This window comes from Telopea speciosissima, chromosome 7, assembly GCF_018873765.1.
Source record: "Telopea speciosissima isolate NSW1024214 ecotype Mountain lineage chromosome 7, Tspe_v1, whole genome shotgun sequence".
Classification (NCBI taxonomy): Eukaryota; Viridiplantae; Streptophyta; class Magnoliopsida; order Proteales; family Proteaceae; genus Telopea; species Telopea speciosissima.
The window spans coordinates 3,111,136-3,183,224 of NC_057922.1; the positions used below are offsets into that span (position 1 = coordinate 3,111,136).

At 38.1% G+C, this 72,089-nt stretch overlaps 5 protein-coding genes across 12 annotated transcripts in view; 3 read left to right on the top strand and 2 right to left on the bottom strand.

The window, feature by feature from the left end:
• Positions 1-2,256, top strand: part of LOC122667314 (receptor like protein 26-like) — a 3,867-nt gene extending 1,611 nt beyond the window's left edge. The window contains exon 2 of the mRNA XM_043863572.1: positions 2,083-2,256. Coding sequence (XP_043719507.1) covers positions 2,083-2,233 — 151 coding nt within the window. The 3' untranslated portion in view covers positions 2,234-2,256. The remainder of the gene's footprint in view (positions 1-2,082) is intronic.
• Positions 2,257-4,331: 2,075 nt separating this feature from the next.
• Positions 4,332-29,024, top strand: LOC122667336 (probable LRR receptor-like serine/threonine-protein kinase At3g47570). The gene is made up of 5 exons (XM_043863592.1): positions 4,332-4,569; positions 5,287-5,912; positions 9,865-10,239; positions 10,431-12,609; positions 29,014-29,024. The coding sequence occupies exons 1-4, from the start codon at positions 4,332-4,334 to the stop codon at positions 12,588-12,590; spliced, it is 3,399 nt and encodes a 1,132-aa protein (XP_043719527.1). The 3' UTR covers positions 12,591-12,609; positions 29,014-29,024.
• On the top strand, positions 19,098-20,838 carry LOC122667337 (probable LRR receptor-like serine/threonine-protein kinase At3g47570). Its single transcript, XM_043863593.1, has 2 exons — positions 19,098-19,644; positions 20,425-20,838. The coding sequence occupies exons 1-2, from the start codon at positions 19,098-19,100 to the stop codon at positions 20,835-20,837; spliced, it is 960 nt and encodes a 319-aa protein (XP_043719528.1). The 3' UTR covers position 20,838.
• Positions 21,616-43,515, bottom strand: LOC122667310. 4 transcript variants are annotated; one of them, XM_043863565.1, is made up of 8 exons: positions 43,159-43,515; positions 42,930-43,070; positions 42,556-42,783; positions 38,493-38,700; positions 36,518-36,654; positions 32,219-32,299; positions 22,372-22,438; positions 21,616-22,284 (listed from the first exon to the last, which is right to left on the bottom strand). In XM_043863565.1, the coding sequence occupies exons 1-8, from the start codon at positions 43,479-43,481 to the stop codon at positions 21,985-21,987; spliced, it is 1,485 nt and encodes a 494-aa protein (XP_043719500.1). In that variant the 5' UTR covers positions 43,482-43,515; the 3' UTR covers positions 21,616-21,984. The 4 variants fall into 4 exon arrangements, with proteins under 4 accessions (XP_043719500.1, XP_043719501.1, XP_043719502.1 ...); XM_043863566.1 differs by having other exon boundaries at positions 43,177-43,513; XM_043863567.1 differs by having other exon boundaries at positions 42,930-43,075; positions 43,168-43,416.
• A 3,942-nt stretch (positions 43,516-47,457) lies between these two features.
• Positions 47,458-72,089, bottom strand: part of LOC122667309 (calmodulin-binding transcription activator 1-like) — a 29,814-nt gene continuing 5,182 nt past the window's right edge. For 3 of the 5 annotated variants that reach the window (XM_043863562.1, XM_043863561.1, XM_043863560.1), the window contains 11 exons: positions 69,492-69,607; positions 69,020-69,108; positions 68,251-68,293; positions 56,214-56,391; positions 55,923-56,048; positions 55,506-55,822; positions 52,574-53,152; positions 51,728-52,428; positions 49,130-49,712; positions 48,163-48,480; positions 47,458-47,711 (listed from right to left, as the gene is read on the bottom strand). In XM_043863562.1, the coding sequence (XP_043719497.1) occupies positions 47,601-47,711; positions 48,163-48,480; positions 49,130-49,712; positions 51,728-52,428; positions 52,574-53,152; positions 55,506-55,822; positions 55,923-56,048; positions 56,214-56,391; positions 68,251-68,293; positions 69,020-69,108; positions 69,492-69,607 (3,161 nt within the window). In that variant the 3' untranslated portion in view covers positions 47,458-47,600. The remainder of the gene's footprint in view (positions 47,712-48,162; positions 48,481-49,129; positions 49,713-51,727; positions 52,429-52,573; positions 53,153-55,505; positions 55,823-55,922; positions 56,049-56,213; positions 56,392-68,250; positions 68,294-69,019; positions 69,109-69,491; positions 69,608-72,089) is intronic. The other 2 variants (XM_043863564.1, XM_043863563.1) reach the window with 2 other exon arrangements.

Sequence of the window (72,089 nt, forward strand, 5' to 3'; positions counted from 1 at the left end):
GAGATGCATGCTACCTCCATCATGTGGTTTAATTCCTTATTTCAATCAACCATGCCCAAATAAACTTACTGGCTAGGTGAAATTAAATTAAAGATATTTTTTTTTTTAAAAAAAAAAGGAAATTAATTTGGCAAATTGTTTCTTGTAGTGTATATGGAATGGAAATCTTTGCACCTCCATCATGTGGTTTAATTCCTTATTTCAATCAACCATGCCCAAATAAACTTACTGGCTAGGTGAAATTAAATTAGAGATAATTTTTTTTTAAAAAAAAAAAGAAAATTAATTTGACAAATGTTTTTGTTTTTTGTAGTGCATATGCAGTGGAAATCTTTTGATGAGAACACCAAGTTAATGAGCCATGCGAAAGGATAATGGCAATTCTAATCTAATCGTTTGGACTGCCAACGTACATGTCAATTCCATGTATTGACATGCACCTTTTCAAACTCAAGAGTACCTTTTCAGTATGTAGTCGTTCAACATTTCACAATGTTTTATTTTGCTATTTCCGTCTATTCTTACTTTTGTGTGCACCCAACATACAGCGAGACGCGCAAAGACCGCCTTAAACTAGACTCTATAAAACCTCATGACACACGCGGATTGGAGAAAATTACGCCTGAAGTCTCCAGCCATGTTTGGACTACTTTCAAAGAATCATATACTCGTTTTCGCAAAAATTCCATGAACGATTGATGCTTGCTGTAATGCATTGGGTCCTCATGGTAGATTCCTGGTAATAATAGGTGTCCATAGTCCCTTGTCCCTCTACCCCTGCTTTTTTTCTTCCAAGAAATATTAGAGTACAATTCACCTAGGTAAACCCATCTCTTCCTCCCAATTCCTGTCACCATCTGGGTAATAGGATTAGTCTTGGGTCCTCATGGTAGGTATCTATGGTCCCATGTCCCTCTACTACCCTTGCCTTTTTCTTTCGATGATGTTGTTGTGGCGTGGTGTTACCTATTATATCTTTTTTCTGGCTACCGTTTAGTTTATTGACTTTGGTAAGAATTGAAGTAAGTTTACAATTAAAAAAAGAAACTCTTTACTGTTGAACTATTTCTGTCATTTTGTAAGACTCTTATTAGTGAAACGATCTTTAGTTTTCTCCCTGGGTTCAATTTTCTATTTAAAGCATTCCCATTCCATAGGGTGAAGACTAGCTACAAGTCATCAAGACTAATGCCATTCCACGGTCCTAAAAATCGATTAACTTTTTGGGATTGATGCGTGGTTTGTGTGATTACACTTTCATCAAAAAAAGTCATCAAGACTAGATGAAGTGGGTGGGTCACCAAATAGCAGGATTGATTGACTGCTGTTCTTACGGCATAAGCGTTAAGATAAAGGTGAATTGATTTTTATGACATATTTTCGTTATCAATTTACTAACTCAAGTCTCCTATAAAAATAGAGTCTTTGATCCTCTATTTCCGTCTATCTGGTAGTGCCATGTGCCCCACACATAAGCAAGGCAGAAAATACCGTCTTACCTTTATTTAGACAAAGCGTTCAAACAAAGGTAAGGTGGTATTTTCCACTTTACTTGTATGTAAGGGCACACACGGTAGTACTGGACAGGCGGAAGTAATCCCGTTTGCATAAGATGCTCATACCGTTGTTGTCACTGTACCGGACAGGCGTAAGATAACCACACGGGTTTGTTTGTCTTCTCAATAATTTCAAGCCTAAATTGCAAGTTAACATTTGATTGATGTGTTTTACTTTGCGTCTTTACGTAAGATGCAATCGTGCGTGTTGCTTTCACTCTTTTACATGATTCCCAAACACCTCTTCCCAAATAAATAAATAAAATCCATGCATCGGCCCATCTCCACATGTTGCTCAGACCCTAGAAATCCTTGTTGTATCAAAAATAAATATTCTGATCAAATAGTTCTAACAAAAAAATCTCATTCCTCTCTAAAATTTAAGGAGAGATATTGTCTCCATTGCAATTGAAAATTATTTGATATTGGTCACTGTCACAAGGATGTTACGTATCTAAAGCTCAGAAGTAGGGATGTAAACGAATCGGATATGAATTCGATACGCATCGGATGATGTGATTGCAAGGTATTGTTCTGGAATGATAATTGGGGTGGTGATTGGACATACTATGTTTTGGAGGATCATTGGATGCTTCAAGTTAACATCAAGAATGGAAAGATTCAAACCAAAGCGAAAGTCGTCAAAGAGAAGAAGATCTAAAGCCATGGGAGAGTAAAATGAAAAGCTATCATCAGATCATGGAGTACGTGAACAGGATTTCAGTTGCATAACACTTCTACTAAGATGTGTGAATTTTTCTTAATTTTTTTTCCTTCTTTCTGGTATTTGTATTTATTTATATACTTATTTATTAATGTTGAGGAGTACTTGTATTTCTATTTCTCAGTGATGTTGGATTGTCTTAATTAGTTTCTTAATTTCCTTTTGTACGGGAAGGGTTTTGTGGAGTCATGCCATGCCTCTCCATTTAGGATATAATAATGTGCATGTGTTCTTTTACTTTCTCTCAGATGGTTTTTTTAAGTAGTTCTCTTTACTTGTTATTTTATTTGGTTTTTTCGAAACAAATTAAAGTTATGTATGGATCCTTAAAACCCGATTCTAATTGGGTTCTTGTTAATGTGTCTCGATGGGTCTCTGACTTTGAGGTTACATCCCCCTCCTATTAATCTCCTTGGTGATTTGTATAATGATAATTGCATTATTTCTTCCAGTCCAATGCCTCAAATCCCTATATTACACTTTCCTGTTTTGATTTGCGTAGAAATTTCTGACCTGAGCCTTAAAAGGCACTGGATGGAGTTACTGTTCTGATAGAGGGAAGCATTGTTTTGGAGGTTGCAGGTTTTTTGGAGCGAGGTGAACATGTTGATGCCGTTACATCATGTATAGAAAAAGGTTTGCAACATGCTCAATCACTGGGAATGGAAAAGTTGAAGTCAGCATGTATAGATTCGTCATGGCATGGGTACCGGTCGAGCCTTCGCTTTCCATAATTTATTACAACTCCCATTCCATCTTCACAAAACTCCACTTCTATAATAGAAAATTCAAAGTCATCACCAATTCGTTATGCCATGGATAACCACTCAAACCTCCTTGTGGAATACGAGGGTCTGTAAGTCACTTCAATACTACCATTTTATCCTCTTATTCCTTTCTGTGGAATATGAGGGTCTCTATGTCACTTCAATAATGACATTTTCCCCCCTCTTTATGGAATGACATTTTTCCCCCCTCTCTGTGGAATATGAGGGTCTGTATGTCACTCCAATAATGACAACTCAGTAATTAATAGGGTTAGTCTTGGGTCCCCATGCATGTTCCCCTGCCTTTGCATTTTTCTTTCAATAAATAGAGCTCATAAGTTAAAACCATCTCGATCCCTTCCTCACTTAATTACCTGTGATCTGTTCATCTCAGATAACAAAATGAGAAGATCAATGATATTGTTGTAGTGTTATCTATCAATCTTTTATGTTGCTTTTTATTCTTCTTCTTTTTCTTCTTCTTCATTGAAACAATATTCATGTTTCCATGATCAGATGTTTGCTTTGCTTCAACTGAAGCATGAGCATTCATGTTCCTATAGTTACGACACTCTCAAGTCTTGGAAACCCAATACCAATTGTCGTTCATGGACGGGTGTCACCTGTGATGGTCTCACCGGTCATGTGATTGATCTCAACCTTAGTTCATCTAAACTTTGTGGTTCTATCCATTCCACCAGTGGACTTTTCCATCTACATCACCTCCAATCACTCATTCTGTTCAACAATTCATTTAACGGCACTATTTTGTCTGGGTTCGATCGACTCTCCAAGTTAATACATCTCGACTTCTTTGGAATAATTTTCGTGGTCAAATCCATGACAATAGCAGCCTCTTCCACCTTCCTAACCTCCAAACACTCAATCTCTCCAGCAACTATTTGGAGGGCTCTATTTCATCTGGGTTTGATCAACTTTCTGAAATTACACAACTTGACCTCTCTTTGAATTCTTTTAGCGGTCAAATCTACGACAACAGTAGCCTCTTCCGCCTCAACCATCTCCAAGTGCTCAATCTCCAATCCAACAATTTTGATGGCTCTATTCCCTTAATTTGCATTAGTTCATCTCCCCAAGTTAACACATCTTGACCTCTCTTGGAATTCATTTTGTGGTCAAATCCCATTAGAAATCTCAGGGTTGACAAACTTGATTTTTCTTGATCTCTCCTACAACACAGGGTTGAAACTTGAAAACCCCAACCTGAGAACTCTCATTCAAAATCTGACCGGTTTGACGGAGCTTCGTCTCGATCGGGTGAACATGTCAGGTCTTGATAATGATGACTGGTATCGGAGCTTATCCTCCCTGCTCCCCAACCTTCAACGGTTATCATTGTCTAACTGTTCAATTTCAAGACCTATGGATGCATCCCTTACAAACCTCCATTCCCTCTCAGAACTCGACCTAGGCTTCAACAATCTATCTTCCACGTTACAGGATCTTCTAGGGAAACTCCCTTCTTTGAGAGTACTTTGGCTCTATTCTACAGAATTGTACGGTGAGTTTCCAAAAAACTTTTTCGGTCTACAACCAGACCTGCAAGATTTGGACTTATCTCGTAACTATCTTCTCTCAAGTTACTTACCTGAATTTCTGCATGTAAATACTCTACGACATTTGGACCTCAGCTCAACAAAACTGTGTAGAAAGTTGCCAAATTCAATCAAAAATCTTAAGTTGTTGGAGGGATTGTACTTTCGCAATTGTAGTTTATCTGGGCCAATCCTTTCAATCCTGTCTTCTTTTGCAAATCTTACCCAACTTTATGGTTTGGAACTTTCAGATAATAGCTTGACTGGTCAAATCCCTTCCTTTTTCAATGACAAATTTCCCAATCTTAGGTATCTATACTTGGGAAACAATTTTCTTCAGGGACCGATCCCATCTTCGTTAGCAAATCTTACCCAACTTAGAATATTGGATCTTTCATATAATAATTTGACTGGTCAAATCCCTTCCTCTTTCAATGACAAATTTCCCAATCTTTTGTATCTAAACTTGAGAAACAATTTTCTTCAGGGACCGATCCCATCTTCGTTAGCAAATCTTACCCAACTTACATCATTGGATCTTTCATATAATAATTTGACTGGTCAAGTTCATTCCTTCTTCAAAGATGGATTTTCCAGTCTTCGGTATATAGTCTTGAGGTACAATTTGCTTGAGGGACCGATCCCTTCATCTATATTGTTTGTCCCATCATTGTGGTATATAGATTTGTCGCATAACCATTTCAATGATATACTAGATGATGATGATGATGATCTCTCCCACAACACCAATTATAAATTGTTTGGAAAAATCCCTACCTCCTCACCCTGTACTGCTGGAACCAATCTTGATGTTCTTGATCTGTCTTATAACAAATTGAGCGGTGTGATTCCCGCCAAGTGTTTTGGTCGTTTGATTGGCAATCCAAGTGTCGTAAATCTAGAGCGGAACAACTTGCATGGTCCCATTCCTGATGCATACACTAGAGGAGGATGCAAACTACAAATGTTCAAACTCAATGGGAATCGACTCCAAGGGAAATTACCAAAATCACTGGCAAATTGCACTGATATGGAGGAGTTGGATGTTGGGAATAACCAGTTAAGTGGGACCTTCCCCTTCTGGTTGCAAAGTCTACCTCAGTTGCGTGTTTTGGTTCTGAGATCTAACAAATTCTATGGTCCCATTATTAGGCAACGATCAAAGGTTGATGATGGTTCTGATCATCCCTTCCCAATGCTACATGTGCTCGACATCTCTGTAAATAATTTTACAGTAAAATTGCCGCTGGAATATATTTGTCAATGGAAGTCAATGGTGGTTACCGATGTACATCAACTGGCCGGTTATGTAAGTTTGCAAAATGCAACTTATAGATATGATGAATATTTTTGGAGATGCAAAGATCTTCAGCACCTTCACCACCATAAATCTTTTGCAAGTTTAGAGGAAACATTTCAGCTGCATTAATTGGGAACTAAAGGCACTAATGGGGCTCAATTTATGAGCAAATGACCTCATAGGCCAGATTCCTGCTTCATTTACTCAGTTGATGAGGCTGGAGTCATTAGATCTTTCCAGCAACAATTTATCAGGTGAAATCCCCCAACAAATGGCAAGTACTCTCACATCTCTTTCATTTTTGAATCTATCACAAAACCATCTCACAGGAATGATACCACAAGGATCCCAATTTGCAACATTTTCAAATGCTTCATATGAAGGGAATGTGGGATTATGTGGATTTCCATTATCAAAAGATGTGGATCGGAAGTAGAAAGAGCATTACCTCCAGCAGACTTCGACGAGACTTGAAGAAGAAGAAGAAGATTTTACTATAATTGGTTTACTTGATTGGAGATTTGTGATTGCAGGGTATTGTTCTGGAGTGATAATTGGGGTGGTCATTGGACATACAATGTTTTGGAAGATCATTGGATGCTTCAAGTTAACATCAAGAATGGAAAAATTCAAGCCAAAGCGAAGGTCGTCAAAAAAGAAGATCAAAAGCCATGGCGGGAGAGTAAAATGAAAAGCTATCATCAGATCATGAAGAGAACAAGATTTCAGTTGCATAATACTTCTGCTGAGATGTATGAATTTTTCTTAATTTTTTTCTTTCTTTCTCGTAGTTGTATTTATTTTTGTATTTATTTATTAATGCTGAAGAGTACTTGTATTTCTATTTCTCAGTGATGTTGGGTTGTCTTAATTAGTTTCTTAATTTTCTTGTGTACGTAAGGGTTTTGTGGAGTCAGGCCATGCCTCTCCAATCCAGGATGTATTAATATGCATGTGTTCTTTTAATTAATAAATTTTCGGCCTGCTATCCAGGGAGGGTTCTACAGTTTTGGGGGTAAAAATATTTCTTTTCTTGGGAGTGTACTGTGTACAAACAGTGGTAATCTTTTGACGGGAACACCTAGCTGAGCCATGTGAAAGGATAATGGCAATTCTAATCGTTTGGACTGCCAACATGTCAATTCCATGTATTAGCAATTCAAGGGTGTTAATCGGAAGTCAGGTTCACGTTCACGTACGTGAACCTATAAGAACGGCTCACTGGTATTCAAATGGAATCCACCCTGTGGGACCCACATTGAGTGGATTCCATCTGAATGGTTGTGAGCCGTTCTCGTACGTGAACGTGAGCCCAACTCGTCAATCGGTTTGGTTTCAGTTATTTCAACTCGGTTTAAGAAATAAAATGTAAAAATCAAAACCGAATCGAATTGACAATAGAAATACATTTTCAAAATCAAAATCGAATCGATTTGATTTGATTTAGTTTCGATTTTGTATTCAACTTCTTAGTGGGTTTTAATTTGGTTTTATATTTTGTTTAGGTTCTATTTCTATTGTTTGGGCCAATTTTTTTACATCTTCACAAATAAAAAATCCTTATTCGGTTCGATTTAATAGTTTTAGACATGAAATCGAATCGAGCCAAACCTAAAAAATATTCCAGCTTTGAAAATCAAAACCAAACTGATTTAAACGTCCGATTTCGGTTCTAAATTGATACCCTTAATTGGCATTCACCTTTTCGAACTGAAGAACACCCCTTGGAATTTAATTTTCCTCAAAGAAAAAAAAATAAAACTTCAAATTGAGTAAAGGTGCGTCCTCTATGGCTTAACCATTGGACAAAATTTAAGAATTTTCTTTCTGATGCCACATTAATAATGGACCATCTCTTCATCTCTTCTTCTATCTATCATTTTATTGATTTGGTAAGAATTAAGTAAGTTTTTTTTTTCTTAAAAAGACCGTACCTAGTGCACAAGATTCCTGTGTTTAGTGGGGTCTGGGGAGGATCAAATATACATAGCCTTACCCTTGTTTTCAAAGAGACTTGTTTTAGGATTTGAACCCGTGATCAAGCATTCACTTAATAAGCAATTGAGCCAAGCACTACCTTCTACTTAAAAGTACGTTTACAAACTTAAAAAAAAAAAACTCTTCACTACTTGACTATTTCTGTCATTTTGTAAGTTTTCTCCTGAGTTCAATTTTCAATTTAAAGTATTCCCATTCCACACGGTGAAGACTAGCTACAAGTCAAGACTAATCGAAGTGGGGTCATCAAGTGGCAGGATTGATTGACTGTTGTTTTCACGGCATAAACATTAAGACAAAAAGTGAATTGACTTTTATGACCCACTTTCGTTATCAATTTACTCACTCAAGTCTCCTATAAAAGTAGTAATCCTATGAGGATGCGAGGACTTGTATTATTCGCATAAGATGCTCATACCATTGTTCTTATTCTTAAGGATTACTTTTTGCATCAAATGCATGCTCTGAACCACGCGGGTTTGTTTGTCTTCTCAATAATTTCAAGCTTAAATTGCAAATTAACATTTGATTGTTGTGTTTTGCCTTACGTACGGATTCAGATCTTCTATGGTGCGGGCTGTCCGTCCTGCCATACTGCGCAGATACAAGGTGATGCACATTGATCACCTTACCCCTGCTTGAGCGGAGATAAGGTGGTCATTGCACGCGACCCTGTGTCTGTGCAACACAGACAGAACAGGACAGCACACCATAGAAAATCTGTGTTGTTTACCTAACACTAGACGCAAATTAAAAGACGAAAGATAGAACAAACTCGTGCGTGTTACTTTCACTCCGTTACACGATTCCCAAACACTTCCTCCCAAATAAATAAATAAAATCCATCCATCGGCCCATCTCCACATGTTGCTCAGACCCTAGAAATCGTTGTTGGATCAATGACATTCCAAATATTCTGATCAAATAGTTCTTAAAAAAAAAAAATCGAATTCCTCTCTATAAAATTGAAGGAAAGAGAGATATTGTCTCAATTGCAATTGAAAATCATTTGATTTTGGTAAAATGTTATGATTACTGTTACAAGGATGTTACGTATCTAAAGCTCGAAGACATCCATTATGCTACGTGGATAAATGATGTGTTCCTTCTTCCTACCGTTGGAAATTAAAGATGACATATGATCTAGATTAATCATACATATCAAAATCTAATTCAATCAAATACCCTGTGTATTGTCATGTATACTTAGGTACTAATAATACTACTCTAGCCATTATTGTGCCGTGTCCCAACTCTAATGCATGCTGGAACTGATGGTTTAGGGATGAAAACCATTAGACTCCTCGTCATGCACTGAACTCAATATCTCCACTGGCTGCGAGGAACCAGAACCTCCAATTACAATCTAATCAACTTGAACCACTTATATTGCTCACTCCCATCGATCATTGCAGCCAGCTGTAACCAGGATGTTACACTTCCCCTTCTATCTCCATAAAACTCCAGCTCTATAAAAGACAGTTAAACTCATGAGTCATCATGACACACGAGATTGGAGAAAATTAATCCCATTTCATACGGTGATGGGGATGGTGATGGTGATGTGAGGACTTTTATTATTTGCATAAGATCGATAAGATGCTCATACCATTGTTGTCACTGTATAAGACGTATATAGTGTGTAAAGACGAGAGAATATATAAATATATATTCTTAAGGATTATTTTTTGCATCAAATGCCCTGAACCACGAGGGTATGTTTGTCTTCCCAATAATTTGAACGAGACTATAAATTGCAATTGATGCATGCATGAGACTATTATATATATATTCCTCAGTTCATAAACCCAATTCTTCTTCCAGATCGAGTTCTCCCTCCTTTTCCTACTCCTCCTACTTCTCCACCACCTCCAAATTTTGCAGTCCATATAGCTCCAGTAATTCATTTGGCTGCAACTGAAAATCAACACTTAATTGATTGATGGGGGGTTTTACTTTGAAGGTTTTGTCCATTTTCCCTATTAATATCAATGCCATTCTTCTTCTTCTCTGGTGCAACAACTGCATGAGCTTATTGGTGAATTCACAATCAAGAGGAGGATCATCAAATGGAATAGATCGGCTAGCTTTGTTGGCCTTCAAGGTTCGGATAACCAATGATCCCTTTCAAGTTGTGAGTTCCTGGAATGACTCTGTTCACTATTGCAAGTGGCCAGGCGTTACATGTGGCGGTCGCCGGCATCCAGACAGGGTCAGAGCCTTGCGTTTACCGTCCAAACGGTTGGTGGGGTCCTTGGCTCCAGAAATAGGAAATCTCAGTTTCCTTCGAAAGATTTCGCTTTACAACAACAACTTCAATGGTGAAATCCCTCGTGAAGTAAGCTTTCTGCCCAGGCTTCGTTATTTATACCTATACAACAATTCATTTGAAGGGGAAATCCCACCCAACATATCACGATGCTCCAACCTTATAGAGCTCAGTTTAGGTCACAACAATATTGTGGGCAAAATTCCAGTAGAACTTGGCACTTTGTCAAACCTTCAACTCCTTGCATTCCATGTGAACAGATTGAGGGGTCATATCCCACCTTCCTTTGGAATCTTTCGTCTCTTGAAATCATTTCCGGAGACACAAATGATTTAAGTGGAAGTATTCCAGATTCCTTTGGCCAATTAACAAGATTCAATTATCTCTTGCTTGGTGGAAATAAGTTGTCTGGTACCATACCTCCCACTATATATAATCTTTCCTTACTCGGTAATTTTGATGTCTCAGCTAATCAACTCCAAGGGAGTTTTCCACCAAATTTAGGCTTCACTCTTCCTAATCTATGGCGGCTTTCAGTTGCAGAAAACCAGTTTCATGGAACAATTCCAATTTCTCTATCCAATTTGTTGGAACTCGAAGAACTTTATATAAGTATAAACAGTCTTACTGGGAAAGTGGCTATTAATTTTGGAGGCCTATCAAAACTCACTCGCCTTTCATTGGGTACGAATCATTTGGGAAATGGGGATGTCGATGACCTGAATTTTGTCAACACGCTGACCAACTGTAGTAGTTTAGAATTATTGGATTTCATGGATAATCGTTTTGGTGGCGTGCTCCCCAACTCCATAGCAAACGTATCAAACCAACTGACACGATTCTATGTGTCATACAATCAAATATCTGGAGAAATTCCAGTGGGGATTGGGAACCTTGTAAGGTTACAAGTCTTGGGCCTATCTGATAACTTACTAGAAGGAAGTATTCCGACTTCAATTGGGAGGCTTCAAATGCTTCATAAACTCTTATCGTATGGGAACAGATTCACAGGGCCAATCCCTTCTTCTCTTGGAAACTTGACAGCATTGATTGGCCTCCATTTAGGAGATAATCGTTTGGAAGGAAAAATACCTTCAAGTCTTGGAAAATGCAAATATTTGTTTGGCTTGATCCTTTCCGGTAATCGTTTCAATGGTATCATCCCCAAAGATATATTTCATCTTTTCACGTTGGTAGAGCTAAACTTGAGTAGAAATTCTTTCATTGGTTCTCTACCTTTGGAAGTGGGTGGATTGACCAATCTGCAATCCCTAGATATTTCTGAGAACATGTTGTTTGGGGATATACCAAGCACCCTTGGTGCTTGTACAAGCCTAGAGTACCTTTTTATGGAGGAAAACTCATTTCAAGGATCTATTCCATCGTCTCTGAGTTTTCTAAGAGGTCTTCAAATGTTAGATCTTTCACATAACAACCTCTCTGGTTTTATCCCAAAATATTTGGGTACATTTAAGTTTTTACAAAACTTAAATTTATCATTTAATCAATTGGAGGGTGAGTTATCAGTAGATGGGGTCTTCCAAAATTCGAGTGCAGTTTCAGTCATTGGAAACAATAAGCTTTGTGGTGGTATACCAAAACTTCATTTGCGAGCATGCCAAACTCAAAAGTCAAAAAAAGAGGGAAGGTCTCATGTTTTCAAGCTGATCGTCATCATATGTGGTTGTGGGGGCTCAATGTGTTTGATTTTTATGATATCTTTTTTTATTTTCTACAAGATAAAAAAAGAAAAGAAAGAATCCACTTTATTTTCGATTGAGGGTCGTCACTTTAAGATCTCTTATGCCAAACTCCTTAAAGCTATTGATGGATTTTCTTCTACAAATTTGATTGGAGTGGGGAGTTTTGGTTCTGTGTATAAAAGAGTTCTCAATGATGGGGAAACTATTGTTGCAGTAAAGGTCCTCAACAGTAGACAAAGAGGTGCTTTCAAGAGTTTCATGGTTGAATGTGAATCCGTTAGAAACATCTGGCATCGTAATCTTGTAAGAATCTTAACATCTTGCTCAAGTATAGATTATGAAGGCAATGATTTTAAGGCTCTACTATATGAGTTCATGTCCAATGGGAATTTGGAGAGGTGGTTACATCCACATACAAATGGCATACAAGATGAACAAAGGCATTTAAATCTTGTTCAAAGATTGAATATTGCCATTGATATGGCAACAACATTGGATTATCTTCATCATCATTGTCATACGCAGATTGTTCATTGTGATCTAAAGCCAAGCAATATTCTTCTCGATGGTAATTTGACTGCACATTTGGGTGATTTTGGGATATCAAGAATTCTTTCAAAAGCCACAAGTAGTTCTCAAAATCACACAAGCTCAATCGGAATAAAGGGGTCTATTGGATACATTGCACCAGGTAATGTACTTCTTTTATTGATCTAGTATAATTTTTCCTCTTGTTGTGATTGAGCTTACCTTTATACCATGAATCTAATATTTCTCTTACCTATTACACCACAAAACCTTTAGATGTAATTACTATTCTCATACACATTTTGTAACATCTTTAGTCCCTTCCTAGAGAAAAGTGTAATATCTCAAACATTTAAATAGTAATAATATAAAAATACAAAAAAAGTATTATGCTTAAATGATATTTTGAGTCTCTTCATTTTTATGCCAAAGTTTTGCAGCATCTTTCCTTACTGTAAGCAAATCATACTTTGAATGCCATGGGCTACAAACTGTGGTTTTCTAAAGAATTCCACAGTTAGCTAGTCTAGGTAGGGGCTTGTAGTTTTTCTTGTACATAGATTCATGTGGCCATATGCTAGATTAAATCCATAAAATTAAATTACTTGGATATCATGCCATCAAATGATATGTTAGATTTAGATCCCCAACCAGATGTTAGAGGATCTTGTGTTGAACAAATTTGAAGATACCCTAACCTCTTTTGGGATGCATTTACTGTTATGTTATTCTTCAAGTTGAGACCAATAGACTTTGTGCGTAATCTCACTAGTTATTCTTCCATGTCTTGTTACTCTTCTAGTTGAGACCAATAGACTTTGTGCGTAATCTCACTAGTTATTCTTCCATGTCTTGTTACTCTTCTAGTTGAGACCAATAGACTTTACTCCTATTCTCACTAGTTATAGAAGTACTAACATAATTAAGATGCTGATGTTTCAACGCATGGTGATATCTACAGTTATGGGATTCTCTTGTTAGAGATGTTCATAGGAAAGCGGCCTACTCATGAAATGTTCAAAGATATCTTTAATCTTCACTGCTGGGCTGAGATGACTTTGCATGATGGAGTGATGGCTATCATCGACAAATCACTTCTCTCTATGGAAGAAGATGAAGAAGATGCAACAACTATAATCAACATCACTAGAAGTCGAAGATGCATGAATGATAAAGTGCAAGAATGTCTTAACTCAGTTATTAGACTTGGAGTTGCCTGCTCAATAGAATCACCATGGGATCGAATGGACATAAATGATGTGGTCAAAGAGCTACATCTGATCAAGGACATTTATCTTGGAGTTCGCACTCATTGAGAAAGATGAGCTATAATAAGGGATATAAACTATGGTAAGTCATCATTTCCTTCGAAAATTGAGTTTGTTGTACTTATTGATGAAAGTGATAGTTTTTTTTTTTTCTTCTATTTGAGTTAATTATGCTTTTAAACTTAATAATTTGGATACCAATTGCAATTATATAGGACATTAGTGAATCACTATCTTCGTTTTCAAGTTTTTGTGTTGTTAATATTATATTTCTTAGCTATTCAACTAAGGCATGAGTCATAATTCAAAATATTTCATATTGTTTTAACATAAAGATAATTGTCAATTGGGAAGTGGTATTGATTCTTCTTTTTTCCTTTTTTCCCCTTTGTCTTTATTTCTTTCGTTCTTCTTTTTTTTTTTTTTTTTTTTTTTTTTCAATTTTAAAGCTCTAAATGGACAGAAAATTCCAATGAATGTTTTACCATGGCACAATTTTAACACGTTCGTGAGTAAAATACGCATGTGGGTGCTCAATTTATTGAATATGTAATATTTCCCAAAATTCCATTTGGCTTAAAGCTTTACATGTCATATGTGAGTAGGAGATCTTTAGAGGGAGCTTATCTATCTACAAAATTTTAGCATGTTGGCTGCAGGCAGCTTGTGGGACCCACATTATCAATATAAAATTGATTAATTAATGACTAATAACCCCTCTTCTTAAGGACTTTAATTAATTTGCATAGATGCACAGAGCCTTTTGTTTGTTTTCTTCATGGTAAACTGACTAATTGATTAATCAATGATCGATAACCCTCCTTCCCCTTTCTTTTCGTGTGTTATGATCTCCCTATCTAATTTAATTTAAAGACGATTATAGATCCTTTGTTTTCCCACTGGACTTTGGTTATTTATGACTTCTTCGTCTTTTAAAAAGACAGATACATCATTTACAGTTTAAAACTTTTTTGGGGTAATTTTTAAGGGAGCAAGCCGGATCTCAGCATGCCCCCGCCCACCACCTGGAAGTTCTAATAACTGCCATGTGGCAGTTCAGGTTGGGATGAATATTTGTGTTTGGGCGGACACAAGGTTGTCTGCTCATCGATCTGTCAAATTTTAGTCCAATTCAAGTTTGCCAAGTGGTAAAATTAAGCTTTAAAAAAATGTGTAGGACTACCGAGGGACTACAGTACTGAGGTGCATAGAGTCATGGATCTTTATCCCCTCAAATTCCCCAGTACCCCTACCAAGGGAGCCACAATGACCAACCTGTCCTTGCCAAAACACTCTGACGGGCCGCCCTTTATTAAAGGCACTGGGGAATTAGATGAGATAATTTTCCATAGAGTCATAGACATACACAGGAGGATATGCCTACATATCACTGGATATATTGAATCTCGTTCTGATGCACATCATTTCCTAAACATCTAAAGGTTAGAATTTCAAGATGACTGTTGCATGTGGCAAAAGACACAAGGCGTTCTGTGAGGCTGGAAATTTTTTTCTCTTAATTTTTAACGACTTCAAGGTATTCTGGAATCTGGTTTTTTTTTTTTTTTTTTTTTTTTTTTTTTCCGGCCACCAGAAATATTGACCATTTTCTTCTTACAAAATATAGGTTGCACGCATACTTAACAGTAAAGAGGGAAAGAGAGATTGAGGAGGGAATCAATAAGAGGTTGTCAAGAAAGCGCGCTTGATCAGAAATGGATGAAAAGCATTATTCCCAGGCCTCCACCGTCTTTGAAGAAGATGCAAGAGGAGGAAAAGGCAGCAGAAGCCGGAAAGTCGACATGATAAATCTTTCATGAGTGAATATAATTTGCATTCTTACCCCTTCTGTTTTCCTTATTTTTCGTAGTAGAGCAAGATATTTGTTTGATTAGCTTTTCTGTCTCAAATATTCATCATGTGCCGGAAAGTTCTTATTTTAAGAACTGGTTGGACTAGAACAATTGCAGTGGTCCATCTGAGTAAACCTGGTTGGATTAGAAAAATTGTAGTGGAAAAAGAAGGTACATTAGGGCGAGAATCACAAATCGTGATCCTCTACTATCGAGCTGCCCAGTAGGATCGTGCAGTCCAGACACAATGAGGCATGTAATGACCACCTTACTCCCATTCGAACAAGACGTTTAGGCAGGAACAAGGCGATCACTGTATGCCTCACAATGTCTGAACTGCACGATCCTACCGGGCAGCTCGGCAGTAGAGGATCTGGATTGAAGAATCACCACGGTCACTCTTTTATCTTTCCAGAGAAAGCAACAGAAAGTCTTCTAAGTCATATTGAATGTTACACTATACTGCAGCTCTATAAAAAGGCCTGACACACACGGATTGGAATTAATTTGTTTTCACGCCTTAAGGCTCCACGTTTTGGACTACTTTGAAGGAGTCATATACTTGTTTTTCACGGGGGGGGTGGCAGTGGGGGGTCTTCATGATAGATTCTTGGCAATTAATAGATTAGTGTCAGATCAAATATAGCTCATTATTTAAAATCATTTTGATCCCTTTCCTCACTTATTTACCTCTCCCTTGATGTTCGTCTGAGATAACAAAATGACAAGACCTGCAATGTTATTGCTGTGATGTTACCTATTAACTTTCTATGCTTTATTCTTCTTCTTCATTAGAACAATCATGTCTCCATAATAAGATGTTTGTTTTACTTCAATTGAAGCATGAGCAATCATGTTCCTATACTTACGATACTCTCAAGTTTTGGAAGCCCAATGCCAATTGTTGTTCATAGACGGGTGTGACCTGTGATGGACTCACTGGTCATGTGATTGGTTTCAACCTTAGTTCATCTGGACTTTGTGGTTCTATCCATGACACTAGTGGCCTCTTCTACCTTCCTAACCTCCAAACACTCATTCTCTCCAGCAACCATTTTGAGGGTTCTATTTCATCTAGGTTTGATAAACTTTATAAGTTAACACATCTTGACCTCTCTCGGAATTCATTTCGTGGTCAAATCCCATCAGAAATCTCACGGTTGACAAACTTGGTTTTTCTTGATGTCTCCTGCAACACAGGGTTGAAACTTGAAAACCCCAACCTGAGAACTCTCGTTCAAAATCCGTCCGGTTTGACGGAACTTCGTCTTGATTGGGTGAACATGTCAAATCATGATAATAATGACTGGTATCGGAGCGTGTCCTCTCTGCTCCCCAACCTTCAACAGTTATCATTGTCCAACTGTTCAATTTCAAGGCTCGTGGATGCATCCTTTACAAACCTCCAACCCCTCTCAGTACTCAATCTAGACTTCAACACTCTATTTTTCACGTTACAGGATCTTCTAGGGAAACTCGCTTTTTTGAGATTACTTGGGCTTTCTTTTACAGAGTTGTATGGTGAGTTTCCAAGAAACTTTTTCGGCCTACAACCATATCTACAAGATTTGAATTTATCTTATAATTATCTTCTCTCAGGATACGTGCCCGAATTTTCGCATGTTAATTCTCTACGATATTTGCACCTCACCTCAACAAACCTCTGTAGAAAGTTGCCAAATTCAATCAGAAATCTTAAGTTGTTGGAGGGATTGAACTTTCGTACTTATAGTTTATCTGGGCCAATCCCTTCAATCCTGTCTTCTTTTGCAATTTAGGTCAGTCGTCGGTGAAGTATGCTTTTGAAAATTATGGTTTTTGCATGGATAAAGTTGTTTGAAACTTTGAAGCTTGTTGTTTTACTATGGAAAATGAGAGGACCTTTTATGTTGGTGAGGTATGCTTTTGAAAATTAAGGTTTCTTTAGCTTCATGTATTGGGCCCATCACTTTATTTTATGGTAATGTATATAATAGTATAATACTTATGCCACTCTCACTAAAAAATGTAACCCTAGAGGCCTAGACCACGAGAATAATAGAGAAAATAGTTAGTAAAAGAGAGGAATACCAGTCGTGTTGCCTTAAAAAAAAAGGTTTAAAAAATATCAGTAAGTCATTTTCAATATCAAACTTCGCCAACAAGAGATTATGAGAAGCTTATGAGGTAAAACAATCTGCAACAAAATTTGCTTCCCTAAAATAGTGCACAAGCTTAGCATCAAGTTGCCCCAAAAGAGTCTTAATCTCCAAACAATGATACCACAGCCTAGGGAGCATCAAAACTCAGAGAGAAGAGTTGCCAAATAGTCCTAATCTCATTCAATATCAACATGGACAGGGGCAAAGCCAGGATTTTTATGTAGGGTGGCTAGGTTCAATAGTTGATCAAATGGTTTAAAATCTGGTTCGAGTCTGATTCAGATTTGAATTTGGGTTAGCATTAATTTATGTTATCTTTAGTTGGATTATTTTGCTATACGCTCTTATCAATCAAAGGGGTATCAAAAAGAATTCAGACCGGTTGAACCAATCGGGTCGAATCCTTATTGGGTTGGTATTAAAAATCATTGCTAAAGAAATGGGAAAAGAATTTTTGGAGGATGTTGGCCAATGAGACACCAATTAACAAGACTATCGCACTCTAGCTTTGCCATGGTCTGCTGCCCCCAAAGAAATGGTCTTTAATTTCAAGAACAACTCTTTAAACTCTGTAGCCCTAATGTAATTAAGGAACCAAGTGAGAGAGAAAGAAGGGATCGGTATGATGTGGCAGTGGAATTAGAAGATAAAAATGATAGAAGTGCAGGAATTGCCAAATTCAATTGAGAATCTCGAGTCCTCAGAGGAATTACATATCTGAGAATTGAGACTTTTTGGATCAATCTCACCATCCCTTTCAAACTCCACCAACCCTACCAAGTTGGATATTTCACTCAATAGTTTTAAGTAATCAAGTTCCTCCATCGTTTTCTAATGAGCATTTTCCCAATCTTGAACATCTAACTTAGTATAACAATTTGACAAAACGCTCAGAACGTGGGTTTCTCTTCTCAATACTTTAATTCCTAAAATTGCAATTGATGAGACTTATTTCAAGGATCTATACCATCGTCCCTAAGCTCTCTAAAAGGTCTTCAATATTTAGATTTTTCACACAACAACTTCTTTGGTTTTATCCCAAAATATTTGGGTACATTTAAGTTTTTACAAGACTTAAATTTATCATTTAATCATTTGGAGGGTGCCGTGCCAATGGATGGAGTCTTTCAAAATTTGAGTGCAATTTCAATCATTGGAAACTTTAATCTTTGTGGAGGTATACCAGAACTTCATTTGCCAGCTTGCCAAATTCAAAAGTCAAATGAAGATGGTAGGCCTCATGTTTTGAAGTTGATTGTCATCATATGTGGTTGTGGGGGCTTATTATGTTTGATTTTTATGACATTTTTTTTCATTATCTACCGGGTAAGAAAAGAAAAGAAAGAACCCACTTTATTTTCGATAGAGGGTCGTCATTTTAAGATCTGTTATGCCCAACTCTTTAAAGTTACCGATGGATTTTCTTCTGCAAATATGATTGGAATGGGGAGTTTTGGTTCTATGTACAAAAGAGTTCTCAATCATGGGAAAACTGTTGTTGCGATAAAGGTGTTTAACATTAGACAAAGAGGTGCTTCCAAGAGTTTCAAGGTTGAATGTGATTCCCTTAGAAACATCCGTCATCGTAATCTTGTAAAAATCTTAACATCTTGCTCAAGTATAGATTTCGAAGATAATGATTTCAAGGCTTTAGTATATGAGTTCATGCCCGGTGGGAGTTTGGAGAGGTGGTTGCATCCAAATGAAAATGGCATACAAGATGAACAAAGGCATTTAAACATTGTTCAAAGATTGAATATTGCCATTGATGTGGCAACAGCATTGGATTATCTTCATCACCATTGTCATATGCAGATTATTCATTGTGATCTAAAACCAAGCAATATTATTCTTGATGGTGATTTGACTACACATTTGGGTGATTTCGGGATATCAAGAATTCTTTCAAAAGCCACAAATAGATCTCAAAATCACACGAGTTTAATCGGATTAAAGGGGTCTATTGGATACATTGCACCAGGTAATATACCTCTTTTATTGATTTAGTATAATTTTTTTTTCCCTCTTGTTGTGACTAGGCTTACCTTACTCTGATGAATCTAATATTTGTCTTACTTATTCCATCATAAAACCTTAAGGTATAATTACTATTTTCATATACATTTTGTGACATATTTAGCTCCTTTCTAAAGAAAAGTAAGTTTAATATCTCAAAAAATTGAAAAATAATAATATAAAAATACAAATATATATATATATATATATATATATATATATATATATATATATGTATGTATTCTTGGATGATATTTTGACTCTCTTTATTTCTACACCAAAGTTTTGAATGCATCTTTTCTTACTATGATCAAATCATACCTTTAATTCCATAAACTACAAATTGTGGCTTTCTGAAGAACCATGCATTTAGTTTGTGTAGTGGTTTGTAGTTTTCTTGTACATAGATTAATGTGTCCACATGACACATTAAAGTCATGAAATCACATTACTTGGATATCATATTATTGGATGTTCTCTTAGATTCAGATCCACAACTACAGACATTAGAGGAGCCTATGTTTCTTGTATGTGCACTACAAGAACGAATACATTTGAAGATACCCTAACCTCTCTTGGGATACATGTCATGTTATGTTATTATTCCGTTTGTGACCGTTAGACTTTGCTCCTAGTTTCACTAGTTATTTTTCAATGTCATGTTATTCTTCTAGCTGAGGCCAATAGACATTGCTTTTATTCTCACTAGTTATAAAAGTACTAACTTAAGATGCGTAAATTACAGAGTATGGTGCAGGTGCTAATGTTTCAACACATGGTGATGTCTATAGTTATGGGATTCTATTGTTAGAAATGTTCATAGGGAAACGGCCTACTCATGAAATGTTCAAAGATAACTTTAATCTTCATTGTTGGACTGAGATGGTTTTGCGTGATAGAGTGATGACTGTCGTCGACCCATCACTTCTCTCAATGGAAAAAGATGAAGAAAATGAAGCAACAACTGCAACCAACATCACTGGAAGTTTAAGATGCATGAAAGATAGAGTACAAGAGTGCCTTAATTCAGTTATTAGAATTGGAGTTGCATGTTCAACTGAATCACCATGGGATCGAATGGAAACAAATGATGTGGTCAAAAAGCTACATATGATTAGGAACATTTATCTTGGAATTTGCACTCACCAAGGAAGATGAGCTATACTAAGGATTGACTATGAATAGTGGTTAGTCATCATTTCCATCGAAAAATTGAGTTTGTTGTAATTGTTGATGGAGCTAAAAGTTTTTTTCTTCTGTTTGGGTTAATTATGTTTTTTCTTGGTAATTTTTTTTTTTAGGTTTTTATGTTGTTAGTATTATATTCCTTAACTCTTCAATTAAGGCCTAAGTCTAAAATCAAAATGTTTCATATTTTTTTCAACATGAAAGCCTAGTTAGCTCATTATCAATTAGAAAGAGCAGTTGATTCTTCCTCCACCCCCCCCCCCCCCCTCCTTCCCCCTCCCCCCTCCCCCCTCTTAGTGTTTAGTTTCTTTCTTCCTTATTGTTCTTCTTTTAAAGCTCCAAATGGAAATCCTTTGAAAAGCCCATTTGCAGATAACCATTGGTTGTCATTAATCTCATTCTCAGAATTTAGAATGAGATGCATACCAAACAATGTTCTGTCGTTTCAGAACACGTTCTGAAGATGCATACCAAAAACAGCCTTAATATTGTAAATGCATCTTTGTGCTTTTGGGTTGAGTGGCTTTTTTATTTTTTTTTACTCCGTGTGTAAAGGTTTTGTGGAGTCTAGTCCTATGTTAAACATGTTTAAAACAAGAATAAAACAGTTATTCCGATCCAGTTCTGAATCCTTGACTTTAAATCCTTGTGTAAAAAACTCATGTGCCAAAAATCTGACTGGTATCAGCCAGAATAGTCCAAGTGGCAGAAATGGAGTGCCCATGTATCAGAGTTTCTTCCTTTCTTCTTGCCTGAAACTAGAATTTTATTGAAGCTAATTAGAAAAACTCATTTAGAGGGGTGGGGTGAGGAAGGTAGAGGTACAGATGAAGCCCATGCAGAATATAGAATGCATGTCTATGTGTTCTCTACAAAATAATTGGATTGACTTCTTAAAGGACTCATGGTGCCATTGAGGAACCAATTAAATACATCTCTTGGTAGTAAGTTTAAATATTGTAACAGAGTACATAACTCTAACAATTGCCACTGGTGGAGCACCTGGAATTCTGTGTTGGACAGTGGCAGGTACCATGTTTGCCTACTATACACTCAACCTCCACCCGGTGGCTGTGAACACTTACTGTATCTTCAAAACCATAAACCCGTCGAACTTTTAACTGTTCTTGTCCTGTAGAGTATCGCAGGTCGCATGAGGAACGCCAAATACCCAATCAAGAACGTTGAGGTACTTGGAGCGAAAAACCTCCCTCTCCTGAGCATAACAGTGCATGATAATAGCGGTTGACAAACTGAAAATAACCACATCAGCTCTCTTGACTCTCTTGGGCCGTGGCAAAAAACCAGCCTCCACCATGCAAATGAAGAAGCTCTCAATAGCTCGTGCAAAGCAGTAGAGTGATATTTCAATCCGTCTGCTCTTCTTCTCGATCGCCAAGGCTAGGCCAGTAGGAAACTGCTTACAAACAAAAGCACATCATTAAAATAACAGATTTGTCTCATCGTTTCGGGCAATAGGAAATCTATTGAAGTCCATATATACCGTTCCCATAGCCACCATTGGAATGTTACACCACTTGAAAATCCTGAACAGAAAGCATGTCCACATCCTAAAGCACAAATCAGACAACTTTAAATGATGAAGATTACACATTCTCAAAAAAATCCCTCCAGGCAGATTGCAATCATAGTAGAAACACTGTTGACTAGCCTAGATAAATTGCTTAAATGAATATAGGACAAAAAAGTGCAAATATTCTACATACTCCAGCATTCATACTCCAGCATAAGCACAATTAAGGAAGAGGTAATTTCTATGTTCTAACTGTGATGCCTTAGGTGTCATCATGTGGCCACTGACAAACAGTAAAGACAATCAGGTTGGCTCTGGTACCAATTGAAGCAAAGGAGATTGCCTACACTTAGTTATCATCCAAGTTCAGCTGAGTGTTTAAATATTGTGCAGTTGAGACGGCAGTTAAGAAAAGAGATTTTTCTTGCTCTTAAAGTGTCAAAAGTGACAGGTTAGTTGCTGATTGGCAGAAAAGAAATCCTAACAAGGGTTCAATTTGAGTGATTAGTGGCTTTTGGGAGAAGAAATAATAACACGGTGTGTGCAAGTCCTGCCTTTGCTGGGTCCCGCAAGGAGTGGATTGCAGCTGGACCTAACCTTCGCATTTTTTGCAGGAAGTGACTACCTCAGACTCAAACTTGAATCTTCACACTGGCAGCCCGCCCATGTTGCCATCACACCAAGAGACCGCCCTTCTTGGGGAGATCAATTGGGAGAGAAATAGTGGCAAGGGTGCAGAGAGTGCAAAATAGAGCAGATATTTTTTTTATTCCCAGTTATTGATTGAACTATAAGAGCAGAAATTATGTCGTCAAGCAGAGCAGAATCCATAGAACTGAAATTGATATCAATTCTACTTATTGACCTAACCAACTGGCTTATCAGTATACAGCAATTATAGCTGAAGATGTGAACATTTGATAATGAAGCAAATGAAAGAACAGATTAGGTTTGTACCAAAAACCATCAATGGAAGATACTCATTTTCTGCTCCATCACCCATAAATCATTACATTATGAAGAATAAGATGATTAAAATTTCAGATATAGACCACAACTAGGCATATACACTTTTGTCTGATGGCATATACACTTTTGTCTGCAGCATCAGCTGCAGGTCAAGCTGACTACAGCAATATTTCCCTTGGATCGAATTAAAAGTTTCATCATGTCCACGAGCAACTTAACCAAAAAAGGTGAGCGCAAAGATTCATCAACTGATGTTAGATGTAATTCAGATAGTGAGCACCTCATTTTACATTTTCTGACAAAACAAATGATTCAACTGAGAATAGGATGATCATAGTCATCAGAACAGATTATAGTGAAAATTGTCATAACAAAAAATAGTAAATACAGGCTCCAGTTTCGCCAATACATGTGCTTGATTAAGTGCATAAATATATCCATATATATAGAAAGCCCTCTATACTAACTAAAAGGAGTTACACATAATAATATCCAATTCCAATATTAGCAACATCAAACTCTCTGAAAACTTTTGTAACTGAAGCCAAAAGGTGACTTTAACAATTGCCAAATCAGATTTTCTTGTCATATTGGGAAAAAATGATAAACATATTGGCTCAGTGCTTCGGATAAAGTTTCCCCAGTCTAAGCTACAGTTGAAATTTGACACACAGAACTTAATTGTGTTGTGTATATTTTAGATTAATCTTAACTGAAAACAACAAAGGTACTCTCAGTGAGCTCATTAATAGCTGATTTTGAAGAAACTAGGATTTTCTTTAGTCCATTAGAGTATTTGAAAAAAAGCAGGCAATTTCTCCTGCTGCCCATAAAGAACTGAATTTCAATAAAATATGTTTTAATTATTATCCTATTTCCCTACTTCAATAAAGTATTAAAAGAAAGAAAAGCTAGTATCCTCAATCTTCAATATGGGAAATGATATTGCCCATTTAGATACGTATCCAAACATATAACTTAAGTGTGCTACGTTTTGAAACTTTTTTCCATCATACAAAAAGAGGAGATGTTTTTAAGTTTCCAACTATACCCGTCTTATGTGCATAAGAGAAGAATGACCGGCCCAGCACCTTAAGCTTTAGATACTCATCATTAACAAAAACAACGGAAAAAAAAAAAAGGAAAGAAAAAGAGAATGAAAATCATGAGTATCAATTTATTTTAATCATTACGTTTTCTCCATTGAATCTTCAAAGTGCAAGCACCACCCCCATATTTGTGGCCTTCTGGAGGCAGAAGAAAACCTAATAGTGGTCCTTAAGCTTGACGGACCAATCAGAAGTCTTCTTAATGGTGAGGAGGAAGTTGCAGGACGCAATAACTTTGTGTTTGCCAAATGATCTTGACCATCTCAAATTAGGTTTGCCTATTTTGGCTGAAACCATTGTATTGCAACCACTTAAATTGGAGTGCGGGGTTCTGACTTCTAATGACACAAGGGGAAGAGAGTTTGTCCTTTTTTTTTTATATCTCCACTCCTCTTCTGCTATTGCTGGCACTGCCAGTTGCTTCTTCTTTTTTTTTAATTATGGACAGGAAATGGAACGGTGATAGAAAATGCCTCTGCCATAGAGAGGAGAAAAGGCAGTTCAGAATGAAGGATGTCATGTAATGCAGTGTTTATCCCAAACCAGTGAAGTCCTGTGGGAGATCAGCTTTCCACATGAACGAAATTAAAGAAATAAGACCCAGATTAGAAGAAAATTTAATAATTCAATCAAATCAATTCTGATCAACCTGAAATTTCAGTCGAACACAACAAATTAATAGGTAGAACGAGACTGTAAAATAAGATACTGATCTGATGGTCAGATTTTAAGTAACTGAATAAGCCAACTTGAAGTAGAAAATTGAAAATTCGGTCAGAGAACAGAATCCGATACAGAGATTTTGATATTCAAAACAGAATATCTGATCTTGATCTGATTTAATGGATACATAATAGACTGAAACCTTAACAATTTTCTGAAATCAGATCTGAAAAGTCAAATTGGAAAAACAAAGATTTTAAAGAAGTTGACAGTAATTAGGAAGTCTGAAATTGATTTGAAATATGAGAATAAACAGAATATGGAAAAGTACCTGTAATGCAAACCGATAGCATGAAATCGGCAGAGATAATTCAATGATAACTCAATAACTATGAGTTGAACTAACCTAAAATCTGGAACTGAAATTGAATAACAGAAATATAAATCACAGGAGAGAAGTTTAGAAGAATCTGACCTGATTTCTATTGAAGAAGAAGAAAAGAAATAAAAGAAAGATAAGATCAAGAATCCACCTGATCTGTAGGGTTGGAATCCCAGCAGTACCCCAACCTGGAAACGCACTATGGTTAACTATTGAAACTCACAGCAGTTAGACACTCTTGAATCCACAGAGCAAAACAAAGAAAAATCTTTTCAGTAATTAATCAAAATTCGTGGGTAGGACATTTCCCTTACATTTGTTTAAATAAAAGACTCTAAACAAGACTCCAACTAAGCCTAAAACTCCTCCAACCAATAGCTTGCTATGGAGGTAAGGCAGGACTGGTTTGGGCACCGACCTCACTATGCAATAAACTAAACCAAATTTTTTTTTTTAATCGTAAAGAGGGCTGTTAAGCCTTTACATATTTACATAACTAGCTCAATTCAAATAAAACTACTCCAACCAATAAATTGCCTAAAACTCTCCAACCGCAAGCTATCTTGGGGAGTCCCTAGTTGATCCAACACTTTAATAATAAAAGAAGTAAAGACTAATTGAGAAAGGAAACTAATCCTTATGGTACCCACGATTGTGTGCATATAAGGTTCCTTAAATCTACGAATGGACCTCACAAGACACTAACAACTTACTAAACTTATCCTAACAACTGAATAATAAATTTAAAAAAAAAAAAAAGAGAGAGTAAAGTCCTTGTGGAATTTTGGAATAATGGTTTATGTTCGCAGACATTAGCCCACCTTTATTTATAATAACGAAGAGAACATTCTAGAATAGGTACAAGGACAGAAATACCCTCAAAAACTAAAACATGAACCCAAATTACAACACTCCCCCTCAAGTTGGTGCATAAATATCAAACATGCCCAACTTTCTAACAATAGGAACACAAATTTTACTACTACGCCCGTTAAATGAAAACATCAGCTAACTGGGCATTAGATTGAACAAATGGAACACAAATTACTCCTTGTTCTAGCTTCTCCTCGATGAAGTGACGATCGATCTCAATGTGCTTAGTGTAATCATGTTGAACTGGATTGTGCGCAATGTTGATTGCTGATTTGCTGTCACAGTATAGGCGCATAGGCAGCTCAACAGGGATACATAAATCTTGAAGAAGACACTGGAGCCAAAGATGTTCACATATGCCATGGGCCATAGCCCGAAACTCAACTTTTGCACTAGAGCGAGCAACTACAGCTTGCTTCTTGCTCCGCCAAGTGACAAGGTTGCCTCCAACATATGTGCAATAACCTGATGTAGATCTTTTATCATTTGGACATCCTGCCCAATCTGCATCAGTAAAAGCCTCAACACGCAAGTAGCAATGAGGAGATAAAAGAACTCCTTTTCCAGGAGCAAACTTCAATTATCTCAAAATTCTATATGCTACCCATAGTTATCAAGGCGGCAAGGCGATCATGGCATTGGAGAGGGTCTAAAATCAAGGCGACACCAACAAGGCGGCAAGACACCCACCTGGACGCCTTGATAACTATGATGTTGCCTCTAGATGAGTTGAGTAAGGATCATGCATATACTGACTAACCACACTAACAGCAAAAGCTATGTCAAGTCGTGTGTGGGATAGGTATATCAGTCTTCCAACAAACCTTTGATAACTTCCTTTAACAACTGGTTCCCCATCCTTGTTCTTGAGATTAGAGTTAGGCTCTAGCGGACTATCTACAGATTTACACCCCAGCATCAATGTGTCTGATAAGAGATCAAGAGTATACTTCCGTTGAGAGAAGAAGATACATTGAGCTGAATGAGCAACCTTGATCCCAAGAAAATACCTTAGCTTACCCAGGTCCTTGATCTCGAACTCTGTCCACAAATAGGTCTTTAGTCTAGATATTTCATCAACATCACTCCAAGTGATTACAATGTCATCTATATAGACGATCAAGACTGTAATATGGTCACTTGTCTTTTTGATCAGCCTACAGGTTTCTTTCTTGGAAGAAGGTGCACCAGATCCCACTTGTCATTCTTCCCAAGAGCCCTTATCTCTTCATTCATTGCTTCTTTCCACCTTGAATTAGCTAGTGCTTCCTACCAGTTGTTACGAATGGAAACAAATGACAACAAAGAAATAAAGGAATGGAAGGAGGGAGAAAGTGAGTCAACAGAAGAATCTTCCACGGTAGGAATATCCAATGAAGCAATTAAGGGTACATCTTCACTTGTAGACTCCCCCTAAAGAGGTGCAGTATAAGGAAAATAAGCTTCTGACTTGTGGAAGACTACATCCATAGTGTCAAACATCTTCAATAACATTTATATCCCTTTTGGGTAGCCGAATAGCCCAAAAAAATACGGCGGAGCCCCTTTGGATCAAATTTTCCACGCACAAGATGATTACAAGCAAATACCACACACGCAAAAATTCTAGGGGCCGCAACAAAAGAAGAACATCCCAATAACACCTTAAGGGGCAGCAAGATGCCAAGACACAAGAGGGCATCCGATTGATTAGGTAGGCTGCCAAAAGCACTGCATCACCCCAAAATTGGGGAGGTACAGACATGACAAACATAAGAGATCTGGCCACTTCCAAGAGATGACGATTCTTGTGTTCAGCCATGCCGTTCTGAGCTGGAGTGTCAACACAACTAGTCTGGTGAATAATCCCATGAGCAGTCAGGTAGGACTGAAGAGATCCATCAATGTATTCTTTCCCATTATCAGTACGAAGAATTTTTATCTTGGCGTCGAATTGAGTCTGAATCATCTTATGGAACAATTGAAAACAAGAGAACACGTCGCTCTTCTGGCTCATAAGGTAGATCCAAGTAGTCTGATTAAAACAGTCAATAAAGGTGACAAACCACCGGTAACCAAATGTAGACACACAATGGGTAGGGCCCCACACATCAAAATGTATCAAACCAAAAGGAATTAAACTTCTATTATCTAAGATAGGATAGAGAGCTCAATTCTGCTTTGCAAAAATGCAAGCATCACAAAAAAAGCTGTTTGGATTACACTTTATAATTAAATTTTGAAACAAAGTAGATAAAATGCCTAGAGGAGGGTGACCCAACCGGCGATGCCACCGATGTAATTCTGACAATGTAGATGTAGACGAGCCAGGGTGAGAAGCTTGAGTGGCCAAAGCTAATGGAAAATTATCAAGCAAGTAGAGACCACCAACCACCTTACCATTGCCAATCGTACGACCCGTCTCCATGTCTTGAAAAAGATAATAATGAGGGAAAAAAGTTACTTTGCAATTTAAGTCCCTTGTAAGGCTACTAATAGAGAGAAAATTAGTAAAGAATTTAGGAACAAGTAAGACAGAGGAAAGAGAAAATGAAGAAGAGCACTTGATGGAGCCCTTTCCAAAAACAGTGGAGAGGGAACCATCAGCCACACTAACTTTACTCTTACTTGACAAAGGAAAATACTGAAAAAAAATGATTGGAAGATCCAGTCATATGATCAGTGACACCTGAGTTGATTATCCAAGGAACGGATACAACCAAGGCACACTGGCCACCAAAAGAAATACCTAAATGGGAAGAAGGAGATGGATCAAATGTCACTAGCAAGGATGTGGTGGAAGCTGCAGATGCTGCTGGCGAAGAGGATGAGTCTAACCTGGTCATCAGACGACACAGAGTCTGTAGCTCCTCCTATGAAAGATGAATCAGTAGTGGTATCATCAGATACAGTGTGATGAGCAGCGGCTGAAGGAGAATGACCCTGTCCACAACCACGAGTATCAGTAGGTCAGCCATGCAGTTTCCAACACTTGTCTCTAGTGTGTTATTCCTTTCCACAATAACAACACTTCACTAGTACTCTGTCAAATGTAGGGCGATCACCAGTACCACGAGTGAGACCTCCACAAGATGAATTGCATGTGCCAAAGTATAGGGCTGATCGCTCCTGAGTCATACGAAGAACAATGGCATTGCGACAACCATCTTCTAACTACACCATGGCATAAGCTTGCTCAAGTGATGGAAAAGGATCACAATTCAGGACATGAGCCTGAATCTGATCAAACTCAATATTGAGACCAGCAAGAAAATCAAAGACACGTAGATTGTCTTCCCCTTTTTTAATGCAATTGCATCAGTGTCACAGGTAGCAGTAAAAGACCCATAGAAATCCAACTCTTGCCACATACTACGCAGAGTTGAATAATACTAGGATACTGACAATTCCTGTTGTTTGGTCTCATGAATTATTTTTCCGGAGTTCACAGCACTGGGCAGCATTACCAACCTGAGAAGAAGTGTCTTTGGCTGTCTTCCAGATCTTAGCAATAGTGTCTAGAAGAAGATAGCCCCTGGCTATGGTGGGATCCAAGGAGTTGATGAGATATGATATAACAAGATAGTTGGACGTAACCCATTTGTCTTGAGCAGAACCAGCAGTCGAAGGCTTAATGGATTCCCATGTAAGGTAGTCTGAATAGCCACAGAACCAGTAACAAGAACATGATCACATCAAATAATTGCTCCCATCTAATTTGATGGAGCTAAGCGGGAGCGAAGGAAAATCATGCTGACTAAATCCTTCCTGTCCAGTAGATGCGGTGGATATATCAGACTCCATCGGTGTTGGTAAAATCAAGTTCACAAAAATATCATCAACATTGTACGAAGGATCCCAGAGAAACCATCAACCAATCCCGATCGAAAGAGGGGATTTAGATCATTGCACGGGGAAAGTCCCTTGGTGGGAGATAATTCACCACCAAGGGTGAAGGAGGAGCGACGGCGTGCGGTGGAGGCACGAGAGGAGGGCGGCGCTAGTGGCGCTAAAACTGAGAGCGGGAGAGAGAGGCAACGGTGGTGGCTGGCAGTACTGAAACCGAGAGAGAGAGAGAGGATGTTCTAGGGTTTCGTGATGGAGGGGATTTGGGTTAGGATCCCAATGTGGATCCTAGCTCTGATACCATGTGGAATTTCAGAATAATGCCTTATGTCCTTAGACATCAGCCCCACCTTTATTTATAATAACGAAAAGAACATTATAGAATAGGTACAAGAACAGAAATACCCTCAAAGACTAAAACACCCTTGAACCCAAATTACAACAGTCCTAAATCATCCCACGATTAGACTAGATAAATTTAGTAAATTGTTAGTGTTATGTGGGGCCCATTTGAAGATTTAAGGAATCTTATATGCACACAATTGTGGGTACCATAAGGAGTAGTTTCCTTTTTCAATTAGTCCTTACTTCTTTTATTATTAAAGTGTTGACTCAACTAGAGACTCCCCAAGATAGCTTGAAGTTGGAGAGTTTTAGGCAATTTAGATTTCTCTTTTTTATTTAGATTGAGTCAGTGTTATATATATGTAAAGGCCTAACAGCCCTCTTCACTAATTGAAGAATGAAATTGGATTAGTTATTGGATAAGTGAGGTTGGTGCCTCTCTCTCGTCTCCCCCCCCCCCCCTAATTGGGTTTTCTCTCTCTCTCTCTCTCTCTCTCTCTCTCTCTATATATATATATATATATATATATATATATATATATGTGGCATCTCTCTCTTCACTGGTTCTTCATACCTGTGGTATATGTACCAGCAGGGCTATTTCTCTTTCTTATGCCCATCACCAGAAGATCTTCTCTCAGATCTAGATCAGAATCTCACATCTGTTAGACACTCTTAAATATACAAGGATCAACACACTTGAATCCACAGACCAAAACAAAGCAAAAGCCTTTCATTAATTCATCAAAATTCGTGGGAAGGGCATAGACCTTACATTTGTTTAAATAAAAAAAACTCTAAGCAGGACTCAAACTAAGCCTAAAACTCCTCCAGCCAATAGCTTGCTATGGAGATAGTTTACTGCTACAAAAACTCCAAATAAACCAAGGGGACAAAAATAAAAATAAAAAACTTAAAAAGGCTGGACTCTTACAGACCTATTCCAGCCTAACTAAAACACTTTAATAACAACGAGCAATGAAGAAATAGGGCTATAACTAGACTAACTAATAAAGTAACTCCTGTATTCCTACCTCCTATCCATATTTTAGAGCCATTAAAGTGGCCTATTGCAAAGAAAACTCATTGAACCAAAGACTCAACACGTATGTAGCCTAACCCTATGGGTTATTTCTACTAAAATAAAAGCCAAATGCAAATCCATCAATTTATCAGTTTCTCTACAAGCATAATTAATAAAGTTCTGTCAAGGTACTTAAACTCGGGTCTCGGTACCAACTCGACTCTTGGAAAAACCGAGACGAGTCGAGATCTTGCCGAGATTTCGCCGAGTTGGTGCATATTTTTTTTTTCAACTCGAAGCCTCAACTTTGGGTCAACCCGAGATCCGAGATCTCGCCAAGATATGTCGAGTTTTGTCCAATTAGGTAAGGTATTTAAGTGTTAGGTGGGTTAAAATAATGGGTCGAAACTGAGATCTCGCCGAGATATTGCACTTTTGAGACTCGTAGGCAGTCTCGTCTCGGCTTTTCCAAAAACCGAGAAACTCGGCGAGACCTCGGCGAGATCTCACGAGTTCTCGAACTATGAGTTCTGTTCAATGTATATTTCAGTGATGCATTAACCACCTAATGCAAATCCCTTCCTGTACCATAACAGTGCATGTGAAAAGGAAAATGAAATGCCATACCAGGCAGATGTACAATATGCAGAGAGAAACAAGCTTGATCTTGCAGTGCCGAGGAGACCCTTGCCCAAAATTGTAGAGGGCCTGCACAATGCTCACCACGAATACGTGCATATTTAAAGATAAGGCAACTAAAAAATTCAGCAGAAACCATTCCAATTGCAGATCATCAAATCCTGATTTTCAAAAACATGAAGAAATGGCATGCCCTGTATTCTTTCTGTACCCATCAAAATTTAGAACAGAATGGAAGAAAATAATATAAAAAGTACCAGGAAAATGGGTTCACAAAATTCAAGATGAAATAATCAACAGGGAGAAGTAAAGCATTAACTAAATTGTTTCCTATGGTTATGTCACCAAAGAGCCATACAAATACTATGTGAAAAGTGTCAGCAAATGCTTCACGAAACTGTTCAAAGGGGAGCCTAAGCAGCCTGCTGTACCCAACCGATTCGTCCAAAATGGCTTAGATGTTAGAATTTCCAAAAGATTGTCCAGAGATACAGTTCCATTCAGAAACTTGAATAGCACAGTAGAGAATTGGGAAGAAAAGCAAATCAGCAATTTAATTGTCAAAGAAAGCCAGGTTGACAGAGAAATAATTGGAATAATAGGCATAAGAAATTCAGACCCCAAAGAATGAATCTAGAAGCTACCAACAGATAATCAATCTTAAGGATTCTTTCACCCATTTAAGAACTCTAGAGAATAAAATATAGACGCAAGCACAAGCTTTAAGAATTGGAAAAAACAGTGGTTATTGAAGTTTATGTAAAGAAGGAACTGTGAGAAGAGGGAAACAGAGAAAGAGAAAAGATAAAGACAGAAGATTTGATGGAAAGAGCTACAGAATAACAGCAAACCTGTCAATAATAGAAAATAACTTAGGATGCAACTCAACTCAACTAAACCCCATACCAATTAAATAGGCTTGGCTATCGGATCTTGTTTTGCGTTCAACTTTATTTAGAACAATATTTGTCGTCATCCCTACTCATTCATGCCTTTTTTTATTTCTCCTAAAGTCATTTTAGGCCTGCACGTGGGTTTTTATAATCTTTAATCCGAATCATACAACTCCTTATTGCAAATTGAAAGATTTTTGTTGCACTAAATACACCACCTCAACGACTTTCTTTCAATTTATCATATCCCGGAGCTACTCCTAGATTACCTATAATATGTTCATTCCTAATTTTACTTTTCAAGTTTCACAATTCATTCATCTTAACATTCTCCTTGGATACACTGATTTTAATTATATGTGATTTCTTTACTGCCCAAATTTCAGCTCCATAGTAGTGCTGGTCATAGCTGTCAAGGCGTCGCCTAGGCAACGCCTTGGTGTTTAGGAGGTGTTTTTGGGGTCTAGGCGATTGTCGCCTTAATGCAAAGCGCTGGTTTTATTGGTATCGAACCAGCTTTGGCACTTATTTATGCCAAATATCATTTAAGTAAATGTTTTTATACTTGTTATTTCATTTAGTTAAGATATTATTCATAAATTAGCAAATAACCCCCCTATTTGAATCCAATAAAAATAGTTAAAAATCAACCCCCCTGTTCAAAACAAAAACTTATTTTCGGCGGTAGATGAAATTTTCAACTTTCAAATGCTGGGGGTTTTCTCAAATCTAAAAATTCTATAAATCGCATTATACCAAAACATCACTAAAAACCAAAAGAGCGGTAAAATAATCTTTTGTTTTGATGTCTAAAAAATTTATTTCCCAACCTAATGTTTTTGTAGAATATATAGCTGAACAATTAAAAAATAGAGTTTCATTTCGCTGGAGGTCTGGAGAAGGCTGCAATCAATAGGTCGGCAAGCCTCCCTTCTAGAAAGGAAGAACGTGAAATTCTTATTCAGGGAGACTTTAAACTGTTGGGAAATTGCCCAATCATAAATCTCACATTCCCAAGTTGTTAACAATTCAGTTTTGAGGATAAAAATCACTTGAATGTTTTAACATTTAATGTGAAGCTTTGTAGTCACTTATACTACATTATTTAAAGCAACAAGACTTGAAGATGAACCAAGACTGTGAAGACAAGACAAGTCAAGCATCTCAAGACAAGACAAGCTTCTCAAGTAAGTCAAGTCAAGAACAAAGCAAAGTCTCAAGACAAAATTTTCAAGACATTTCAAGACAAGACAAAGTCTCAAGTACTAGACAAGGCAAAGTCTCAAGGAAGGACATGCTCAAGACTCAAGACATGCTCGTGTTCACAAAAAAAAAATCATTTCTTGAATAGTTACACACATACTTGCATTGCATGCATGCATATATGGACATTACTTAGACATAGTCCAAGGACCCTTGAAAACACTTAAAATAAATCTAAAACTGTTGGTGCAAAAGCCCCAAAAAGACCCATTTCAAAAATGACAAAATCAGGCCAAAACAACACAACCGGTCTGACCGATTAGAACCAGAATACACTGGTTCCTACCGGGTTGACAGAGGTTGGGAACCAGTCAAACCCGTTGCCCCAACCGGCTGGAAAATGTCCATCCGATGTCAAGTCGGATCCCCAACGGCTATATTTTTGTAACGGCTAGTCCAACCGGTCTGACCGGTTCAGGAACAGGTCAACCGGTACAGCCAAAATATGACCGTTAGATATTCAAATCTCTCACCACTTTTGGCTATAAATAGGCTACTAAAAGCCAAACTTTACACAGAATTCAAGGCATTGAATACCACTATTGCGAGAGACTTTGAAAAAGCTTTTGGGTCATTATTATATTCAATTTGAGTTGAGAGTCTCCATTATAACATTTTTCTTGGATTCAACTCAATCCATAGAAGATTTGCATTGAAGCAATTAATCCTTCACTTAGAGGAAGCCTTCGAGAAACCCCTTGTCGTGAGCATTCATCTCCATATCATTTTGCAAAGGGAAATTGTTTCTCTATATAGGTAATATCATTCCTCATTCATTCATTTTATTTATTGATTTGTTTCTTAATGTTGATTGAAGAGTTGGGTAAACTCTTGATCAAACTAAGGGTGCATCATCACAGACCATACTTAGGTGGTTGCACAGAATCCTCTTATCCTTAAAAGAGTTGCACGGATCCTCTTATCCTTAAAAGAGTTATACGGATCCTATTATCCTTAAAAGATTACGAATTCTCTTATCCTTAAAAGAGTGTAAAGGATTCTCTTCACCTGTAACAAGATTATGTAAAGGTGTTGTTGACTTGTTTCCCAGCTATTGTATTAAAAGGAAACATCTAGTAGAATTCTCTCAAGTGTTGAGAAGAGTGCACATAGACTCTTTGAGTCGAACCACTACAAATCTTGTGCCTCTTGTGGATTGCTTATTACTTTATTTTTAATTGTGCAATTAATTTGTAAAAAGGTATAAAAAGGACACAATCTACTAAAGTGGGTTGGATGAAGTGGAGAGACGCGTCTGGAGTACTGTGTGACCGACGTATTCCTTTAAAGCTTAAAAGAAAGTTCTATAGGACTGTTGTACGACCAACTATGATGTATGGAGTAGAATGTTGGGCAGTGAAGAGGTAACATATTGAGAAGCTATGTGTGGCCGAGATGAGGATGTTAAGATGAATGTGTGAAAAAACTAAGAAGAATAAAGTAAGAAATGAGCATATTAGAGCTGACTTGGGAGTTGCCCCGATCAACGATAAGCTCTGAGAGAGTCGTTTAAGGTGATATGGTCATGTTCAACGGAGGCCTAGGGACGCCCCAGTAAGGAGGAGCGATATGATCTTGATTAAAGGAGCTAAAAGAGCTAAGGGCAGGACTAAAATGACCATATGAGAAGTTGTGAGGAAGAACATGCATAGTCTAAGTCTTGTACCATATATGACCACAGATAGAGCCTATTGGAGGCCTAGGATCCATGTACCAAACCCCATTTAGCTGAGATTCTCCTGACTTGCTGTGTTGTGCCTCTTTCCTCTTACTTTCATCTTTCATCCTTCATTTTTTTTTCCTCCTTTTCTTTCTATTTCCCATCTTTCATTTTATTTTCCATTTTGTATTTCTCACCTCTTTCCCCTCCCCCCTTTTTTATTTAGACCTCAGTTTTCCCTACGCTGTTTTGATTGGATCCATGTAGTCGACCCCATTAAGTTGGGATAAGGCTGAGTTTGTTGTTATTGTTGTTGTATAAATTTATTTTAAAATTTTCTCAACAATTGTTCATGCAACTCAGTTTAGCTTGTCATCTCTTAGCAAAAAAGCAAAATAAGTTTAACTTGTCATCAATTGAAAAAACTGGAGTGTACCATGTGCTAGAGTTATAAACCCATTAAAAAATTACCTTTTTAAGAGTTCTAGACGATGTACTATTAGTGCAGGAATAAAATATACTGGAAGATAGACCGGCAATGCTCTTCCATAGGCTTGAACGAAAAAGGAAATGACATGTTCTGCACAGGATTGATGTCCATGTATAATCTGCAATAACATTTGAAAAATAGCATCTCACTTGTTGAAGTTTTCACAACACCAACGAAGGAAAGTACTGGGGGGAAAAACTACAAAAAAATTTAATAAAATAAAGCAATCACTGTGCAAATTAGTAATGCAAAGTGCCAAACAAGTAGTTATAACTAAGCAACAGTATGAAGAAAGGGATTCAGTAAATTAAAGGAGCATCTGTGGAATCCACTTAAAAGAAAATGCTAGCAAAAGTTGATATTGCAGTGAATCATAAATAAGCCCCTACACCCCAACTCAAAATAAAAAAGGAGACAAAAGGAATAAAGAAACAAAATTAAAAACAAATGACATAAAACTTGAGGTTTCAGTTACAATTAACAAGCATAAGTATCAAGACAAAAGTTCTTGGAAGTTCCCAGTTTCTCCATAAGGATTCTATGGAATGGCTACTGATGCCTCATGCTATTTATTGGGTTTTAGGGAATGACAGAAATAGAAGGTTTTTTGTGGATAAAAGAGGAGGTGTGTCTTGGTTCTTCACTGATATTGGTTACTATCTATAAGAATAGGTCTCTCTGTATAGAGTTCAAAGTTGTCAAAGGGATCTCAGGAATCATTGGTGGTCTTTGCTAGTGATATGAGTCCATACAGGGACAAATGTTTAGTACTTTCGGTATAGCCCTGATTGCCATGCATGTCCTTACTCAACTCAACTCAACTCAGCCTTCCCAACTAAATGGGGTCGGCTACATGGATCCTTACCCTCCAATCAGCTCTATTCAAAGTCATACTCGATACAAGGCCTAAGCTGTGCATGTTTTTCCTCATCACTTCTCCCAGAGTCATCTTAGGTCACCCTTGGCTCTTTTAGCTCTTACAATCTCAATCAAAACACTCCTCCATACGACTCAAACGACTTTGCCATGCCACCTCAAACGACTTTCTCATAGTTTATTATGTATCGAAGCTACTCCCAAATCAGCTCTAATTCGTCCATTCCTTATTTTGTCCTTCCTAGTTTTACAACACATCCATCTCAACTGCATAGAGTTTATCTATATGATGTTTCTTAACTGCCCAACATTCCGCACCATACATCATAGATTAGTCGTATAATTGTCCTATAAAATTCATTTAAGTTTTAAAGGAATATATCGACCACACAACACTCTGGATGCACCTTTCCACTTCATCCATCCTATTTTAATTCGTTGTGTAACATCATCCTCTATTCTCCTTTATTTATGATTGAGCCCAGATACCTAAAATTATCACTTTGCGGAATCTCCCTCCCATCAATTTTCACCACCTCATTATACCATCCTTGGTTACACACCATATACTCCATTTTCGTTATACTAATGTTAAAACCCTTTGATTCCAAGGTTGATCTCCATAATCCAACTTGGCATTAATCCCTACCTTTGTTTCATGCACTAAAACAATATCATCGGCAGAAAGCATACACCAAGGGATCTGATCATGAATGTCACTGACTAAGTTCTAGGATCCATGTAAAAAGGGTTTGGCAAAAGTTTTTTGGTGCCGGCTGCCGACTTGACACACCAGCCCTCCTCCTTTATCTGGGCTTGGCGCCGGCAAAAAAAACACTGGGATGAAGAGAAATATATTCTTTTTGGTGCCATCTCAAAAAAAAAGAATGTCAAAACAAATTATTGGCACCGACAATCTTTTCAACAAGATTGTAGATACAGATAGAATGTCTATCTTCAGAAAGGAGAGGAAAGAACCATAAATTTATGGGCGCATACCGAACAAGAAGATTGTAGAGACAGATAGAATGTCTGTCTTCAGAAAGGAGAGGAAAGAACCATAAATTTATGGGCACATACCGAACATGGTACATTCATTTGAGGATCTAGCTTTATGTCGACACCATTGGACTTGTAATACTTCTCTATCCCCTCCAAGTTGGTGAATGACATGCTGGTCGCTATTTCTTTGACCCCTTGCAAGATAACAGAATCCTTTCCACCATGCTTATTAAGAAAAGATTTGTATGATGGAGGCAGACTGTCTTGCTTCAATATGTAGGCCGACCTGCAAAAAATTGAAATTGGCCATATTTTTTTTTGGGATAAACAACGCAATTTTATTGAAAGTAAAAAAGAGATACACAATAGTACATAGAATACAAAGTACAGACTATATAGAGACACAACAACACGAAACACCCCTCCTCAGGTGGATCAACATGACACCCCCATCTAGTTACAAGAGACACTAGCTACTACTCATAACGAAATAGAATCCCCAAAGCAGATTCATGACCTTACTACCCCTTAATGGGTTGCCATCGGCCTGATTGTCCTGATTAGATGATTATAGCGCCAAAGAGCTTCTTTTGAACCTGTCATCCACCTAATCACATTTGCTGTTTTTTATTCCAGTATAGCTCGAAGCCAGCACTTGCTCAACAAGTGATCAATTCCAAATTTTAAAGCTATAAACTCAGCTCTATCCTTTCCTAATAGGACCTGAGAACACTCCATCTATAATTCCATACCACAATCTAATTACTCCTCCAATACCCGAAGGCCCAGGATTACCAAGGAAGCACCCATCTGTACTGAGTTTGGGAAGACCTTCCAGAGGACGCTGCGAGCTAGAGGTTCTTGTCAACTTCCTACTCCTCATGACAGAATTGAATCCTATCGTAAATTATTGGCTGGCAGGGATCTTCTTAATTTAGTATCACATTGAGCCCAATAAGGCCTGAATCTTTCTTCTTTATTATGCCCTCCAAGAAAGAAAGATAATAATAAGCAGGCACATATGACCATAAGCAAATATCAACACCCAAGAACATTGTGAGCATTACTTTCTCTTAGGAGTGGCAGTAGAGACTACAGGCTATCTTCTGAAGTTTCTCTTTTTCATTGAATTGTAAAGGGTAATCTGTCCTCGGAGATGAAATGAGTGCTTTGATGAAGCATGGCTCCCAAAACAGACTCTTCTCAGTTACTAGTCACTTGGATTCCAAGGTTGCAGAGGCTTGCATCAACCACAAGAGTCTGTGTCACTGGTGCAGCTCTAAGAGATTTAGAACCACAAACAAAATTTTAAAAATAATGGATTTTGATTTTGAATACAGAAATAATGAAATATACAAGATGAACTGGTTTTAGGGTTGAGATTTTCTTCCTCCCAACAAACACCCCAATGAAGCTCTATCATTATGCAGTGGCAACTAGGGAAACATGTATAACTGTGAATGAAGATTCCAACCATATCAGGTAAATTATCTATTAATTTTTTGGAGTGGATAGTACAGCTTGAACAAGCAACCTCGTGAATGAATGCTTGTGTAGATAAGTACATGGAAATTCTAAGGATATATTAGGTCAGCGCCTTGGACATATATTCCATTTGAAGAAGTATCAATTCCAAACAACACTATAGAAAGTGCAATGTAACCATAGATAAAAAGGGATGGGGGAAAAATTAAATAAGCATCCCAAAAACCTGCTTCAACTCCTATTCCTTAAGGATTAGGTTCTCTAGTTCTCTACATGGCACCTGAAAAAAGTGAGAAATTATTTGTTACCTACCAATATTAAGTCATCACTTGGTTTTCATCCTTTTTCTTCCTTTTACCTCTTTTTTTTTTTTTTTTTTTTTTTTTTTTTTTGGGGGGGGACAAAGTCAACAAACTAAGTAATATTAAAAGTGAAGAACGAGGGGATAAGAAACTCACCAAAGAAACAGCTAATTACATACAAGACAAGATCCCAAAATACACACAATCGATAAAAGTAGATTACATTAACTGAAAAGATAAATCACTCAGCAGTGATAATGGACCACTTCCAACCACAGTGCACTTAATGCTCCAGAAAGTGGCATGGGGAGAACTCAATCACTGGCAATACTTTCCTAGTGACTTCATCAGCAGAATCTTAGAATTTTCAGAATCCCTCTAGTTTCTCACCTTCCAAGTATCCACAAATTTGCAATCGGAACAGATCTTTCATATTTACCTGTGTTCCAGTCCTAACCCCTTACTTTCCAGCCAGTCAAGAGCACCTCAAGACTGGAAGGGCAAGCAAACTGTGGTGAAAGGCTGCTATACGAAATGTCCACACTCCAAGCAAACAGCACCTGAAAAGGAGGTGGCTCACTGATTCAGTGCTATTCTCACAGAAGCCAGAAGGGTTCTGAATGCCCCATCTTCTGTTGAAAAACTGATCATTCGTTAAAATTATATCTTTGGCCAACCTAAAAATTGAAAAGCATCACCTTCCTGGGCTTTTAGTCTTCAACAAATTTCTGGAAAATTAAGAAGCTCTCCCTGATTATTATGATGATGCGCATATAAATAATAAAATTTCATCGCGAATCCCCCAGTAAAATTCCAGCTTCGCCAATAAGATCTGGACAGATTAAAGTGAAACTCATCTTGCTCACAGAATCCATGTCTCCAAGCCAATAAGATTGTGGTAAAATGTGTTCCATACCACTACAAGCCCAATCAATATATAACTCTCCTCTATTATGACTACCTTGGAAGCAGTGAAGTAGTACATAACCAGGAAATTCAAGCTTGAGAAAATTTTCCACACCAATGATCTGCCCAGAATTTGATGACTTCACTTTTTCCCTCTTAATTTGGCCCCCCACATAATCCAAAGAGAGCAATCTGCTCCTAGGGTATGTTTGATTGCTTGGTTTCATTTCTCAACAATTGGATAATCCGGTTGCATTAACATTAACAACATTCCTGACCTATAGTGTAAATCAAGGTTCAAGAACTCGTCTCAAGGAGGTGTCTCGACCAGGTCGAGATTCTCGAGATCTCAATGAGACAACAAATTTTTTTTTTTGTTTCAGTGGGCAAATGGCCATAGTTGGCTCCGAAACTTTAAGAGAAGCTTGTTTTAGGGTTAATAAACATATTTAAATCTTCAAATTGTTAAAAAAACACCCAATTTTGTGCTTTGGATTTGCACCCTTGGTTGGCAGTAAACGTCGAATCCTTATGTAATATTTGTCTATAAACATTGTTTGAGTGCTATGAGACATAATGGGCAAATAAAACAACTAAATTATGCAATAATGGATGAAGACACATAATATTAAATATTTATTTAAGAAATAGTTAAGGACTTAAAGTAAAATCTACAAAGTACAGTGGACAATGCATATTAAATAGACACCCAAGTACAGTGAACAATACATATGTCATAGACACCATAATCTTCCATTTCCCAACAATACAATATTGTGAGTCTGTGACTGTCTATTGATATGAACTATGACGTTCTAGATCAAGTCCACTCATGGTCCGATGGAACCGACGTGCATTGTCTTCCGTCTGCATGACATATGAATGTCACATCATAGTGTTCGAGAATAAACAAGAGTGATTTCTTCTCAAGCAGGTTGAGATATTCGAGATTTCGCCAAAATTTCGACCAAAATTTTCGAAACACTGCAGGTTTTAAGTTTTGTATGTAATCTCGTCTCGAGGAGCTTGAGATTCTTGATATATTAGAGATCTCGCCGAGATTTCAGTGAGAATTAGAACAATGGTGTAAATCCACCAAAAGGTCCTGAGTTTCATAGCTAAACTCTAGTAAAGACTAAAGACAATTATTTTCAACAGTGTAGATGCTACCAAAGTCGCTCGTTGGTGTGATGAAAGTTCCAAGGAGATCATGATAACAGGAAAACTCTCCATTTTAAAACAATATTTAGAATTACGGTTTGTCAAAGGGATGAATATAATATTCACCTCCTTTAAAGATCAAGTAAACAAGGATAGAAACTTTCAATATGAAACTAATTGCAATTGAAATTTTTAAAAAAATAATAATAACAACAAATTGAAATTCAGATACTACTGACCACGCCCTATTATTAAACCAGATGTGGTTTTTGCAGAAGGATACATACAAAATTTGGGAAGAGGAGAGGCACATTAGGAAAATGTCGCCATGCGCCCATGTCAAAGGTTTACAAATGCGTCCAAATCGTTTGCTCTTTATCCCACACCTGGAAGCTAGTACAGCAGCTCGCATAAGAATGTATATGGCCAAGCTTGTGTGCTGTGTATTTGGTCCAGTCAAAAGCATCGAAGGCCCAGCAATAAGCCCAGCCAACAGTGCCCTCCACCTTGCCGTCCTGATCCAGATTGAGATATAAGTACGGTGAGCACCTCAAACGCAAATTTCGTTTTTCTTCCAAAAATTTTAATCACACAACAAATCATAATTATGCTGTTGAAATTATGATCCAGAATGAGATGAAGAATAAGAATTGTTACATGCCTACGGTGTCCTCCCAAAGCAGCTATGCACTCATCTACAGAAACAAATGTACCCGCAAAGGTGCCGAGGAAGAGGCCGTATCTGATAGTCTCCTTAATGGCTATAACAATCGCCTCGCTATTCGGAACCGCTCCAGCCTTTCTGAAACCGAGGGAAATCAAAATCACAATCAAAATCACCCCCACTGAGTCTGAACCAAAGATCAATTCCAGAAACTCTTTTAAGTCACCTGGAGATTGAAAAGGACCTTCCTCTCCTCAACCGAGCGAGGATCGAGAAGGCCGCGAGGCCACCTTTTAAACCCGCACCAATGGTGAAACCCTTGGTGGCAGCGACAATGCATCTCCGTAACTTCTCCCAGTCCTTGTCATATCTCAAATCAGAGCTAAGAAACGAACAATAAGAAGATGACGAAGGGCCAGATTTCCCACAATGAGGACAACTTTGTTCGTCCAATGCATTGCGGCTCTCGCCGTAAAAACTACCATTGTCGCCGGAAAAGCATCTGCAACAGCCGACCAATGCATCAGTACCGTCGCATGATAGAGACATGGATGGAGACCAATTAGGGTTTCAAGAGCTCAGCACCATTTGATGAGAGCTGCGGAGTGCGGAGAATCAAAGACACTGAATAAAACGGGTGGGAACTGGGAAGTTTGAAGATGTTCAGTTCGCGTGAGGGAGAGAGAGAGAGAGCGCGCAATAGAGACTTCACACGTTTGTCCGCTGCTGTAACTGCAGCGCTGTTGTGCGCATCGTGCGGCACAACGGCGGCCATGTGTGCACAATCGGACCTGTTGTACACATTTGATCGCTGCTACACCGTACGATGCGTATAACAGCGTTACAGTTACAGCAGCGGATAAAAATTCCACACGTTTGGGGTGTTTCTTTGACTTTTTTTTAATTTTGTGGTTTTTGGTGCAAGACATGTGTGGTCTAGGCGTTATTGTGCGGAAGTTTATGTGAAATGATGACATGGATTTAAAATAAAAAAATTTGTTGATAGTATGTAACACCATGTTCCCCGCCCTTAGGAAATGATGGAACGTTATAGCATGACTCAAATTTTACAGAAAACAAAAAACCACAACTCCAATCCACAACCATAGTCCCTACTTTAATAGCCATTAATTTAGAATCAGTTTTTTGCTGTACGGCCATCGAACGAAAATGTCTCTCCCCCCATACCCCCAACGGCCCAAACCCCTTTTTTTTCTTTCTCCAAGAAGGTTTCCTGATTTTATGTGGTTCATATACATGCTTAGTTGTACACTTGTACGATTGTACCACAGAAAAGGGTAATACGGTCATTTTACTGTTGAATATCTAGGGAATGCTTTGAACCGGCCACAATCAAGTTTTGGAGAATGGATTATGGGCAGGAGAACATACATCTGAGAAGTAACCACATGTTCGATTTGTTTCTATAAATACCCCTCCTCCCTTTTGTAAATGACAAAAATCGCATACGTGGCTGGCTACTTCTCACATGTAGTGGCAAAGTCAGTTTGGGTTGAAATTTGATATGTCAACAAGAAACCTTAATATACGACGGTCAACTAAATTTTAATGTTTGATAGGAAATGAATGCAAGCTAGGTAAGAGTGCGTAGTTTACGTTGCTTTTATTTTGTCACTCAACAAATTTTGTTTGAGGTGAAATAAAAAATATAACACTGTAACAGTGTGATTGGACTTTAAATTCATCATTAACTCTCACCCTTTATTGATTATGATCCTAAATATCTTTCTCCAATCGAAGGGTCCAATGAGATGGATGTGGATAGTTAATAGCAACTCTCTCCATGCAGTGATGGAGTGAGACTTCCAAATAATAGGGTTACAATAGGGTTGGGTTGGGCCGGGTTTTATAAAACCCTAACCTAATCCTGAGTTTCCTTAGCTGGGCCCAAGCCCGACTCGACCTTGACTCAGACCCTGAAAAATCCAACCCTGACTAGCCCTGATCATGGGGAGGGGAAGGGAGATCCATAGGTTGGATTGGGCTAGGGAGAAAATTATCAATTTTATATATAATAACACTATAATAAAATGTATTTTATTACTTATTATCCTTATATATAATATATTATACAATAAAACGTGGGTGAAATTTCAAGTTAATAATATATATCAATATATAAATCCTAGCCCAACCCGACCCTGACTTAGGGTTAGAAATTTTCAGTCCAGAACTGCCATTAGGGCCAATATATCTCAGCTCAGGATCTGTTCGGACTCAAGGCAAGCCAGGGCGAGTTCGGGCCAACTGGGCCAAACCTGCACCCCTACCAAATAAACATTGCCTCAAGACACATTTCGTGGCCGCAAAGTGCTCCACATAAAAAAACCTCCTCCCCTAAAAAGTGGTTTTATCATTTAATGACACAATTCTTTGATGATAAAACTCTCTTGTTCTGCTTTACATACTGTTAAAGCTTCTTTAACGTATTAATCCTATTCTAACTTCAAGAGGCCAATAATGTTACGTTCTGATGGGACTCAGTTGGTAGTTCCAAGTTGCATAACTAACCCATTCCTATATCAATATGATCTTCGTACAACAAAGATAGGTTTATCCTAAAACCATACTAAATTAGCCAACGATAGGTGTACCAACTACCAAGCTCATCTAAATAGACAAGTCCAAGTGGTTTCTTTTATTTTTCTTTAAGGCAGCTCATGGGAATGCATACAAATGCAGCATAATCTTCCACTAGGGTGCAACTTGGGGCAAAGAATTCTGGGCTCGGGCCCAGAAATCCCAACCAATGTTGGGCTGGTTTCCGGATTAGGGGCTCAAACTTGCCCCGCCTAGTTCTACACAAGGTATGTTTGCCATATTATGTAGCAATATTTACATGTGAAGTTCATTGATTGAACATATCTATGGTAGTACCGCCATTAATTTAACTATCCAAGAGTACCGATACTAATATGGAAGGTGTAGCGTTTTAGAAATCTTCATATCCATAAGGAAAGGGAGAGGGTTATCAGAACAAGCGGCATAAGGAGCACACCAATGAGGCATGACTGAACTATTTTGTACATTGGATAGCAGTGGAGGTCATTTCATGTGAGAAGAAGAGAGATAGAGAGGGTGCTAGCGTACCCTAATCTAACAGCTCAAAGAACCTTTTCCATAAAGAAATAAAAGGGCATGTGTTTCATTGACTAATATGTCCAATTTTAATTGGATTACATCAAGGATCAGCCTTAAACCTTTATTTGTTTGTGCTTATTATAAACGACCTAACCAGAGGCATTCAAGAAGAGGTCCCTTGATGTATGATCTTTACAGAATGATATTGTTTTGGTGGATGAGACTCAAGCAAGGATTAATGCCAAAGTGGAACTATGTAGATCAACCTTAGAATCAAAAGGCCTGAAGATAAGCAGAACAAAGACCAAATATATGGTGTGTAATTTTAGCAACACTGGGACAGATAATGAGGCGGTAAACATTGGTGAGAGGGAGATTCCACTAAATGAATATTTGGCATCAATCATTAACAAGAAGGGCATAATAGAGGACAGCGTTGCCCAGAAAATTAAAATAGGGTGAATGAAGTGAAGAAATGCATCCGTATTTTTGTACGATCAACGTATCCCATTAAAGCTTAAGGAAAATTTTTATAGGACTGTCGTTAGACCAGCTATGATGTACAATGCAGAATGTTGGGCTGTAAAGAAGTGTCATAAAAATAAGTTTGATGTGGCAGAGATTATGATGTTGAGATGGATGTGCAGGAAAACTAGGTATGATAAAGTAAGAAATGACCATATTAGAACTGGTTTAAGAATAGCTCCGATTCATGATACACTTAAGAAGAATCGTTTGAGGTGGCATGGCCATGTTCAACGAAGGCCATTGAATACCCCTATTCAAAGGAGCAACCTGATTCAAATTGGGGGAACCAAAAGAACTAGAGATAGGCCTAAGATAACCGTAAGAAAAATGGTGCAGAAAGACATGCTTAGCTTAAGCCTTGGTCCCAGTATGCCTGTAAATAGAACTAAGTGGAGAGCAAAGATCCATGTGGGTGAGGTGTAAATACTCTCCTTTCTTGAGGCCCGAGACAGTTATGATGCGGTTTGTTGCTAAGTCAGGTCGATGCCCTAAAATTTGTGTCATGGTTGTATGTGCCTCCCCTTTTTTATATTATTAATTTATGTTACTTAAGGGATCCATGTTATTGTAATATGACAAATACCTGGCAAATATGGCCTCGGGTGCAACATACAACATATGACTCTGGCCTTGACACCTTGACACACAAATGAGAAGGATCCCTGATCCCGGCTCATACCCTATAACAATTGCCCGTGCAGCAGGACAAGGAACAAGAAAAATAGCTTGGCTATTTTCAGCAATTTTCTGCTTCCCTCATCAGCTGGGTCACATGACAAGGTGGAGCCAAAAGAAATTTTTTTTTTTTTTTCACTCCCACCTTTCTTCATTTTCGGTTGGGCTGGGCACAGAGAAGGAGAATACAATATCAAGCTCTCAAACACAGATAAAAAAGGCAAAAAGCAAGCTGATGCTATCAGATGGACCTTTATACAGACAGATGATCACAAGTTATAATAAATAAAAACATAAAGAATAGCAAAATAATATACACTGAAGGAAACCAAATTTTACAAGAACGGCAGCAAGGTATACTTCTCATGCTGTAGGCATGAATGTGTCATCATCCAGTAGCGCTTCAAGCTCAATCAAGTCAACATCTCCGTCACCTGCTTCTTCTGAACTATTTAGAACACTATCATTTGCACCCTGCAAGGAACAGAAAAAGAAGAGCATATAACACCTCAATTGACCACTAGTCCCAACAGTTGGTTAAATTGCATTCCAGATTTCATTTCATGATTAGCTTCTTCAAATCAAATAGTCCTATCTTTCTTTTACAGAGCAGCTGACAGAAGGTTTGGCATTCTTCTTGTGAGAACCAAATAGCAATCTGCAAAGAAAATTCTTCCACTGGGCAAATAATAAAATTTGACAAAGTTAAAAGCCCAAGAATTTTTATTTTTTTTGTGATGAAAAGCACAAGAAAATGATTGAATTGTGCTAAAAGTTAGACTTTGTGCATATGAGATAATCCATCTCGAGAAGTTCAGTCAGCAAAAAATTATGATCTCACTTTTGCCCAAAAACAATTTTGGGGTCAGAGATTCAATCCCAGTTTAAAACTAGCAGTCATTGATCTGTAAAGAAATCTAAGTACCTTAGTCTCCTGGAACTCAGTGACAACGGTCAGCAATCTACGATATTGATCTCTTGCTTCTGGATACTGAACCATGGACTTCACCCTGGCAAGTGCTTTCTGCAATCTTTCCTCTGTCTGTTTCCTACCTTCTTTCAGAAAATCGTAATCATCTTCTTTCGACGGCCCACTCTTTGGGCCTTCAGTAAGTGCTTCTGATCGGAATCCACGCAATCCACTTCCCTTCCGTCTCCACCGCAAAATTACTTTCTCAACAATTCCTACTGACCAGACGATCTTTCTAAAGTGTTTCCTCACCTGGTGCCCCCTCACATGGGCCTTTTTCACCATCCAAGTAAAGTTAAATTCATTAATTGGACTTTAAGAGCAGAAAGGATTTCTAGGGTTAAAATCAAGAATATACAAAAAAAGAACACTATGGGAGGAATGGTCCAACAAGCTCCCATGAAGAAATATTACTAACACATATAAAACCACATCATATAACAGCTTTACTCAAAATTTTCTGATAACCACATCATGAAACTTCACCTAAAATTCAAAATAAAAAAAGGAGGGGGGAGGAGGGCCACAGAGGGAAGGAAAAAGGACGAAGACATCGTGTTTTTATCAGGAGACAAATTTGGGGCCATAATAAAATCGCATGGCTTACCATCAGCTGCCCATATTCCCTTGTTCTTTGATGTTCCAAAATAATCGAACGAAGAGTGGATTTTAATCAATTTTCTTCATTTTATTTGGACATGTAGCTGAGTTTGCTTGGGCCCAAATTCCACATATGACCATTTAGGCTGGGGTCTACCTCTCAGTGAAATTTGGGCCCCTAAAGACCTGCCACATGGCACATATTGCCCCGGTTTTGTGATGGGAAACAACATCTCAGCTCCTGTGTCGGTGCATAAAAAAATGTAAAAAAGCAATTCAATGCAATATTTTAGGTCAAGCCAGGGAAAGTGTAGCAATGCACCTGTAACTTCACAATTCTTTGCCGGATTATCAAAAATTCTTTTCTCCCCTTCCAACCACGGAATTTGTTCTGTATCCGGATTGCAGCAGCATGCACAGGCTCATCAGGCAGTCCTGGCTTATGCGTCTTGACAGTTACTAGTGAGAGTGCACGCTCATTTGACATTCCAAATTTATCATCACCGTATTCAATTAACTGCTTTCTATGGAACGACTGAATCCTAAAGACTTGATGAATACGAGCAGCAGCTTGAGTGGCATTACAGACAGCAGTTAGTGAATCTTTCAGTGATAGTCCTTCAGGCACTTCACCATCAGTCACTGGAGTAGCAGTCCGTTCTGAAACAGTTTGTACTGCATTTATCTCTGAATTTCCCGGAACATTTCCATCACTTGTATCCTTCAAAGTAAGGGATGAAAGATGGCTGGTCAAGGAAGATTCTGCCAGGTAACCGGCAATCCCTTTATGCCCATTCCCAGAAGCCAGGTCTGCAGGTGTTCTACCAGAAGGATGTTTGGGAGTTGGATCTGTTAATGCTCCAGGAGCGGCTCCCAAAGAGACAAGGGCAACAATTGCGCGTTCTCTGAAGTTAAGAAGGTTTCAAGCCAGGACAAACCACCAAAACAAAAATTAGAGGGGAAAAAAAAGTTACAAAGTACTAGAAGCAACAATTTGGGGAGAACTTGCATAAATTTCTGGATTACAAATTCAGATAAGCTTTTTGTATAAATACTCATCACTACTCATCATTCAAAACATAGGCCAAGGTAAAATCATCAAGAGAGCTTATGATTCCTTTTATAGCAGTTCAACCTAATTCCTAACCTTTCCTATCAAGTTCAATAACTGGGTGATCCAAGTGTTACAATCGCTTATGCTAAAAGCTCGAGCTGTTAAGTAAGGGCAACAACAATGTATATCAACACCCCCCCCCCTCAACATGGAGGCCTGTACACACACGGCTCTGCAAGTGGCACACACTCATGAGGGGAGAAAGTAGCAAGGAACCCCATTGCACTTCCCAGGGATCGAACACTCAACTTCCCTGCTCTGATACCATGTTACAACCACTTATCATAAAAGCTCGAGCTGTTAATTAAGGGCAACAACAATGTATATCAACACCAAGAATAACTGATCAGCAAAGTAGCTTCCTTTATACTTTTTACTAAATAAAATTTACATTTGGGACCTATGAATAAATTAATATTGCGATTTTCTTATTGACACCCCTCAAGGTGTCAATAATTTGTAACCTTACTTTTTTGCCCTTCCTTTTGGTATAACACTATTTTTTTTTCCAATGAAGGGAATAATGCTATTTTACATGCGTACTTGAAAAATGTGTACGACACTGACACCCTTTGATAATGACATAATGATGTCACTTTTAATTTAATTTTGAAAACCCTTTTATACCCCTATCATAAAAACCTTTTGAGAATAAGACAAGGGGCAGACAAAAGGTGTCAAGTTCTAAATACACGTATAGAGGTGTCATTCAGACACTCCCATTAAAATTACTGCCTCTTTTGGATTATTAAATCTTAACTTTTCCTCACTACCAGAGTAATACTCTAATTCATAATTGCCTTTTTAAGGTTGGAGGAAGGTAAGGCAAATTATGATAATGCAAGAACTGAGTGTGAGTAGTATCCCACCTTTCTTGCCAAGGACTGGCCAAGGAAGAAATAAAAGTGATAAATGGGACACAAGCAAAGAAGAGAAATAAATTGAGAAACTTTTATGCACTTCTAATTAATAGAACAGTTTTTCATCATAAACTACTAAGTAGGGTACAAAGGATTTTGTATCTTCAACTATTCAATTAGGGGTGTCAAGTTCCAGCCCGATCGGTCAGGCCCAATGAAACCAATAGGAAACTTGAATTGAATGCTTATAAAACTGATAAGGAATCGAAAAATCCAAAAACAACCATTTATTCCCATCAATTTTTTTGTATACATACGGAAAACCAAAACAAACTGGACCGAAACCGATATCGGACACATAAGAACCCATTATGAAAAAGCAATAAAAAAGAAACCAAACCGGACCAAAACCCAACTTTACCTTACCGTTCGGCTTTGGCTTGGCTCAAAACCAGGCCAAAACTGATTCAGCCTGACCAAGACCGGACTGAACCGACCGACTGACACTCCTATATTCAATAACTGGGACAATCATCCATTCAATTCCTCAAACTTAAGGCCTCTCACATCAGTGACTCCAAGTGAAAGTCACTGATTCAGCTTACTGGGTGAATTTAGTATTGCAAATTAGCTCAAAGAGCAGAATACTTTCTGTTAAGAAGTATATATAACAGGGGGCTATGTGTAATTAAAATTTCTTGACAGGGGCTTATGTGCTAATGGTCATAAGTAAGGGGTGCTACTTGTAATTATTGGTTTTTATATCTTATACCGTTATGCAGTCGATCAGGGTATTCTGAACCCTATTAATCTGCAGTCTTTTCTCTCTTCTTTTGATCCTAATTACTGGTGAATATTGTTCTGATCTAATCATACTTCCCAAAGTCTACTAATTAGCAGATAAGTAAAGGCCATAAAATACAAAGGATCAAGTACATGTCCAAACCTTCCACAGAATGCTGCCCAGTGAAGTGCAGTCCATCCATTCACATCACGGAAGTTGATATTAACACCTGCAGCTACTGTTGGTGCTATGGCCCAATCATAACCAAGAGCTGCTGCCAAATGTAGCACACCTTGGCCCTCATTATCTAAGACACTAGGACCTTTACCATCTTCAATTACTTTAAGAAGAAGCCACGCATGCAACTTCTCTTTCAGTAACCTTTGAAGCAGCTGCTCCTTTACTTGACCTAGGGAAAAGTCTTTCTCTGTGGTAAGGTTTATCATACGGAGCCATTCATCATCATCCTCTTTCATTAAAGAGCTGATTTTATTGTCTATATGAGGTTTCTCAGCAACTGCGTTTGAGGGAGAATTTCTTCTACTGGTAGATCCTAGGGACAGTAGTTTTCCAAGTCGTACATGCAGAACCATTTCACTTGTACAGACACTGTAGACATCTGGAATATCTACATCTTGAGTATTCTTCACTCGGTATTCAAATTCTCGCACTTCACTACAAGCCAACCTGTTGGAGCATGTTACATAAAAAGGGACCCGCCCGGTTGTGTGAGCAGGAGCATAGCAACGAAGAACACCATCAGCTAATACCTCTGCTGGAACCTCCACTTCACCAAACATACACGACCATTTACATTTTGTAGCATCTTGTTGACCCTTCAAGAATGTTCCCGTAATCAGAACCTGTTTAAGGGAGTATTAGATTATAAACAATGACCAATAACCACTGTCAACATAATCATCCTGTCAATTGCAGACAGCAGACATTCTAGGCTCAATTGAGATGCTTGCAAGGTTAATAAACGGCAACTTAAAAGACTTTAAGTACCTTGGTTTCAGAGCCTGTGAACGCCCAGCTTGGTGAGAAATCAATAATGCTGAAGAGTTGGTCTTGGGAGAGTGAGGGGCTCAAAAAGTAGGTATCCAAGTGCACTTGAGGGGACATGATGGAATCATCAACTACATTTTCACTTTCAACAGTACTCCAGTAAACCCCAGAACTGGATTGCAGGTGAGATCCATTTACCTCTCCAAGTTCTTTGCTCATCCATCGGGTGAAGCTGTCAAGTTTCTTCAAACCCTCTTCAGTATGAGCACATTCTAACGATGACCGTTTTGCAGTGCCGGAGTTTTCTTCTATAGCCAGATCATTCTCTGTGCTAGATTTCAGATGAGATCCAAGTTCTGCTCCAGAAAGCTGTATTTGAAGGTCATTTTGCATAGGATACCCATTTTGCATATCAGAATGTGTAGAGAAAGCCTCCAGGGGGTTGGAAAAATTCATGTAGTGAGTTTTTTGTTCTTGAAATCTAGCACTCAACCCATATGCCAGATCAGTAGGAAATTTTTGGTCCATGGGCCATTTAGACATGTCAGCAGAATTATCTTCAGAGGCAACCTGATTGAACCAGCTAAATTAAAACTTGAACAAACATAACTGAATCTCATGAATATTTAGCTTCTAGTGTCATGTACAATACTGACAACCCATAAAAAAGAAATACTAAAAAAAAATGGCCAAACTTAAGTAAGCAAAATATATAGCAAAAGCTTTCACAGATATGGAGGCATTTAAAAAGTTCCCTCACAGAGAATTACTAAGTTCAGAAAAAGGAAAATGCTTAGAATACAAACATTGAATGGTCATTTGGGATACAAACAACTGGGATCCACTGTTACAGTGGGACCCACCCACGGATGGATGTCAGACCTACCATACAGGTAAGATCCCAGCCCTTCTATGTCAAAAACAAGCATTAATGCTTGCATTGGTAGCACTATCCTACAAAGAAAAAAGGTGTTATTATATTAAGGGAGTTACTCTGCAGCCAAAGTGAGACAACTGCAACTAGTCAACTACAACAATTAAATCATTAATAAATGGAAAGGTTGTTGCAGTAAAGAAGTCGGATATGTTTCAGACTGACATATAACATATGGTTTAATCGAAGCAGCATGCCAGATACTAAGATGAACTAACCCCTCTCCACCCCCCCCCCCCCCAAAAAAAAATAAAAAAGAAAGAGCTTTTGGTGCTAAACTTCAGCAGACTACTGAACCCACTACCAAAAGACTTGATGGTCTTCATTACCATGTGAAATTACTAAATAACTTAATCCAATTCTAAAAATCTGGAAACAAAATCAAAACATCAATTTCTACTATTATGTTACTCATCTCCAACAATTTGGAACACCAAAACAAAGAAGAAACAACCATTCACTTTATCTCTCTAGTTCAAGGAGAGCTTCAAAGAACCCCTCAGAATAAATCAAAAGATCTATATGCTCATTTCTGCACTAGACTTCGAAATTCAGAGATGAATGTCACATTACTCTAATTTAGGAGGTTCAGATCTATGTAATAATGCAGTCTGGTACTATCCATGGGAATTTCATAATCTACAAATGGAAAGTTTGAAGCAATTGTTATTTCTTTCCAAATTAGAAGCAATCAAGAAAATCTTGGAGAGTGGATGATCTAGCATTTCCAAAAGAAGATCACTCTCCCGTTTCTTTTGGCTTTGAGTATTAGATTCGTTGAAGGGGAGTAAAACCCTTAGAAAACTGTACAAGATCTCCTAAAATGGCTATACAAAAAGAATCACTGAATCCACACTAAAAGAGTTGCCAAATACTATGGACACTAGAATTTCTTATATCATGAAGCCCGGAATTGCATCAACTCTTTGGCCATAGCTGCAACCCCGCAAGAAGATTCTAAATGATTTTTCACCCTATAATTTCCCATCCCAAATGGACCAAATGCTCTGACTATTGCAGTATGGCCATATTTTCTTTCAATTTTTTTAAATAGATTTTTTTTTTTTTTCTAGTTTTGAAGCTTCCCATTAATCACCAATCTTTCATCTTGATTGTTGAGTCCTCTAAAATTCCAGAAAAACACATTTCCTTTCATCTGGATTATTTTTTTTTCCCCACTCTCCTTAGTGCTTTGCGGAAGGCCATATGGCCCTCAAAACCTAACCCAAAACTCCCTGAAAAATAAATTTACATGGTTATGGCCAAAATATCTCAATTTCGGGCCTGACTGAAACCATGCCTGAAACCAAAACTTCAAACCATGAATTTTGGCAGGATTTCGATCATTTCAGATTCTGTGGGGATAAAATCCCACTGAAATTCAAAATTTATAACCTTGTCAAAACCAGTGTTGAATGCATACACCACTTAATTTTACTCTAACTGCATTGGCAGAACCAAGGCTAAGTTCCATGACCCCACCATTCTGAATTATGTAACTAACAGATTGACCACCAGGATCGTCTTAATCTTCCAGCAAAAAACTCCTGTATCCAAGATTCTTCCTAGCCATGGGATGCTAACTGAACCCCAACAATGGGCCCTGATTCTAGCCCATCTCACCTATTATTGTTTGAGTCCCTCAATTGAACGGGGCACTCACTTAGAGCTCAATGTATCACAGTTCTCCACTTGTTGTTCATGTTCCTTGCTGTTTGTTTATGTTTTTACTTTGTGGAAAACAGATTTACCTTTCTCTCTCCACCCCCTTTATTTATTTTCTCACCTGCAAAAGATGTGCACCGTGGACATGATCACATGAGGCACATCTGCTCTTTCATATCTCAGTTTATGAAGAACAAAAAACAATGTTCAGGAAATAGTAATCATACTATGCCAGCTATAGCCATTAACATATGCTGGCAAAGGAGCTAATTATGATTATATAGAACGTAAAAGCATAAAATTGATATATCAAATGAAGGAACAACTGGATACCTGCCATTTTTCTTGGCCCTGTGGTTGACCTACTATTTCTTGCTTACACTCATCTCTGAAAAGCTGGCCTAGTATAACATTTTCTTGTTTAGTAATAATTCCCATCGTGGCAGACTGTGTTGAACAAACAGATGGTTGGACAGGGACAGCTGGAAATTCCATTGTACAATGTTCCAGAACATCTTCCCAGGATGTGATGTCAAGCTGTTTGCAGGGCTCAAATGTCGACCCGAACCTAGCATCATTACTATCTCTAAAGTGGGCAAGTGAGGCAAAATCTAGTCCAGCAATGTCCGGTTGCTTCCCTTGATAATCATCTAGCAAAAACATCAAATTTATTATCATGTTAATATATCATCACCCATCCACCCAAACCATACACCAATATGTATAAAGAAATGAAGTAGAGTTTGTTACTTGGAAATGGAACTGGAAAATAAGAGTCCAAGAGACCAGCATCCATCCTGTTCATCACAGGCCTGTCCTCTGATTTTTGTGACTCAAAAAAAGAATGGTATCTGGAACTAGCTTGGTGGTTATCTGCTGCATAAAACGGTACTTGCTATAAAATTGAGTTTAATGTTGAATATATGAATAATAAATCTAAAATTTATCAAAATCATTAATAATCCTCCTATCATCAATTCTCTCAATGATATTCTCCCCCCCCCCCCCAAACAGAAGTAAAACATGAAGAAACAAATATACCAGATTCAGCATCTTCACATTCTGAGGTCTGGTTGCTGTTAAGGCTTGTGGAATCTGTAGTTTGCGAAGGCACTTGAGTATGATTAGTGAGAAAACGAGAAGATGCAGGACTGCTCATCTGGGAGCTCGGTACAACTTCTTCAGCCTCTCTGATCCGGCCAAAGGTTGATTTGGTTCCCTGAAGAGTACATCTTCTACAATCAAAACTACAGACATGCAGATTCTCCAAGGAAAAAAATAAATCTGAATAAATATTGTCCAATAAATATTTTAAAAAATAAACACTCAATGCATGATTTCCATGTGTCAACAAAACCTGATTTTAAACAACAGTTAACATATCTTCAAAAATCAATGCAGCAGTGCCAATCAGGTCACCGGAAATGATTAACATTCATAGTAACAATACTGACTACCCTTTACACCTTTTAAATCTTTTGATAAGCTCACAGCTGGTTCACAATTTTTCCATTCATGTTCTTTCTTGTTGTAAAGGGAAAGCATCCCCATGATCTCAATTCTCAGGGCCCTCGTGGTTGAAGGTGATCATGGACATACCACTAGGAGACATGTTGGAGACAAGTAAAATGTATGATCATAAAACAGAGTACGGAAGAAGGTTGACCTTATTCCCTACCATATTGCAATGGCTGCAATACATGGCAGTGACAGATATTCAATGTCGATAGGGCACCGATTTCTAACTATAGAACGCAACTTTGATTAATGACACCTCTGTCGCATTGAAATGTGTTCTATTGATAAGGAACTTCGTAAATTTTCTTTTCCATAAGTTGTATGTCTGGTATATGACTGCACTGATCCAAGGGAAGCTCCGTTTTACATCTGGAGACCCAGCTGCATGATTCTTCTGAATTGAAGTCCAAACCTTCAGCTTATAAAGTTGGACAGGACTGATTAATTGTCATGGTCAGTCAGCAACACTGTCACAAGAAGACACAAAATGAGGTACTTGGATGGTATTATCATGAAACCTAACCCTCATAGATATCTCACAGGAAAGTGAGATGCTGATAACTCCACTATTATGATGTGGTTGCTTCATTCTGTACAATTCAATACTAGAATCATGGAACTAAATAATGTAGTCCTAGATTAGTAGGGGACCAACTATGAGCCAGTAAACCAGGATCTGTTATGAACAGGTGAATCGGCTAGGCCAAAATAGGGTTTTTGGTGAAATAAGGGTTAGGGACTTAGGGTTTGGAGTTAGGGTTATGTCAAGTCAAGGTAGTGGAGTCTAACAGTGAAGGTCCTGAGATGTTTAAATGGAGGAAAGTATGCTGATCTGAATTAACAGCAATTTAAGGTTAGGGCTTCTGGTTTTGGAAAAGAGGAAAAGATGGATTTCTAGGGTTTGTCTGGACAGAAGTTAACCAAACTTGAATGGTTTTCTTAGGAGGGTATGAGGGATAATCGGTCAGGTTTGTAGACTGTTCTGACGGTTGGTTTGGGCTATGGGAGTTTTAGGGTTTTGGGAATTGATTTGAGATGGGGGAAATTAGGGTTTCAATGGTTGGAAGGGGCAGCAAGGGAGATCGAGTTCTCCTTATTGGCAGGGGGTGTTGTGGATGAAGTTTGATGAATTGCTGATGGTTGGTTAGGTCTGGACAGAATTATGGTTGTTGGGAAATTGAAAACAAAAAGGGGGAAAGCTAGGGTTTGGGATGTAGAGCATTAGGAGAAGAAGATTGGGGGTGGGGATGATTCCAAACTTACTTGTAGTCGCAAACAGTTATTGGCAGTAGCTTGCACCAATCCCACCAATAAACCACCTGGGCTTCCTACCTCAAGATGTCGATTGGATCTAACACCAATCCCACCAGCCTTGATCAAACACAAGACAATCTTCAAAGAAGAAGACAAGTTGCACAGCTTGCAAAGCAGAATTAATTTTCAAAAGTGGAGAGTGTGGTGCTCCACGATTTCTAATGCTTACATAATGGCCCAAAGGCCTTACTCCTATTCAGCCTAGAAGTGTAAATACTCCTATTTGGCTAACTCTAATATCACCTCCCTTGACTAATTCGTGGGAGGTGTAGACCCAAAGAAAAACAAATTACATTAAATGAAAAAAGGTGACTTAAGTCACTTAAATTGAACCACCAGTTCAATTAAAACATGAAAATAAACTAAGTATGGAGCTAATCCCATTTGCAACCTATGTACCCCTACTTTAGGCCCATTAAAGTGGCCTATTACATAGAAAACCCATGGAATCAAAGGCCCAACATGTATATAACCTAACCCTAGACTTATTCCCATCAAAATAAGCCTCTTTTGGTGATGTATTTGCATCACTAAATCTCGGTCAAAACTGATCGAAATCTCCGAGTTGTCTCGGTTTCGGGCCTGGGTGAAACAAAACCCAGAGTCAAAACCTCGAAACGAGATCCGAACCGTCTTGGTTTCGGGCTTGACTGAAACCGGACTCGAAACCGAGATTTAGAACCTTGACTAGAATTGGCTTTCTTTCTTGAAGATAGAAAAGGATATCTGATATACTATTACTCAGATATATTCCCAAGGAAATATTGCTAATATATCAATCCTGAGCAAGATGTATCTCATTTGTTTAAGGGAAGAAGTCAATTACCACCTAATTTGCTACTTAGCGTAGGATGTAAGAGGAAATAAATCACTTCCAGGAATTTTATGGTCCTAATGGTGCAACCAAGAATAGAAAGTTTGATCAGGATTGAGCATTTTTCAGTACTTCAACAGTTTGAATGCTGAAAATGAGCAGGAACGAGTTCAGAACCTTGTAAACTGTTACAACTGTTTATATCCATACGGCTCGGGCTGTTAAGGGCTACAACTATGTATATCAACACACATGACACAACAACATAAACGATTCTCTACCCTCCTTGAGTATATGCACAAATCCAAAGTGAAGAAAGTATATGGAAGTGGAACACTGTGATCTGTGTTCCTATCTCGTGAAAGGTCCTCTATAGTCTAATTGTCATAGAAGGTAAGGTAGAAGTGGCACACAAGCACAACATAGGATGACAAGGAAAAGCTCAAGTGTGAACATTGTGGTTGTGCAAAGCCTATCAAGGAGACTTGATGTAGCATTAATATCAGCCCAATACTTGGATCGAAGAGTTCAAACCAAGGCTGCTAGGAAGATCATAAGTTACAGCCATAGCAGTACATTTGAAAGGTCTGGTTCTCTCTCAGATTTTGTTCGCATAGCCCAAGTACTGCATTGATAAAATTTTATAGACCTATCATTGTTATGCAAGTACTGTTAGGCCTGCAGGACAGAATCTAGAAGCTGCTAATAACACCAAGTTCCTAAATGGATTCTACATTCAGATTTTCAGATTTCTTTTATCTTTTTTAGTTCTTTTCATAGTCAATTTAGGATTATTTGGTCCATCATCTTAGTATGTAACCAAAGTACAAACATTCCATTTGGATTGACTAAGATTAGAAGTGGTCACATACGTCCATTTGGATTGAGTAAGAAATTAGTAATGGCCAATTTGCTGGTCTATAAAAGTCAGCCTTGTAAGTTCAGATTTTGGTTTCAGTTTAAACTTCAAATCCATTAGTTCTTTCTCTGGTTTTCTTTGACTCTTTTCTAGGTTTTCAGTTCAAGAAGCCATAGCTTAAGTTGCTTCCTACATTATGGCACAACGCATAAGACAAGGAAAAGCTCAAGTGTGAGTATTGTGGTTGTATGAGGGACATGAGGGGAACATGTTGAGATCTCAATGATGCCCACAACAAAGGGCATCTACAGAAGTCAGTAGGGAACGCCAACCCCCCCCCCTAAAAAAGAAAAGGTCGTCTCCGAAGCCCATTTTGTTAAATCTACTAGTTCCACTTCATCTAGCTCACCTTCCTAGACCGTCCATAAAACATGAAAAGTATTCACTCTTTCTTGGATATTCCCCAACTGAGAAACTAGGAAGTGTTTTCTATCCGTGGAGGCTACCGAATCAGTCCCATTATTCTCCACTACAATGACTGAAGGTAAAGCATAAGAGGAAGATGCCTTCTTTTAAAACACTACTTGTTCTGCCATATACACTTGATGTTAGACATAGTAAAGTGGGAAGTAGTGGTGGCAATAGTTTTTCTAGGGCAGATGGAATCATGGAACAGAAGTTGTAGGTATAATAAAAATGGAGGGAACCTCTATACCATTACCAGGAAGCTTCTTTTGAAACTCTTGTTTAGGTAATTCAACTGCTACATCAATCATTCCAGTTAAAAACAGATTGAACCAAGAGAGTCCAAACTGCTGGGATTCGTTTATTTTAATATTTTTACATTGAATCTGGTGACCAGGCAAGCTCGAGCTGGCAGACTAGGTTCCAATTAGAGCAACCAAGTCTTGCTTGTCAATAGAAATCAAACTCCATAACTTTAGGTGGAGATCATCGCTCCTCACAGTTATGGGAGTTGAAGCAGGGAAATCAAGGATGCAGCTCCTGTGATGCCTGAGTATCTTTAATGCAAATTGAGGCAACACCTGGTGTTTGGAATCTCACAATCATAGCTATTCACATTGCCAACATTGCACATCCAAATATGTTTCATATGGAAATTCATCTCTTACATTGTTTTTCTCTTAATCTTCTGAAATGGATGCTCTAACCTGTCTCTCATTGTTTGGTTCTACCAGAAATCAAATCAAACACTAAGCCTTTCAAGTAGGGCAGACAAGGAGAACTCATGGCAATCATTATTAACCACCACGAAAACGAAACTAAAATTGATTAAATATAAATTGTCAAGTAATTGAGCAGGGATCATAAGTTCCCTGATGCCTTTCGTAATTAAAAATTACTTCAGATAATATCCCAGGAAAGAGAAGAAAAAATGTTCAATTTATATAATTTTGAAATGTCAATGGAACAACAACTCAGCCTTATGCCCTTCCCCAACTAAACGGGGTCGGCTACATGGATCCTAGGATAATGTCAATGGAAATAGACTATAATTCATGCGAGGTATATTTATGTCTTGAGAGGTAAAAGTACATCATTGAGTTTATAAGTAATGTTTTGCAGTCTCGGGCTGTAAATTTACATCACTGATTTCGTTTGACCGTAAACTATGACTGAAGTAAAATGATAATCTTATACTACCTATCTCAACATACCATGCACAAAGTGTTGAATTATCCAACCCAAAATCCTTAAAATATAAGGTAGAGAGGCACAGCGAGGGTATATGAAGTCATCCAAAGTTCCAGAGTTAGTCAATATGGGATTATTCCCAATACAAAGGGCACAATACTCAACCATAGTACTCTGCCCATGGTATCAAACTGAGTGTTCATTGATTGTAACATATTTGCAATCTGATCCAAGAAAATGAGACCATGCATGTGTCCTCATCCTTCCACATTGGCTGGTTGAGACTGCACATCCAATGTGCACATAACAAGAACTTAATTGCAAGTAAATACACACTTTAAGAGTCATTAATAATTATGTTTTACGAGTGATAAGTCACATTAAAGTTTTATTAGCATATTATTCACAACTATTATTACAATTACGGCCAATATTATGATTACAAATTGTAGCAGCAGAGTTTTGGATCACCAGTCCTTGCAAGAGAAGAGAGAAGGAAGAAGATGGAGAAAAAAGAGAGTGAAGAAGCAAGAGAATGAGAGAAGAACCAGAGAACACGATAGAGTTCAGAATCGCTCTATCGTGGTCCAAGTCACTGTCTTTATACAATAATTCAGTGTTACACTTTTAGTAGCTCTACTAAGAGTCTAAGTCTAATTATTTAATTACACTTAAGCCTAATAACTAAAGAGGACGTACACATAAAACCAAATACTACCACATGCCTAATATACCACTTAACCACAATAGAGACACTCCCCCTATCGAGATAACAATTTAATACTCCCCCTCAATCTGGAGTATACATATCTCCCATACACAGCTTGGAACAACCACCAAGAAACACAGGCCTAAACAGCACTTTAGTGAACAAATCGCCAAACTGATCACCAGAGCTGACAAACGTGGTAGAAATCAGTTTTTGCAAAACAATATTTTCTCACAAAATGACAATCAACCTCAATATGCTTAGTCTTTTCATGGAAAACAGGATTACTAACAATATAAATCGCAGTTTGATTATCACAATACATCGTCATAGGTTTAATAACTAAGAATCTCAACTCTTGAATAAGAGACTTCAGCCACATCATCTCAGGTGCCATATGTGCCATAGCTCTGTACTCAGCCTTAGCACTTGACCCGGTTGACCGTGCTACTATAGTTTGCTTCTTACTTTTCTATGTAACAAGATAATTACCAACAAACGTATAGTACCCAGTAGTAGACCTCCGATCACCATCAACACCAGCCCAATCAGCATCAAAGTAACCCATAATATCAGTATGACCACGACGTCGATAACTAAGACTTTTCCTAGGAGCACCTTTAAGATACCTCAAAATGCGACAAACGGCATCCCAGTGAGTTTGCTTAGGAATTTTTCATAAACTGACTAATAACACCTCTAGCAAACGAAATACCAGGGCGAGTAACAATTAGGTAAATAAGTCTTCCAACAAGTCACCTCTACTGATGTTTATCTGTAAATTATTTATCATCACATGCTCCAAGCTTCAGATGAGGATCCATAGACGGATCCACAGGCTTAGAGCCTAACATCCCAGTCTCGGACAGAAGATCAAGCACATACTTCCTTTGAGACAAACTGACTCCCTTAGTACTACAAACAACTTCAATCCCTAAGAAATATCTAAGCACTCCCAAATCTTTCATCTGAAAGTGTCGATAAACAAATATACCTTGATGTCCTCAATCCCAAAAGAAATCATCACCAAAGATGATAATATTTGCATACACAACCAGAATGACCACCTTGGATTCACGCTGATGAACAAATACAGAATGATCAGAGAAGCACTACATGAACCCATAAACACCAATTAGCTTAAAAAATTTGTCAAACCAAGCACGCAGGGACTGTTCCAACCCATAAATAGCCTTGTGCAGATAGCAAACCTTCGATGCATTCTCCCCTTGAGCAACAAGTTGAAATCTAAAGGTTGCAAGAGAGCCAGAGAGAAGACGAGAGTAGAAGGTTGGAGAAGAAGAAGAGACCAAGAAGAGAAGAGAGAGAGAGAGGTTGAGGCCGAATGTTGTGGGAGAGTATATTTTTCTCTCTCCTATATTGATTCACTTAACAACCAACGGAAATTACATCCTTACCCCCATGCTAATATAAGATAGTTAAGGGAGGCAAGAGGTAAAAAAGAAAAAACACATTACAACATAATAATCTAGTACCCAAAGTACACTTATTACATGAACTCTAACACTCCCCCTCAAGCTAGAGAATAAATGCCATACATTCCTAGCTTGCATAGAAGAGTACTGAACTGATGAGCAATGAGCCCTTTGGTGAAGATGTTAGCCAACTGATCGTCTGTCCTCACAAAAGGGGTGCATATGTAGCTAGAGTCGATCTTCTCTTTAATAAAATGTCGGTCCACCTCAATAAGCTTTGTTCGGTCATGTTGCACAGGATTGCATGTTATACTTATAGCAGCCTTGTTATCACAATATGTCTAATAGGTGACTCAGTATCAAACCCCAAATCTTGGACCAACCTTCTCAACCATAGGAGTTCACATACTCCATGAGCCATAACCTTGAATTCCGTCTCTGCGCTTGATCGGGCCACAACAGGCTGTTTTTTGCTCCTCCATGTGATCAAGTTACCACCCACAAATGTACAATAGTCTGATTTAGACCGTCTGTCAGAAACGGAACCAGTCCAATCGACACCATTGTAGCCTTCTATCCTCAAGTGGTTGTGCTTGGCATATAATAGCCCTTTTCCTGAGGTGAACTACAAGTACCTGAAGATGCGATATACAACATCCAAGTGCCCACTCATGGGAGCTTGCATAAATAGACTCACCACCCCAACTGCATAGGTGATATTTGAGCGAGTCAAAGAGAGATAAATCAGCTTCCCCACTAGTCTCTGTTATTTCCCTGCATCAATATGGGATGGACCACAGTCTTCTCCTAGCTTGTGATTTTACTCAATAGGAGAGTTTCTTGGTTGCAACCCAATATTCCTGTTTCTTTCAACAAATCTAGCACAAACTTCCTTTGACATATATTTATTCCTTTCTTAGATCTTGACACTTCAATCCCCAAGAAATACTTCAAGTGTCCAAGATCTTTGATCACAAACTGTTGGGCAAAGTAGGACTTCAGTCTAGTTATCTCAACCCTATCATTTCCAGTCACCACAATGTTATCCACATAAACAATTAGGACTATGATGATACCATTACCTTGCCAGGTAAATAAAGTGTGGTCAACTTGACTCTGGGAATACCCATTCTTCAGAATGGCCTATCTAAACCTCTCAAATCAAGCCTTCAGAGATTGTTTGAGGCCATATAGAGCCTTTTTAAGAAGACATTTTCCCTTCAGCTGAAGCAAACTTGAAGCCTGGTGGAGTTTGCATATACAGTTCCGCTTCTAAGTCACCATGGAGGAAAGCTTTCTTCACATCCAAATGATACAATGGCGGACAATGATAAGAGAACTCTTATCGAATTGTGTTTAGCCATAGGAGCAAATGTCTCCTAATAATCAATCCCATACACCTAATTGTACCCTTTGGTCACCAACGTAGCCTTATATCTCTCAACAACGCCATCTGATTGGTATTTAATTGTGTAGACCCATCTACATCCAACTGGAACCCCTTGGGAATATTCTCTTCTCAAGTGCCATCATTTCCTCAGACATGGCTTCCTTCTACTTTGGGTCAGACATGGCCTCAATAACATTCTTGAGAATGGAAGTGGAGGAAAGAGCAACAGAAAAGGCAACACTTGTAGGAGAGATATCATCATAGGAAACAAACTGGGCTATAGGATTAGAGCAAACTCTCTTTCCCTTTTGAATAGCAATGGGAAGATCTAACTCAGAAGGAAGGGAAGGAATGTTACCTGATTGAGGAAGGTGGATCTCAGGATGTAGATCCAAAGAGGACTCTTGGCAGGTCTTCTTTCCTTTCTTTTGTACACAAGTAACTCCTTCTCATTACCAGAATCCCTTGAATGATCAACAACATCCACTTCTTTGTGTTTCCCAACATCAAGTAAAAATGGTGGAATAGGCAAGGGTGGAAGAAAAGGGGTGACATCAGCAGCCTTTTTACTCCCACTATGCTCTCCCCTAAAGAGGATGTTGATGAGTAAAGAAAGATGTAAATTCAAAGAGGGTGACATCTTTGGAGAGAAGTCGCATTCGGGAAGAGGGATGGTAGCCTAGTTCAAAAACTCGGTGAAATTTCGCAGAAATTTTGAATATTTCGGTAATTTCGAACCCCACGAGACGAAACATCAAAACCAAAACAAACAATGTTTAGACTGAAATGAGCGAGATTCCGAATCAATCGATAAAATGCACCGTTTCGTAGAAATTTTGGTCATTTCGTTTCAGTATTTCGCTCATTTCGGCCTTTTGTACCCCAAAATGGCCAAGCAAAACTCATAGAAAAAATACAATGTTTCGGCGGCCGAAATTTTGAAGTTTCAATTGTCTCAACCTGGTCGAGACACCGAAGCGAGACGAGTATTCAAACTATTGATGGTAGCACTTATAGGTAGCCTTTGGTAAAGGGGATACCCAACAAAAAAAAAGGCATTTCAGAGCCTTGGGGCAAAGTTTAGTCTAAGCTGACTTATTAACATAAACATAACAGACCCACCCAAACACCTTGAGGGGAAGAGAGAAAGCAGAAACCTGAGGAGACTGAATTTTCAAAGGAGATTTGGAACCAAGGAGTTTAGTGGGCATGCGGTTGATTAAGAAAGCACCAGTAAGAGAAGATAAAGTAGCACAACCAGAAGCAAATACTTGAGTAGACGAGTCATCAACAAGTATGACTCTAGAAGGGTGATTAATCTTTTGAAAATGAAGAAAATACATGAAACTTACTAGTCATACGAGAAGTAGCACTAGAATCAATGACCCATGGTGTAGAAGAAGAGGCAAAAAGAGCGCCAATACCTAACTGAGCTATGGTTGCAGTGAAAGTAGAGGGAAATGCCTCAATCTATTGAATCTGCTTCAGTAATTATTTGAGTTTATCGCATAACAGATCGACAAATTGATTACCTCCAAAGGTAGAAGCCCGATTGGTGTCTAAAGATGAAGTCATAGTGGAATTTGGATACGATGTAATGGTAGCAGAATTGTGGGTGATTTCAGAAACTAAGAGATCAGAGGACCTGAACTGTTCCAAACCCTGATCAAAGGTCACTTTAGGGCTGACCTTTAATTCCCTAAAAGGATTCCCTGATCTGAAGGTTAGATCTGTAAGAACTTTAGATCCGAATTTGTAGAGAAAGGGATAAAAACAGAGTATCACCAGACTTCTTGAGAAGATTAATAGCACTCCATCAGATGCTTGGATCAGCATGAATTAGGTATCGAAGGTCCTTATCATGAGGGCCAATAAAACCCCAGATATCAAATAGATCATGTACCTCGATGCAGAATAGGATCAAAACTCAAATCTGTCCATCTGTCCATAAAACAGAGTACCGCCATCATGATACTGAAAACACCTTGATTCTTGTATGGATCCTTTGACGTAAAGCCAGATATAGATAGTAAAGACAAGGAGACCTTAGTTCATCTTTGTAATCAGCAACTAAGGCCTCATATAGTTGGCAGCATAGGTAATGCAACCAGGAAAAAAAAAAACCTTAACATATCAGACTATCAAACCAGAATTTGAGTGGTGAATAACTGATTAATAAAGCTCTGATACCATGTAGCAGCAGAGTTTTGGATCTCCAGTCCTTACAAAATAAGAGAGAAGAGAATGAGAGAAGAACCAGAGAACACGATAGAGTTCAGAATAACTCTATTGTGATCCAAGTCATTGTCTTTATACAATAATTCAGTGTTTAAAAAAGAGACTTAGTAGGAAAGCTACTAAGAGTCCAAGTCTAATTACACTTGAGCATATAACAAAAGAGGACATACACATAAAATCAAATACTAACAAATGGCTAATATACCACTTAACCACGATAGGGACACTCCCCCTACCGTGATTACACTTTAATACAAATACTTTTACTACTATAGATCTCATTATAATTATAACTAGAATAATTATTCATCATCATTATTATTATGGAAATTTTTTATTTAAACAGCCCCATGTAGATGCTTATCTATACAATCCACCATTTATAAGCCATGTGGAGGGTTGATCTAGAACATTTTGCATTGGATAGATAAAGCACCCTTTGGATCATCGGCATGTCAAATTTCATAGCCTATCTTAACCATATGGCCCGGCATATAGTGGAATTTTTTCATGTATTTTCAGAGGTCAAATCAGTAGAGGACTGATTGCTTCAAACCGTTAGGTAGATAGGGAACCATGTGGATTTACTGTCTGACAAATTTTAAAGCACAGTCTAGCCTAATGTCCCACCATGTAGAAATCTTTTCTCCAGGCATATAAATGTTGACAAAAACTGACCGGTTGATTGTGACACGTGATTATCTCTTTAGCAGAAGCTTACAAAGAGTCAGGAGTTAAGTGAACAGCTCATCTTAATAAACCCTAATATCATGAGATAAACCAGCAAAGGAGCTAAGAACCAGGATACCCTACCGCTACCAATACCAGAGCTAGTCACCATAGGCATTGTTGGTACATATCAGAATGCAGACTGGTCCTATAACCACCATAATCAAACAATTTAAATTTCATGACAGCAGAAGAGTAGACTAACTCTGACTCAAAGGAGGGAGGAACCAATATGACTATAAAATAGTTAAAAACACTTGAGTTGAGACCATTAATAAAAAGTTCCAACCAACTTCAGCCGACAAATTATTATATTCGGATGTAAAAGAAAAAAAAAAGATGACTGAGGGTGCCAAAAGGAGCAATTAAAAAGAAATAAATGCAAGGAAAGGAAAATGAATTAATAAACTCTAACCTTAACTTCTCGGTAGTGTACAAGAACAATATGCATGAAGTCCCTGCAGCAATTAAAAACTAAATAAGAAATTAAAATGATACGAAACAACTAAAAATCCTTCACATAACAGAAAGAAGTCAAGAAACAGCAACAGCTGCAAGTAGTCTGGTGTTTAATACATTCCAGATATTCGTGCTCGGCAAATCTGTCAGCCTCAACAACTAAAAATATCACGAGACTTGAAGTCAAAGTAATATGATAGTAATTGTGAGAGCAAAAGGTTAAAAGTTGCAAAAGTGACTAAAATCTAAGAAAGTTCTAGTACAGTTCATGAAATAATGTAAAATGAAGAATTTTTTCAGTACTTTCCCATTTTTTAATTTTTCCGTCTTGTATTGGTCTCAACATGAGTACGTCCCAAAGAACTCCCAATTACATGACCAATACATACATTCAAATTCAACTTCGCAATTTATTCATTGGGTCCACCATTCGTTCTTGGGAGTGGGAGAAAGCGCCATAACGTACAAGCCTCCATCTGTGATCCATGGAGCATACATTTATCCAATAGCCTTTGGGAAAGTTCACTTACACTCGGTCAATTTTTCATAATGTTGTCAACTCTAGGGACTACTAATGAATATATTCTATTCTCTATTTTTGATTTTTGTCATGGAGAAGCAAAAAAACATGCAATAAATGCCACACTTTTATAATAGCAAGGAACCAAGGAGCATATGTACATATTAATGTTTTTTATAATAAACTGAAATGTTTCCATACTCACTCTTCGAGCATCCAGTAACTGCGTCTTTGAAAATTTTCATTCTCTTCTCCATGGGCATAGTAGCAGTGTAACACATCAACACTTCCAGCCTAAAGTTGTTCAAGGATAATCAGTGCAAATGTCAAAAATTATCTAATTGAGAAGAATGCATCATATACACAGAAGTCCATTCAAATGGCAAACGATCTGCTATACAACAGCCAATTTGGGTGTTTCAAGTATTTTCTAGCATTGTTACAGAGGATGGGCCTTTGGTGCAACAGTAAGGTTGCACGATTGCGACCCAGTGGTCATGAGTTTGAGTCAGGAAACAGCCTCTCCGCGAAGCAGGGGTAAGGCTGCGTACATTATGACCCTCCCCTACCCTGCAGTGGCGGGAGCCTCATGCACTGGGTACACCTTCTAGCATTGTTACAAAAATTCCTTTCCAAACATATGCCATGAGATAAAATCATTCCCTCTTTTGCCCCACCTTTAACCTCTCATGAGCTTCCTTCACAGTCTTTCCATCTTTCTTCTTCCGCCAGTTATGACCATCCTTCCTGAAGTATCTCAACACCTTCCGATCAAAAAGAAAAAGTGAACCACCTGCAAGAAATCCCATGTCAAGCTAAGAGAAATCAAGCTATTTAGAACAGCAGAAGGTCACAGAGAATGAATAATAATCTGATGCCCAAACAAGCCAGTACAGACTTAAGAGTTTCTTCAAGAAAACAATCTTATACCAAGTAACGAAAGCCCATTGTTAGTGTTTGAAGAATTCAGAGGAAATAATAAATGCTCCTCACTTTCTGCTGGCAAATAAATGATGTGGAGTTTAAAGATATATCTCTCTGCTTAAATCTTGAGATATTAGTGGGCAGGGATTCTGTCAAGACATTATAAATTTAAATATGTTTTCGGTGATTCTAACTTGTGTTTGTTTGTGAAAAATCCAAATCTTGTTGGTTGATCAAATTACCCTCTAAAGCTACAAAGCGTGCAAAAAGGATGTCTAAGCAAGTGGAGGATGTGTTCACAAGCTACACCAAAGAGGAGGATCCTCAAGCTTGATCAACATGTACAGAACGAAATGTCTACACATTGAAGATCAAGACATTTCAGTAAGCCCATGTGATGCAGATTCACACCGAAATAGGCTTGCTTTATTAGGAATAAGTCTAGGGTTGGGTTCTACACATGTTGGGCCTTTGATCCCATGGGTTTTCTATGTATAGGTCACTCTTATGGACCTAAAGTATGGGTAATAGGGTTGCATACGGGATTAGTTGTTTTAGCTCCATACGTAGTTTTATTTTGGTGTTTTTGTTCATAAATTAAACCGGTTCAACCAATGGTTCAATTTAAGTGATTTTAGTAGTTTGCTTTTAATTGTTAGTGGGGCTAGGCTAGGACTCTGTTTTGAGTCTATTTCAGTTTCCTAGTCAGTTTAAGTTATCTAATAAGTTAAGGATTGGGCTAGGCCTTTCCTTTTTAGTGTAGGATCTATTTTTGAGTCTTTTATATAAGGTTGTAAGGGGGGCAAGTATTAAGTACGAATTTTGCTTAATGAAAAGCTTTTTGCTGCTCTTCTTCTACATTGAAGGTTGTCTTGTGTTTGATCAAGGCTGGTGGGATTGGTATTTGATCCAATTGACCCCTTGCGGTGTGAAGCTCGGGTGGTTCCTTGAAGCTCTCATTCAAATTTGTAGTTCAAGTTTTACAATCAAGCAAGCTGCTGCCAAGGAAATTCTGCAACTATAGTAAGTTTGAATCATCCCCAACCCCTACCTTTCTTCTTCTAATCTTCCATACACCCAAACCCTAAATTTCCCTTTTTTGTTTTTGTAAATAATAAGGGAAAAGACGAAGAGACAGAGCTGTAATTTGGGAGTCACAACCTTGTGCTGAGACTCCCACTTCATTCAATATATAATAAGACATAACCCTATTAAGGGCATAATAGGAAATACAACATAAATAATAAAATTACTATTCACGAGTTACTGTTCATGTGAACAGTGCCCGTGAATACTAACAGCGTTGTAAACCCCTTTCGATAACTTCCAACACTCCCCCTCAAGCTGAAGCATAGATGTTAATCATGCCCAGCTTGTCACAAATATAACCGATTCTACCATTCCCAAGAGACTTAGTAAAAACATCTGCGAGTTGTTCTCCTGTGCGAACATGACTTGTATAGATAACTCCTTGCTGTAGCTTTTCTCGAACAAAGTGGCAATCGACCTCAATATGTTTCGTTCTCTCATGGAACACTGGATTCGACGCAATATGGATAGCAACTTGGTTATCACACCATAACTGCATAGGGGACACACTTTCAAACCCAAGTTCAATCAGCAACTACTTCACCCACATCAATTCAAAGGTGACATGTGTCATGGCTCGATACTTAGCCTCTACACTAGATCTAGCTACAACAGTTTGTTTCTTGCTCTTCCAAGACACAAGATTCCCTTCAACAAAAGTACAGTAACTAGTAGTCGATCGCCTATCAATAGGAGACCCAGCCCAATCAGCATCACAAAAACCTTCAATACGTCCATGTCCATGATCATAATATACTAAACCACGCCCTGGAGCCTTCTTGAGATATCTCAAAATGCGAACAATAACATCCCAATGGGATGTCCGAGGAGAGGACAGAAATTGACTCACCACACTAACAGGAAAGGCTATATCAGGTCGAGTCACGGTCAAATAATTCAATTTTCCAATCAACCTCCGATACTTCTCAGGGTCATCTAGAATATCACCGCTTTCAACTGTAAGCTTCACATTGGGATCCATGGGAGTATCCAGAGGCTTGGATCCTAACATCCATGTTTCTGTAAGCAAATCCAGAACATATTTTCGTTGAGAAAGCGAAATTCCTTTCCTTGACTGAGCAACTTCAATATCCAAAAAATACTTCAATCTTCCAAGATCCTTCGTTTGAAACTTTTGTTGCAAGTGTATCTTCAAACTTTGAGTACTTTCAACATCATCCCCAGTGATGACAATATCATCAACATAAACAATAAGGAATATCTTCCCTACACCAAATCGTCGATTAAATAGCAAGTGATCA

What these genes read in the sequence shown, in the direction of transcription:
- LOC122667336 (XM_043863592.1), top strand. Translation starts at nt 4,332, where the DNA reads ATGTCAGGTCTTGATAATGATGACTGGTATCGGAGCTTATCCTCCCTG. An exon ending in CTATTCTACAGAATTGTACG is followed by an intron (nt 4,570 to 5,286) that starts GTGAGTTTCCAA and finishes TGTGGTATATAG; the next exon opens with ATTTGTCGCATAACCATTTC. An exon ending in TACATCAACTGGCCGGTTAT is followed by an intron (nt 5,913 to 9,864) that starts GTAAGTTTGCAA and finishes TTTACTTTGAAG; the next exon opens with GTTTTGTCCATTTTCCCTAT.
- LOC122667337 (XM_043863593.1), top strand. Translation starts at nt 19,098, where the DNA reads ATGATTGGAATGGGGAGTTTTGGTTCTATGTACAAAAGAGTTCTCAAT. An exon ending in TATTGGATACATTGCACCAG is followed by an intron (nt 19,645 to 20,424) that starts GTAATATACCTC and finishes CGTAAATTACAG; the next exon opens with AGTATGGTGCAGGTGCTAAT.
- LOC122667310 (XM_043863565.1), bottom strand. Translation starts at nt 43,481, where the DNA reads ATGTCTCTATCATGCGACGGTACTGATGCATTGGTCGGCTGTTGCAGA. An exon ending in CGTCTAGAACTCTTAAAAAG is followed by an intron (nt 32,300 to 36,517) that starts GTAATTTTTTAA and finishes AGCATTGTGCAG; the next exon opens with GCCCTCTACAATTTTGGGCA. An exon ending in GCATATTGTACATCTGCCTG is followed by an intron (nt 22,439 to 32,218) that starts GTATGGCATTTC and finishes TTTGTGCTTTAG; the next exon opens with GATGTGGACATGCTTTCTGT.